Source organism: Abrus precatorius, unplaced genomic scaffold (assembly GCF_003935025.1).
Source record: "Abrus precatorius isolate BTA unplaced genomic scaffold, Abrus_2018 Scaffold10, whole genome shotgun sequence".
Classification (NCBI taxonomy): domain Eukaryota; kingdom Viridiplantae; phylum Streptophyta; class Magnoliopsida; order Fabales; family Fabaceae; genus Abrus; species Abrus precatorius.
The window spans coordinates 12389676-12461764 of record NW_020874292.1 but is presented as its reverse complement, the minus strand read 5'-3'; the positions used below and the strand labels follow the sequence as shown (position 1 = coordinate 12461764).

Sequence of the window (72089 nt, the reverse complement as noted above, 5' to 3'; positions counted from 1 at the left end):
AACACGCTAAGACTTTCTATTTAAAAACAAAATCTAACAATAAATAATATGATAAAATAATTAAGAAAAAAAGGGTGTTAAATTAATGGAAACTAGAATGGGAAAGAGAGAAGGAGGAGTTTGCACCAAAAATAGAAAATAGAATTAGAAGTTTGGATCCCCATTTTAATTCAGACTTCTCCTTTTCTCCAGTGAAATGTGCGTTACATCAAATTTTGACAAACATACAACAGATTCTGGTAGGATTTTTGGTTGTATGAAAAGAAGGAAAGTAAATTAATAATAACAACGTCAATGTTGCATTCAAATAATGTTCCATGCCTTCATTGTCACCTTTTCTTAAACTTTAACACTATTATCATTGTCTTAGTTTTCTATGTTCTTTTACAATCTTAAAACCTAGTTGACAAAGTCATTAAAATGCGTTATGTGTATGTTTTAGAGTTCAAATTAGGCAAATATGGGTAAGGTATAGATGAGAGATAAAAAGAGGAAGAAAAGAGAAAGAGCAAAAAGAGAAAAAGTTGTAAGAAATAAAAAAGACGATTGAGATTTTTAAAAGAGATAATGTTTAAAAATTATGAACTTATTTATAATATTTTTGAAAGTTAACAAACAAAAATGAAATTTAGAAAAGGTTAAAAAACTAAATTGAAACAAAATTAAAAATTAAATAAGCAATGTAGTAATTTTATTAATTTTATTCTCCGCATGTGAAAATAAAAAAAAAAGTTCCTACTTATTCACAAATTAACGTTTCAAAAGAAAATAAAAAAACATAAATCATTATGCCAAGAAATATTTATTCTTTTCGACAAAGCATAGGAAACTTTTATTTCCATATAAATCTTTGGTTAATGGTAAAATATTCATGGTACCAAACATCACTTAAGAACAATAGTTGAAACAATTCATAAATAAAATATCTTTTATTCTACATTATCATATATAAAAATTGATAATATTAAATATTATATTATTTTTAATCTTAAAGCTATACGTTAGTATTTTTTATTTATGAATAATTAAAACAATAATAATAATAAATAAATAAATAGGGGACAAGTCTCGATCCTTCTACAAAACAACAAAGTTGTATATAAAGCAATTTCTAGTTTTAGGAGTCTTCTTCGCTACTTCAATTTTTATTTAAATGTATAGATGAGGCCTAAACACAAAATTAAGTAATATTTTATCTTAGTCACAAAAGCATCAATAATTAATAATGTGTTTCTCAAAAGAATACAATTCTGATATTACTTAATTGATAGGTAATAATTAAGAATAAATAATTTTTCATTAAAAATAGAGTCATCATGTTAATATTACCAAATGCTAATATTTCTTTCTAAAAAAATTATATGAAATTGTTATTAATTAGTCAATAATTGCTATATATATCCCATTAATTTGTTTTTCTATCATTAATATTGAAATAGATCTAATTTATTAAAATTCTGGTTGTTATAAACATTAATTATCTATTATAACAATGTAGTAAATAATTTTACATCTAAAAAATTAAATTAAAATTGTCATAATCCTAAAGGGTTGGTCAAGTTAAGAAAAATAGGATCTTGTGTCTAAGAAGGTGCGATCAAACCCTCATTTGTCTCCTTATGAAGTAAGTTTAGGTTTTTTTTTTCTCATTCAATATAATCTAAATTCGAATCAGATCACGCATCTGCATATGATAAGTGAGTTTATCATTAAATTTTTTATATATATACAAAAACTCAAACATAGATATTATTTAAGCGATATTGAGTCACTTGTCACTCAAATCAACCTCCATTAATAGTAACTTTAGGTCTTTTATAACATTGTTCCCTTCTCCTGAATTATTTTAATTAATTTAAAACACATCAACTTAAAATTTTCTTTAAACTTTTGCTCAAGATGTTAATAAAACCAATTGATTAATAATGAATTCTAACAATAAACACATAATGGTCAATAATAATTAATCTTGGTGTACTGCTACCCATTCAATGACGTTAACTAGATTAGGTTGATAGGTGCCTTAGGGTTTTCTAACCATGTAACCGTGCTTCAAATTAAGCTGTTTAGCACATGTTAATAACCTATTTACATCTCATGGCTGTCGAAGCCAAAACATTAATTAACAGCTATTTTTAAAAATTCACGAATCATGTTTTCTTATTCAGAATAATATTTCCATCAACGTTATAATATCTTGAATTAATTAATCTTTAGGTAAATTCATTTTTCCACATATATAGTTATATGTGTCGAGTTGCAGTTGTGATGCGATAACGTGAATCCACAAAGTGGGACCAGACATGCATTGACTGAGTGGCTCTTAACTAGATTTTGTCCGATTAATTGTAAAATTATATATATATATATATATATTATCATCTAATACTTTTTTATAAAATAAAAGATTAATCAATTTAACTTTTAAAGTATCTTATATTATTTTTATTATTATGCATATTAAATTTTATTTAATTTAGATATTTGTAATTATATTATCTAAAATATGGTTTTTATATTTAAAAAATATATTATAACATAAAAATAAAATAATATAATAAATAATTTATTAATTTTTTTGATATATGTATATATTGTAGATGGTAGGATGTCTTCTTCAATGAAATACATAAGTAGCAAGGCACGTGGTCTGAGAAAGGCAGCAATGCATGGTTAATACCTATCTGGTCCACTTGCAATTTAGGTCCACGATGCCCTTGTGGACAGGACACAAGTGGTACATTTGAGTCCATCGTTTTACGTCAATCTAATACTCATTTCAACTTCATCTATCCCTGTTTCATGGCTTATCCATAATTAATTAGTTAGCCTTTATTCGATCAACACTACTCGAGATAATCAATTGAGGGTTTATTATATATAACTCAATAATTACGGTTAAAATTATCGTTTGCTTTTCACAACTATTAATGCCTTTCATAATGGAGCAATAAATAAATATTTACATCTAATGATGAAGGTCACAGGAAAATAAATCAATCTCTCAATGACTTTTCGCGGATGCTTGACACACAAGTTAAATAGAAATATATCATAAACAATAAAAATAATAATATAGGGAAGAAGATATATCATAACTTCCCTAGTGAGTTTTAACTAGTGTTCTTAAATAAATAAATAAGGTTCTATATTTTCAGACTATTTAATATATCTAAATGGTTATTTAATTGTTTGATTTTGTGACTTGTTTTTTTAATCAAAACCTAATTTTCTGATTTTACATGTACCCATCAAAATTTACCACGGAATTCGAGTCGTTATCAAAATTTTTCAAGCTGTCTGTTTGTTATTCTTTCCAATTCTATTGGCATGTAATTTGGCGACAATAGCTTTAACATTTGTCGTGTAAAAAGCTGATGAATCTCACGTGGGCACCTAGCATTTTGTCCTAAAAAATTTTGGACTCCTAGATGAGCACTGATTTGAAATTTCAAGTTTATATCCTAAAATAAAAATAAAACAAAACTATAAATGATAATGAATGAAATTTTCACTGATCAAAAAGAGGCCATGCAATAAGCAATATTATGACCACAAATCGATCGTGTTGGCTGCCTCATCAGGTACCTAGTTATTACCATCAATTCATTGGGATAGTAATAAGATGCTTTAATTCTTGCAATTTTTTAATCATTAATTGCGCTGAGTCAAACGAAGTGGATTACATAATGACAAATTAAAGTAAAAAGTAGAATATACATCCAAGGTTAATTGAATTTTGAGTTGAATTATCATGTTTGTTTGCTTTTGCAGTTATATCACAATAAATTAATCATTGATTTTATGCGATCCAAAATTGACCTAATTTCTATACGCGGCTAGCGTTGTTTGTCGTTATTCATGATGTGCCCTTGCATGTGGTAGATAATATAACGGAAGCTGCTCGACTATTCAACACTTAACTAAGCACAGCAACTCCATTTTTTTTACGCTCTCCCTCTTCGAATTTAAGTAAAAGACTTTCGATTTTCTCATACTCAGTTCACACCCTTTTTTTTCTTCTTTTACGGTACACATCTCATCATAGACGCTGCCATACATACCAACCAAGGTTTTTCCACATCGCCAACCAATATATTTTGTTCCTTGAGAAAGGAAAAAAAATGGTAAAAGCAAAGAAAGAGAAAATAATAAATGTAATGAATGATATAATAAAAGAGAAAGAGAAAGGTATATATTAATAATGGAGTTTGAAAAAAATAAAGTTACTGTATATATAAATTTTTAACTCGATATAAATGACATAAAGATTTCTCAAACACTTGTTACTCTATTTACCTTGAAAGATGTTTTATTTAATTCAATGTAAACTGAGAAAGATGTTACTCTAATTTTTCACTGTGAAACTGAAAAGGCAAAAAGGAAAAGTTTGGATATATTCAGGGGAGAAGGGTGAGGTTTCAAGATTCACTGTCATCTTCAATACAAAGATCGTTAGCGTATGGTTACCCCCATTTGTTTTCGATTATATATATGGGTGTTTATCATAAACTCAAAGTGTCACTTTAAATTTCTCGAGCAGCTTTCGGGTCAATGCCATGTTGTATACCAATTGAACTGAAGCCTGTTCACAAATGCAAAGAAAACGAAATTGCTTCTTGTGGTCCTGAGGCAGAAGAAGATGTCAGGCAAGAGCATATGTTACTACAAGTTCTTCATGCGTATATAATATCCATTTTTCTGAAAACCTTGAAATATTAAGCTTTTCGATATTTATAATTACTGTAATGATATTTATTCAAACTCAATATTATCCCCACCCATGACTATCTTTTTTTAATTATAAAACATAATTAATGGAGTTTAACGTTCAGAGTAATTTCACCCAACTATGCTTAATTAGAAGTTAAAAAAATTAACTTAATTAGAATTATAATTATATGCTCTAATATTTCTTGTTGCATAATTCAAACGTTAAATTTATTATCCTAAATCAATTTAATTTTGAAAAAATTAGAATAAAAATAAAATTCTTACAATTCTGATAAATTTCATGAGTAAAATGAACCCTAACAGAAATTAAAATCTTAGAAGTAAACATTGTAAGTTTATACTAACTTTATGATACACATTTTCTCATTACAATTAAAAAACAAATATATAATTACATATTAACGGACAAATTAATTTAACAAATTAATTTTGTTTAGAAATAAAGCATGTATCAATGAAAATAAGCCTAATGACTAACACTTTTTTAAGTGAATTTTTTTTAGTGTGCAAGCTCTATGTAAGTAAACAAGTGTCATTAAGTTATTGGTCATAGTTAGCCAAACAAAACAATGGAGATTTTATTTAAATTAATTATTGACAACTAATTTTATTGAAGTGATCAATACGTGAATCACATCTACATATGTTGATTATAAATTTTGAAGAAACCATAATTGCCTCGTATCACTTTTGTTTTTACACCCAACTTTATGTCAATTGAAAGAGTCACTCTTTGCCCCTTCTCTCCATCTTTGTTAAGAGATTTAACATTAAACTTATACATGGCGTAAAGAGAATGTAAAAAAATGAGGTTCATTAATCAATAACATTTTTAAAAAAAATGTTTATTAATTCATAATAACTCTGGAACTCTCCTTAAGTAACATTTTAATATCTTAATATATATTGATTATCAAGTAATTTTTATGTAGATAAATTTGAGCATTGAAAGTTTACATAACTTTCACTCTTGCACAATTTTATTTCCTCCCCTTTCACTATTTCACATCTTTTTCAATGACTGACAACTTTAAAAGCTTAAAAATATAGAAAAAGAGTTGTTGGGTATATCTAAAAGATATATATGCAATCAATTCTATCTTAACAGGCATAGTTGCGTGGGTCTTTACATATAGTTAATCAATGCCCTAGCAAGCTAATAGTCGTCAAGATGTTTGGAACATGTCAATGTTAAATGTTAGAAAACGTTAGGTTCTTAAGTTGTAGTTGATGTTAAACTCCGCTATGAGAATTTAAAGCGTGTTCAGTTTTCTATAAAATCTATATAAATTTAGATTTATTTGAACGATACAAATTATAATTTTTATATAGAAACATAATTTAACCTAATTTTCTTAGGTTTCAAACATGTACTAATTCACAAATCGCAGACTCGGTTGCCATTAGGCTAAGGGGAATTAATGGCAAAGGCCAATTGAGGAATCCCAAAGTTTCCCAGCAAAGGTGGAGAACAAAAGGCAAAGGCCAAAGGCAAAACGAAATGATTACTTGAATGAGAGGGGACCCACCTGATAATCTTTCCTTTCCAGGTCTTCCAATTTTTTGACTTGGGATTGGGACCCACCACGGCCACCATTGTCTTTATGGATTGAATGATAAAAAAGAGCACCTCACGTGGAGTCTGAACCAAAGAAGCTGTCCAACCACAATAAAAGGGGAACTCCCTCGCATCAATCACAAAAACGAAACAAATTAAAAACTTAAAATCTAAGATTTTTCCACGTTCAGCTTCCACCTCTCCCATTTCAAATTCAATACAACACAAACCTACCTCCCCATACAACTGGACATACGGATTAAAAATCAAAAGAAAACCAATTCATACACACGTAATTTAAAAGCCAAAACACACAACAAAGCAAATTTCTTTTCTATGAAAAATCATGCTTTTTAAAGCTCACCCATATAATTCCCACTCATTATCTTTGTTGCTTAAAGCTCATGCCCTCTCTCAGCTCCCCTTATCTCTCTCTCTCTCTCTCTCTCTTAACCACATCAATTCTCGAAGCAAACCCTTCCCCAGCTCAAAAAGAGAAAGCAGAAAACCTAGACACACATCCCCTCCTCCAAATATAGCCCACTGATGAGAAAGACCCACCACAGAGAGATTAAACCATAAACTCACTGATCACAATCTGTCCCATAAAAACAACAACCACACAAACTAAAACAACTTTAACCCTTCCATGAGATCATGGAGGGAGGTGATGATTTCCACCACCACCATCACCACCGACAAAACTTCCCATTCCAACTCCTTGAAAAGAAAGAAGACCAAGAAGCCCCTTCTTCATGCTCCACCTCATCCCCATACCCATCCCTAGCCATCTCAGCCGAACCCTCCTCAACTTCAAACTCAACCCGATCCACCAACAACCAGCTCCTACCTGCACCCTCGGAACCCTCTCCCAAAAAACCGCCCCCAAAAAGAACTTCAACAAAAGACCGTCACACCAAAGTTGACGGCCGTGGCCGTCGAATTCGAATGCCAGCTCTCTGCGCCGCTAGAGTATTCCAGCTCACTCGTGAGCTGGGACACAAGTCTGACGGCGAGACCATAGAGTGGCTCCTCCAGCAGGCGGAGCCAGCCGTCATCGCCGCCACCGGCACCGGCACCATTCCCGCCAACTTCACATCCCTTAACATATCTTTACGAAGCTCCGGGTCCTCCATGTCTGTCCCCTCTCAGCTACGATCCACCTACTTCAACCCAAACTTTTCACTCCAACCTCGGAGAAGCTTGTTCTTAACCTCGGAGAACACTAACAATTCCACTACACTCCTCAATTTCCAATCCAACAACCCAATCTCCACCGGCATGTTTCAAGCCAAGCATGAATTGCGCGAAACGACGTCGTTGGACTTGTCGTCTGAGAACACTGAAGAAGGTTTGGGAAGGAAACGACGACCCGCGGAACAAGACTTATCCACGACTACACAACATCAAGTTGGAAGCTATTTCATGCAATCAAGCACTTCAGGGACAATTCCAGCGAGTCACGCTCAAATTCCCGCGAATATATGGATGGTAGCGAATTCAAATAGCCAAGGTTTGAGTGGTGAACCTCCTTTGTGGACATTCCCAGGGGTTAGTAACAGCGCTTTGTATAGAGGAACCGTGTCAAGTGGGTTGCATTTCATGAATTTTCCTACCCCTATGGCTTTGTTGCCCAGTCAACAATTAGGATCTTCTGGGATTGGTGGGGGAGGCAATATGAACGAAGGGCATTTGAGTATGCTTTCTGGGCTTAACCCTTATAGGACGGTGATCGGCGTTTCGGAGTCTCAGGCAAGTGGGTCACAGTCACATCATGGTGGAAGCGAGGATCGGCATGACAACACAAGTCACCATTCATAAGAGGATATTCAATATCTTATTTTTCTTCTTCAATTCCTACTTGTGTAGTAGTTTGGTGTTTTAACACAACGTGACGTGAGGTTTGATTATTGCCCTGCGAAATTGAGTTTTGTTTATTTTGAAAAATTATTAAATTTTTCTTTTTCTTGGTGTGGTTAATATTTTGGAAGAGGTGGAGATGGAAGAGAGGATGCTTTTTTAGGGTTTGAGAGAGAGATATGACACTATTTAACAGTTGGATATTATTAGGCTGGTCCTTTTTTTTGTAACAAAAAAAAGAAGAAGTCTCCTTTGATTTATTTCACTACACGATATCTTATCATCATTGTTTGTGCAATTCGCTTTTCCTTTCTTCTCTTCTTTTTTTCCTGAAAGCCTTTTGATTTGTAATTTTATGCTTTTCATGTTGAGAAGGGAAAGAAAACGACTCACTTCCATCATAAGTTATAAATATCATTTGGTAAGTAAAATCTCCCTCTTAACAGGCATTTGGGTTTTTCACATTTTACATTATTTTTCTGATTCCGGGTCACAAAGTTCATGTAGTAAAAGGGATGAAACAGTTTACCAAAGAAGAAAAAAGGGGGAATGAAACAGTGTTACTGGGAGAGTGAGGCTAATGTAAATGTATTGTGTTATGTGAGTGGTAATTGTACACTGCTTTTGGACCAATCTTCGCCATGAATCTCGAGGTTTACAGCGTGGATGATTAAGATTTTTCAGAGATGGCGGTAAGAGGGTGGTGGGGTCTCAAAGACCTTATCGGTTCCAGGTGTTGGCTTCGGTGGTGGGATCCAGCTGCTGGTTATTGCCCAAACCAATGTACAATGTCACTGACAAACAGGTGGATCATTCCTCTTTTTTTCCTAATTAATTTTTAATTTCTTTTAAGTGTTTCTTGCCCTTTTTATGGAGCAGTTACTGGCATCAGAGTCCTTTAATGACCCTACTGAGATGTGGCCCACATTTTCTTCAATCAGGACCGTTCATATCGCGGGCCATCCTCTTGATGGCCGCATTGAATGATTGGGTCTGTGCTCACCAAAGGGAAAATGTGGAATCTGGTGTTCTATCGTCATAACCTTCTGTTTTTTTTTTTTTTTCCTTTTATTTCTAAGATCATAACTTTCTTTGTTATTTACTGTGGATTGAAATTATCTGTTTCTATTTTCTGAGCTTTACTTTTGTCTCATTTCTATTTTTAATAAAAGATATGTTCATAAAAATAATATCTTCTCTCTAAATTATTAATTTTTTAGAAGTACTTTTTTGTATTTGGGGAAACAGAATAAATATAGGCAACTTGATTACATTTAATATTTCAGTTCAAAACACGTTTCAAATGTTTCTTCTCATAGTTTAGGGTTTGATCATAGTTTAGAAAATCAGGTTGGATGACTTATAATACTAGTTGTCTTAGGAACTGGTGAAGTCATTGGTATGAACAATATAAGAAAATGATTGAGCAAAAAATCAGTTAAATTGATTAAAAACTGGTCAAAATATGTCAGTGTTATGTGTAAACCAGTCGAAATTGGTATATTAAAAAATATTTTCTTACCTTTTAAATTTTTTTTAAAATAAACAAAAACTCATATCCGTTATGTATATATGAATTGTTAATATTTATTTATTTATCACAATTTTTTAATCTTATAAGACATATAACATGATTTTTTCAGTTAACTTAAATTTTAAGAGTTTTATATTAATTTATTTTTCATTTATTATATAGTATTAAAATATATACTCAATTATTATCGATTCAACTCTAATTTAATTATAGTTAAACTATTGAATCATAAACTAATGTTTTGATCAATTTAATCACTGGTTAAACTTTAAAAAAATTGCTTGCTATATAGTGGGTTTAGAGTTTCATTGCGAAGCTCAATCTATAATTTAAACAAAAGTTAGAAAGATCCGTTTTTATTCAAACCACAGTTTAAGACCTTTCCCGTAAAATTCAAATAATGTTATTTGTTGCTTAAAACCCATTTTGTATTAAAGGAGTCTATATCCCTCATCTTTTGCTTCGGCAAAGAATGAGGGAGGCCCATCTGAAATCTAATAATGTGAGGTTTAATAATAATTATCATGTTTTGGAATCTAATAATATCTCGTCCTCACTAAAATAATAGGCAACATGAGTGGTTGATGTAATTGAAAATTAGTAGGAAAGAGGAAAACCGGAAAAGTAGGTTCAGGATATTCCCTCCACTTCAAATTTTGTTCTGCACAATACAAAGTTCAAAATGTCAATAACGCAAATGTAAAGAAATCAGGAAAATAATGTATATGCTTGTTGATCATAATAAAAATCCATATATATCTGATTAATACATAATTTGTGTTACTTGATGATGAGAATGGGGGATGGAATAAGGTACATTATTGAGGTTCCAATTATGGGACTTGAACAGTAAGCTGATAATGACACTGCTTAAGATGGATCCCACCAAGCCCTAGCTAGAGCTGTAAAAGGCGAATCAGGAACCACAATTGAAGTACCTAGCGTTTCTCGTATTGCCACTTAGCAATAGAGAGTTCATATCAGATACATTGCGAATTATTGTATCTTGACCATTAGGAACAGGGATCTGCCAAAGAAGCACAAAAGAATATTGTGTTGTGCTATTTTTATATAATATATAATTATTTATATAGATGACATGATAAAATTTGCAGTTACATTTTCAGATGTGGGTGCAACGTACTGCACGCTGCAGCTGAAGATCATTGATGTGTTGTACCAAGAAACAAACTGAAGATATAGTTGTTTCTTTCAAATAATAATACGTCATGCACTTACAGGTTGAACATTCTGTTACATTGCTAAGTTCCGTCATACAAAGTTAGATGGGTCCTTTCTTTGAATTTTGCAGTACTGAAGTGCAACAATATATATATATATATATATATATATATATATATATATATATATATATATATATTTTATATCGATAACATTCATTATTCAGGCAAATTTATATTTGAATTATAAAAAAATACTACAGATACTTTAAAACCGATATTTCATTTTTAATTTTTATTATTTTTGAACTAATTAGACCTTTTATGGAAGAGATAAAACTCAGACCATATATGTGTAATTTTTAACTAAAATAATTATTTTTAAAATTAAATTGTTTTAAAAGAATTTATAGTAATTATATAAATATTTTTAAGAGACTAAGAAAATCTCTTAAAACATGTTTCACAAAATTAATATTTTAAAAAAATTAAATTAGCAGACTTTAATAACCTAAAAGGAGTAGCATATAGGTTTTTTTTTTTTTTAATTTGAATGATTTTCATTTGACAATATATTGTCCATCTTAAAGTGCCTGAAACAATGAATATGAATGACTTACATAGATACGATTAATCATTGTTACTCGCAAAAAAACAAAAGATTTGATTATTTTTAATATAGTAAATTACATGTTTTTCTTAGTAAATTATATTTTTATCACTTTAGATTTATTTAAATTTTATTATCTTTGTTTCTTATTTTTAAAATTATAATTCTTATATTACAATTTAATTTATTTTAATGTAGACAAGTTTTTTAGGGTTAATTGTTCTCGTTTTGTGAGTCACAATATTATAGGAAATTAGTCTCTAAATTTGAGTGAAATCAATATATCATTAATTTTGGACCTTAAAGATGAAATGAAATTGAGTAAACTACTGAAGTTTACATACGTGTATTCAAAATATCATTTTGTATAGTAGAATAATAAAATTGATAATATGCATGATGTATCAAATTAATTTCTCGAGACCTAAGAAGTTGAATAGAAAAAACTTTCATAAGGACTTTGTTAAAGTTGCCTAATGCTTGCCATCACTATAACAAACTTCACGTTAAGATAGATTGAAATGTAATGCATACTAACCGTCTAAGAGATAATAGTACATTTTTTAAAATACAAAAAAAAAAAATAGTATAATTTAAGAACCCTAAAAGAAAGAAAAGTATAATTTACTCATTTTAATGTGTATATATTTTACCATTTTTTTTATAATTAATCAGTGCTTAAATTTTATTCTAAACAATTAGAAGTAAAACATTAATTTAAAATATTTATTATATTTTTTATTTTTTTAATATAATGAATTTATTTATTTAATCATTTTTCACTTTTAATTGTTTCAAAATAATATTAAAAAATTATATATTTTAAAACTAATTCATATTGGTGATAAAATCTAAAGACAAAACAAAAAAATTTTCTAATATCGACATTTAATTAATTTATGAAATAAAAAGTGTACCGTGTGTGAATAAAATTATTAAAATAAAAATTCATGAAAAACATAAATATAATTTTTGTGTAGGAGCGTAAAATTAGTTAGTATGAGTAGTAACCAGTCTTTTACCTTTGTAGGGCTCCTATACATCAATACTTGTAATTACTTTTTCACGTTACTTTTGAATAATGTATAGTGATAGGTTTATAAATTAAATACACACATGTGCTTGTATATTGATATTTTTAATCGACTATTTTTCTCAAAATAATTTATCAATATTTTTTGTAATGCATTGTTAATTTCAAAAATGAATATATATGAACATAATATATTTTTTATTTTCTAGGAAATTAATTTTAAAATCTATTTTCTTATTTCGATATTGAGTATCGTTTTATCGATTACGTTTGAAATTATATATTTTATTATACAGAATCAAACTGGAAAGAGGTTATGTTGCGACGTTTTTTTTTTTTTTTTTTTGTCTTTTTATAAATATGAGTGTTATACTGAGTATGGAAAGTTTTAGTTATCTACAGGGTGTTACGCCAATGCTGAAACTAATAAATACAATAGTTGGCTTTGAGAAGATAATGAAGCTTTCAATTTGTTTAAAGCAGGCCAAATAGACTGACAATACATATCACAATAAATGTCTTAGGTGAGTTTTAAAGTTTGGTAAAATAACACCAGATAGAGTCACGTCGGCACATAATATTTTATGAAATTAAATTATTCAGAGAAATTTTTCAAGAAACTGTGTCGACCCCTAACACCATAATATTGACTTCTATTTATTTAGTAAAAGATTTACATAAGTGATATGAAAAGGGCTTTAATTTTAAAAACCCGATAACGCCACATATACAGAAGACTACCTTGAACACAGTGTAGACTGTAGAAAGTTTACAAGGATTGTTGAAAAAAAAATGGTGGATGTTGTGGTGTTATTGGGGTCCCTCTGCAGGATCAGAAGATGTCACTACCTCCCTGTCGGTTAAATTCAAGCTTGGCATCTTTCGCCAATGATTTGTCTGATTAGCAAGTGTTTTATTGACCATTTATTATGATTAAAACAATTAGTATATGCATAAGATATAGCATTATAGCATCACTTGTGAAATCAGGGTCGTACCCCATTGTTCACATGGACCAGAATCTGACATAGCCACAGGTATGCGGTCCCCCTAAGAAAATCTTGCATCCAAAATTTTGTACCTCAGAAAATAGACCATGATCAAGACCTTCAATCTCTCTAAAAGGGTCAACAAATCGGCTTGATTTTTGGGCACAAAAAAGGGGCTTCAAATTTACCATCTAAGAGGTAACACGTTCTATTAATTTGGCCCATAATACCCCCTAATTCCTTGTTTGGGCCCAGGAAATCTCTTAATCCTGCCATAGTTTCTCATTATGAAATATGATTGATATCGACGCACCAGCATGTGCCTCCATACTGGCGTCTAGCCAACATGTTGGGTGTTACTAGTTACGACATATGAAAATTAGAGTGCCAGACCCACCACATCCACTCAAATGTTGTGTCATGTGTGAACAGTATTTCCCTGTTATGCTTGCACTTTCTATGGACGTGGGAGCGAGAGATAAATCTATGACCTACTCCTATTGCATGGTTCATGTGCACTTGAAAAAAAAATGTGATTAATTAACTTGAAAAAATTTAAGGCACAGGTTCAATATTGCTTTTTTACATTCAAAGTAAGATACTTTTTGGAGTCTTCTTTAATTTTAGAGCGTATTATTTGTATGCATATATACGTAAAAGATAACAAGAGGTTTTTAGATGTTGAGATAAAATAGCTTAATTAAATTTACTTCACTAAAAAGCTGTGAATTGCATAAACTGTTTTCTCCGCACCTCAAACATATCAGATTGGGCAGGTGATGGATTGCAATTACCTATCCCCTGCCCTTTTAATGAAAAACTGAAAAATTATTAAGAAATGAGATATATTATTTTAAAATTATAGAAAAATGAACAGAAAACAGAGACATGTGATTCCAATTTGCAATGAGTAAACCAAGAATATGATGGAAAGCATAACACTCCAAGTGGGATTAACCAAGAGAAATAAGCCTAGAAAATAAGATAACTACGGTAACTAACTTAACTGTAGCCATAAAAGTTTACAAATTCACTTACACCTGATAGATTTACTGGCTATGTTCTTCATAACCATTAAGGGGGCAGCTGAACAAGCAAGCAAGCTAGTTATATATATATATAGCTTTAATTAGTACATGGTGACAACAGGTACAAGTAGTCAGGGAGGTACAATAATGCAAAAAATGCAGTTGCCAGTAACACACTGTGGCACATCCATCATGCCACATCCATCACATGTAATGTTGGAGACCAGTTTAAGTGTTTGTCCTAGCTGGTGACCTGCTGCAGCTAGCATGTGGATTCTAAACTGCCCAAAAATATCAAGTGTTTGGTTGGTTATGTCTCCATAGGTGTTGCATGTAGTTTTACTTATTGCTCCAGCTTTTGGAGGTTAAAGGTGGACCGATTTTATAGGGAAAGACATAAAATTCTATAGAGGGGGTACCATACTACTTTCTCCATATCTAAAGTCTAGAAAGTAATAAAATCCAATTAATATAAATAATTGAAGCTCGTAATGAAAGAGCAGTGTTAAGATTGATGGGGTCAGTAGTAATATGCAGTTTGCTTAAGCATTAAACTATATTCCCATTCATCTCCCTTTGTCTGAAAATTAAACGAGTCAACCTCTGATATGTTCCCTGCTGCTGCAGGACCGTATCATTGAATATGATTTGGTTTTGGTTTGTCAGTCACCTGCTCTAAAGTGCCAATAATTTTTTTTCATCCCAGCGAAATGCCCCAACACCCTAAGAATGCTACATATATATTTGAAGAGACGTAGAAAACATGTAAATGTGAATTTAAAGTGTAAATTATAAATACTAGTGATAAATGATTCACGATGCTCATTTGAATATGAATCTAAATACGTTCTGAAATAATGAAATCGAAAAACATTTAGACACTATTTATCTTTCTAACACGTAAAGTGCTGGAATGACAAGTGCTGTAAATACTTAAATGAGCAAATTTGATGTAAATAGTTGCACACCTCTTGCGAATTGAGGAGCCAAGTGTATGTAGTGTTGAGCTACACAAGTTATAAAATCCAAATTAGCAATTTATTTATTAATAAGATTTTTTTTTTTTTCTGTCAATCTCTAAAAGTAAAGTAATTCAGTCGTACACGAAGAATTCATTGTTGTGTTTTCTTGTCCTTGCTCACTATGAAGAATTCTTCTTTTATTTTTGTCGAAGAAGTGAGTGTGATTACCATTGTCGGCCCAATAGAAATAGCCGAGAACCACCAGATCCATGATCATTCTTTGGCCCATATATATATATATATATAGATAGTGCTGTATTTAATTAGAGCTATGATATTATTAAAAGAATGGTAGTGTGACATTTTCTTCTTATCCAAACTAGGTTTAGTTTAGTAATGTTAAATTAAAGGTGTAAAAGTAATAATTTTATTGTTAATACAAAATATTGCTATAATTATCATTATGCGTATGGTTAGTGAAATTAGTTGATTACATATTTGTTGATTATAAAACTACCATAATTATCGATGTATTGTACTACCTTATATTTTCTTTTTTATGTTTTGCGCATCTATATACATTGGTAATTTTAATTTTATATAAAATAAGAGTATTTTTATTGCTAATAAAAAATATGACGGTGATTAATTTTTTTTAAGCATTAATACTATAATTAACTTGATTATAACTTGATTGAGTACAGAATTATCAAAATTATTGTACTTGGCTGTGATTTCCTCTTTATATTTTACCCTAAGCTATATCTGTATAATTTTATTTTTTGTTGACCTAATAAAATATTCAAATTATTGATAAATAAATTTTCATGTTACGTAAGGGATGAAAATCACGCATATTAATTTTTGAATTATAATATCTTACCATTGTAAACATTGCTATTGTAGTTTGCATTGTTAGAATTATTATTGTAATTAGCCTAATTAGTATGATATCTTGTTATTTAAAGAATGATTTGTGGAAGAGTGTTTTTTTTCTACCCAATCTAGGTTTAATTTATAATTTTAGTTATATATAAAAGTATAGTTATATTGGTAATACAAAAAATGCTACTCTAATTAGCATTGTTACAATTACTTTAATTTTTTAATAGTTGATTACAACTTAATTCACTACACAATTCACATAATTACTAATTCTATCAAAAAGAAAATTGTATTTATTATATTATATTAAACCTTTTTTTATTTCTCATTTTCTATTTTTATTTTTAATAAAAATAAAAAATAAAAGAAAAAATATGTTTAGTTGGATTTTAAAAATTATTTTTATTGAAAATATTTTCAAAATTGAACCCAAATTTAAAAATGAAAAAAATTTATTTTTAACATTTTCTTTTGAAAATGAGACTACTTGAAACGAGAAGAATGAAAATACAATGACATAATCGTAAATATCATCCAATATTAATTAAAACATGTTATATTTATCAACTCATGCTTTGTTTCGTGCTTCGTCTTCCTCTTTCAAATTTCTACTTCTCTTTTTCTTTGTTGCTCATGTGCTACTTGCTACAGGTAATTCTCTCATTCTTCTTTTTCTTATTTCTTCTTCACAATTGTTCATCCTCCTCCTCTTTATTCTTCCTTTTCATTCTTCCTTTTTACAGTGGTTTATATAACTTATAGCATGATTCTAATTAATGATCTAATATGATAGTGGTTAAATATAAAATATAAAGTCATCAAGGATATAATTGTAAATACAATTATATAAAAATTCTCCCTCTCTCTTCAGATAAATAAGATAGTGGTTACCAACTAGAGATTACAGTATTCTCACTATTACTTTCACAGTCACACAGTAATTGTAAAAGGAACTTTCTTTCAACCATGAGAGAGGAGCTAAAAGAGGAAAAAAGAGTTGAAAAAAATAACAAGGGCTCAACAACATCAAAGAACAATAGATTCAGGATAGTACTCTTTAAATCCTTGGTTGTATGAGAATTATATATTGTTGTGAGAACCACAAAATTCAAGATTAATGAGAATAGTAATTTCATAGTAGTTACACTAAAGATAAAAATTACATAATGGATTAAAATCTAACAATCGGTCTTTGACATTGATAGCTTCACATTTTCAACCATAGTCATTTCCAACAAGCTAAAGCCTAGCCTATTAGACCTTTCCTAAGCCTCAAAAGAACCTTTTCCATCTCTGTATTGGTTTTTGTAATGGCTGCAGGCTTCTCTTTCATTATGAATTCTAGGTCCAAGTCCATAACACCTAGCTAAAATTGAACTTGCTTAGCCCAATCATCATAGTTGTCATTGAACTTCACCATGTCATTGCTCATGTCAAACATTCATAGAGTACAATATTTAACACACTAAACATTTTATGCTTTGATAGACTTAATGGATTCAAACAATCAACCAACGTCAATTATGCATCTAAGTTCACTTTTGGGCAAAACTAAAATATACAATTTATCTATAATGATGGTAAATAAACAACTTTAATAGACAATCAGTCATTCAACTAATATGCAAGTCATCTTTGGATATGCAAACTTACTATAAAGTGCTTACATGTCTCCTTATTGTTACTAATCATAGGCAATGATCCATTTTTGGGTGATCTTCTAGCGTTATAATTAATAAACTAAATTGTTAACTCTTAATTTTATGTTACCATACAACATCATACATTTTTGAACAATTCACAACACATAATTAAAATCTTAAATAATCTTTTAAAACCAGGCCATTTTGGTGACTAACAAGCTACCCATATAATTAAGCATTAAATTATGAATTTTTCATTATGATTATATAATTTAGAATTAATTAACCTGAAGATTTAATTACTATGGTGAGTAAAATCTACTTTGATGTAATTCTAAAATGATTTATAAACTTTAAGAAGTTTGCTCCTCATTTTGCTGTGAAGTCACTATGCATAGTCGTGCTTATACTTGATGCATGGACGTGCTTCGTTGAAGCATGGCCATGCTTATTTATAATGTATGGCCCTACTTCTTAATGCATAGCCATGCTTATACTTGATTCATGCCTGTACTTCGTTGATGCATGGTCGTGTTTATTCTTGATGCATGGCCCTGCACACTATCCGAACTTCGTAAATCATGTGCGTCACATAACAGATTCAAAACTTAACGTTTTTAGCTTCCAAAACCTTAGGGTTTTCAATTATTGAATCCTAACCAATCATTCAATATCAAAATGATGATAATCCATCATATAATCATAATTATTAGCTAACCTTAATCATCAAAATTCCTAGGGTTTATGTAATTTGGAAGATAAACTTTAATGGAGAATCAATCATTCACGGAGAATCATGAAATTCACAATCAACTCTCTTATACCAACTATTAGATTTTAATCCATTACGTAGTTTCTATCTTTGGTGTAACTATTATGAAATTACTATTCCTATTAATCTTGAATTCTGTAATTCTCACAATAATATATAGTTCTCACACAATCAAGGATTTAGAGAGTACTAACTTAATATATTGTTCTTTGATGTTACCTCCCTTTGATGTTATTGAGCCCTTAGTATTTTCTCAACTCTTCTTTCCTCTTTTAGCTCCTCTCTCATGGTTGAGAGAAAGTTCCTTTTACGATTAATGTGAGATTGTGAAAGTAATAATGAGAATACTATAACCTCTAGTTGGTAACCACTCTCTTATTTATCTGAAGAGAGAGAGGGAGAGTTTCCTTATAATTGTATTTGCAATTATACCTTCAATGACTCTATATTTTATATTTAACCACCATCATATTAGATCATTAATTAGAATCATGCTATAAGTTATATAAACCACTGTAATAAAATTATTAAAATAATCTAAAAAAGGTATCGTAACAAATTGAGTTACCTCCCATAAAATGCATTAATTATAGTCTTAATTAGAAAAATAGTATAGAGGTGTTAAGAAAGCTTTGCTCAAAATAATTTGTCCAACCTTTATCACTAACCTTAGTTTTGAAGAAAATATCAATCATGATGTAACTTAATTTTGTTGCCTTAAATCATAAAGAATAATATTACTTTGATAGTGTAAAAATATTATAAAGCTACATGTCCTCAAACAATGTACATAAAGTTGGACAAAGTTTAGAACTTAAGCTTTAATCTTGAACAACTTAAAAATATTGAGTGTTTTTTTTCAATTAACAAATGTTGCAAAGAGTCACAACTCAACCCTTCTTGTGTATTATACATCTTTCATCACTCCAATTTATTTTCACTTTTTTTCTTGCTATAACAGCATAAATGATTCTTCTCCTCTTTGACATGTCCTCTCTATTAATTAGTGTTATCTTGGATTGTTTTTAAGATATATATTTTTTATTTTATTGACTTTGTGATGAGTTTTAAGAGGAGTGTAGTTTACTAAAAAAAAATGAATTAATTATAAGTTGAGAAGACTTCTAGTGACAACCTGATGTAGATTCCTAGTCGCAAATATATTTTGTAGAATTTTTTATGAATTTTAAGAGATGTGTTATTTACTAAAAGGAGAAATAATGGGGTTTGAAGGATCTTTCGTCACAACATGATAAGAATTCCAAGTCATAAATACACGTTTGTAACAAAATTTTAAGAAAAATATAATTTTTTAAAAGAAGAATTAATTATAAATTTGAAAGGAAATTAATAATAATATGATTAGATTCCAAACATAAATGCACTTTCTTTAAGTCTTTGTGACTAGTTTAAGAGAAACATTATTTATTATAAAGTTTAAAAGACTTTAGATTTTATAACAAATTTTTTAATAATGTACATTTTTAACACGTTATTTCTAATAATTTTTTTTATTATTTTGTGAAATTCATATATAACCTATTGATGATATTAGTTTTACTCGTTGAAATAAAGGATACAATTTAGGCGTACTTCGTTAAATATTTTTAATATTATTTTCTAATTACAATTTAAATTTTATTTTAATAACTCAGATAATAAACAAAATTGAGATAACATTAAAAATATTTACGAAAGTGTACATAAATTTATTTTTAATAAATTTCATTTTAGATTTAATAATTCTTACCTAGGAAATATTGTAAAAAAAAGGAACGAAAGAAAACTTTGACATACTAGTTTCTTGGGGTTTTAACCCCATCTATCCCGCAAACTTTAATAGAACTGAGAAAAAAGGAATCAGGAAATGGGTGGGGTTCACACAACATTGATTTGTACTCTACTAAGTCAGTGTTTGATGCTGCCTACATTACAACGTTATGACGGGTAGGAGTGGGAACTTAAGCTGGTGGAGTCATTCCAAAACGGTAACTTTGATCTGGCTCATCTCTGCATTCTCCTTCATCACCTTGTTCCACATGGTCCTCCACAACTCATTACAATCTCTTTCATCAACTTCTTCGGGTAATTACTCCCTACTCTCTCCAATTTTGCATATTCAATTATCATTTGTTTTGTTTTTATGCGGGTCTGTGTTTCCAGCTATCATAGATTTTACTTTTGTAACAACTGTCCAGAGTTTCTTTAATTTGGGTCATTAAATTTTGTCGGATTACTAATTATTGCTCTTCTCAAGACCGGTTTGAATAAATTGTGTTTTTGTTGTTTTTCGCTTAAGGTAATAATTCATAGTAAAGATGTTGCCTTCGATGAGGTTCTTATTCAAAATTTGATTCTGGGTGGAGATATATGCGAGTTTGGTACTAAATTAGAAAGGGTGTGTCTCAGATTCTTCCAATTCAAACATGGAGCAAAGATCCAAGTTATATGAGAAGATGGCAAGAGATCTGGATGAGCATGGAGCTGCTTTTCTGAAACATGGTGAAACATCTCAGTCATTGTCCCTTTCAGATATCTTCACCCTTAAGGATGGATCTGTAACGCCTGTATTAAAGGTGACGTGTAACAACAATTTAGGTCGTGTTTTGTGGAGTTGTTTGGGAAGCAACTGATGATTATTTTCCATGTGCAGCCTGCAAATCCTCCAGTGCGAGCTAATGTTTTGTATTTGAGCACTGAATTCTCTGTCCCCATCGCGTAAGTGTTGATAATTGGATTCAATGATCATTTTATGCATCTATGCATGGATTTTATTAATGATCATTTCATGCATTTATGGTTGCTTACTTTGGTTTTTGTAAAACACTAGTATTATATGCTGGTTTTGGCTGTAAAACACTAGTGTTATATTTAATAGAAACTGTTAGTGGGACTGGGAGCGAGAAAATGGAATTTTCACCATTAAAGGTGCCCTTAGATAGTCGTTTTAAATTTGTATTCCCTCTTTATCTGATATAGGCTGCATCATCTAAGTGTTTCTGGTAAATTCTTTTATTTGAGTATTTTGAAAACTTGCATTGCAGACACCTTATTTTAAGTGACCTTTGCTTTTTTATTTTAAGTTGTAAATCTCCTTATATAGGGCACTACAGTCCCCCATTTGAACACCCTTGAAGTTTAAGAATCTGCAACCATAAATAGTTTAGTTAATACTGGTTAGAGAGGCTAGGCCATCTGCCATGCCTACAATCATTTTCTTTGTCAAAAATCCATCAAAACTGTGTTCCCTATGTTTACTGTTTTCTACTATTTAGGACCAGGATTTATTATGTCCCTGACTCCTCTTTCTTCTACAACTTTGCATCTCTTCTGCTAGTATGCTTAATAGACAAATCTTAATGCATCATAATGAATATGGTGCCATTTGGGCAAAAAAATAACAATCAGTTGCAGTGATTTTCGAAGAATCAAGTATCATTTTGAAACTCAATTAGGAAATTGTTAGATTTTAAATATTGATGTTCTAAAATTGATTCAGACAAAAAGTTCATCAGTTTAAAGCTTGATTATATCCATATTATCCTTTTACTTTCCAGGCAAATGGGAGCATGGCATACCAAGTTTGTAAATTACTATGATCATTTACTTTCAGTTTCATATAACCTTCTTTATTGTTGTATTTTTCTTCTTTGATTTAATTGTTTTATTACTTTATGTCAAGCAATTTCATATTAGTATGACACACATATTTTGCATGACACAGGGAGGCTGTCAACAATATTTTTAATCCATACTTTGATAAAGGTATTGTTGGATCAACATATAACTTGGCAGTGATAGCAGAATTCTGATTCAACCTTCTCTTCATCTTATTTTGATTTTATTGATTCTTACATGTGTGTCAATTAGCAATCTGGTTTCAGAACTCTAGTCTGTACCATTTTAGCATGTTCCATGCCTCCCACCATATTGTACCTGTACCCGCCACCAAAGAAGAGGTATATTCTTCAATTGTGGATGTTTCCGTTTCTTCCAATCAGTTTGCTGACCTAACTCATGGGAATCATTTTTGTGTCAGATAGAAGCTGAAGCATCTTCTGTGGAAGCTGTTGCTGCAACTCTCTGCCCTTTGAAAATTGTTTTGGATAGGGTTGTTTTGACTTCAACCGGGGTGCTCCTGGCTTGCTGGCAGGTTGTTTTCCATAAGCTAAAGTATTATAGAATTGAGTCGTAAAATGATAGGGGAACAACAGCATGATACTAGAAAACATAATAAACACAGTGGAAATAAATCTCTCAAACTTGCGAGGAGTAACACAACAAATAGAAAATAGGTAGTAAGTTTTTTAACATGGAAAACCCTAGCAAAAATCACTAGTTGTCAAGACCAAATGAACGGTTCCATTATGATCAAATAAGGGTACAAGAGAGTCTTTATCAAGTGCACAAAACAGTGATAACAATCATCCAAGCAATAAAGCTTGCAAACAAGAAGCATAAAGATGAAGAAACCCCAAAAACAAAGCTATTGTACGCAGAATATGTGAAACTATTTACTCCAATCACCAATCTAATAACTGAAAACGAAAAATCACATGTCTTGAACATGCTTCAAATTTCATCCTGATTCTACAGTGAATAAATTTCCAGTCATGATTTTATGATGACTGCTTTGGGTTTGAGCAAGAATGATTTTTTTCTCTTCTCTCTCTTGAAAATGACCTCTCTCATAACCTATTTAGACCCCTCTTCACTTACTAAGTGAAACATAAAATAAGTTTCTTATTGAGCAAAGGGAGTTTAATACTCGACACTTACATGGGCCATATTCAATTCCTTGATACTAGTGTCCTGCCCCTCCATCCCCCTTCTCTCTCTCCCTCACTCTTTCATACACCGAAAAAAAGGCAGTGTGCCAGTGTGATATGTTGAGTCCTGTCAAGTGAAGTGACAAATTATAATGGTGAAGCTTGTTCAACATAGAAAATTACTAGCTTTCGGCCTTATTTGGTTCGATTTTCTATGTTGTCTATTTTACAACAAAAGTCAAGATGTCTATAGGATTTTTTCTTGTATGATTCATTCAGTCTTTTTAGGTTTACTGATTCTGTAAATTTTTTGGCATTATTTTTTCAGTTAGAAGTAAACAGAAAAGCTTTATATGTTATTCACCCTTTTAGATAAAACCTTTTGCTAGCATATTTATGGATTTGGTGAGTGTGAAGTTGCATATTTTCTTGGTTAATTTTGAAGCATAGGCAACTGTTGAAACTGTCAACCTGTGCATCAATCAGTATTTGGAAAAAAATTTGAAACCAGTAACCAAAGAATATTATGTTGAATTGTATCAGGGTTAAAATTTCAATTTGCATTCACGATCTGGACTAATGATTTTATTCTTATTTTTTAGGTCATCTCAGGGACAGATCCCATAACCATTCGTTCTAAGTTGAAGAATGTGCTTCCACATGCACCACAGAAGCAACTTGTAAGCATCATTTGAATAATCAGTTTTGCTAGTGTCAGTGCAAAAAAAAGTATATTTTCTAAGGCTTGAGTCAGTACTACCTTGTAAAGTTTCAAGAAGGAATTTGAACATTTTGTTATCCATAAACATGGAAGCACTGGAAATCAAAACAGGGGTCCTTGCTTTCCTTGATTCTGACATCTTATATGCTGTGTGGCTGGATTAATCTGAGATGTCCTCTTTAGAATTCTTTCATGATGTAACAGTTTCCTTTTTGGACTCCCTATTTTATGTTTTTTTTGGCATGTTTGGGAGTTAGATTTTAGAAGGGAAGGGAACAAAGGAGAGGGCAAATTTTGTATTTCTTTATGTTAACATTCTTTAATTTCATATTTTTTGAAATAAAAGCCATAAAATGATAGATTAGTATAAAGTTAATTTATTAATCTTTTATTTACTTTTATAAGAATTATATAACTCTTTAAATTTTAAAAATAAAATTTTTGTTCGTGCTCCTTTCTCCTTCAAATCTGGACTCCTAAACATACTATTAAGTTATTTTGGTGATTTTTAATCATATATGCCTTTAAAATTGCATTGCTTTGTGGGGTTTGATGATCTGATCTGTCGTTATTTTCGTCTGCAGTATGATGCTGCAATTCTCCACACGTCATTGGCAAGGCTTTTGGGTCCACCTAAAGCATCATCGCCTACGGTAACATGCATTTACAGTATTTGTTGAAATTTATTAGAATTAGTTGTTAAGTGACATCGTCGCTTATTTAAGAATTGTATTTGATCTTGACTTCGACATCAGCACAATTGTTCGTTACCTATAGATAAGAAGTAACAATTGTTAACTTGTTATTGCTTTATAGAAAGCCTATAAATACAAATTGACATCAATTTATTTGAACTATTTCACTCTACTTGCAATAATTCTTCAAATTTTATCAATTTTTCATTTTCAATAAATTTCTTACTTTTGAATTTTTAAAATTATTTCATGTAACTGTTACGAACCTCCCAAAAATTTGTATAAAAAATTAAAAATTGCCTTCATGATACTTCCATTGAGAACTGCCTTGGTCCCAAATATTCTGGCATTATAATTTCATCATTGCTGATGAAGTGACCACGGAATTTCTTGTTAGATAGATGGCTGTATCGGATTAATCCCATTTTCCCACTTTATTCGATTATTTACTTTCAATTATTGTTATGTGCAGGAACTGCCTAAAACGTCCAATGATGTCCAATTTTTCCACGAGCTAGTTAATCAACTTAACCGTCAGATCCGTGGATTCAAGGTTTGTGATTATTGTTATTTTATGCGTTTGTGACAATTGGAAGTGCGTTTTAAAAAGTCGAAATCTAGAGGCTTTTTTAGCAGTTGATATTGGAAATGCTTTTCATATTGTTCAATCCAAGGACCTGATTAGATGGGGGCATATGCATCATTTCCAAAATTCGCGGTATGCATTTCCATATGCTGCAAAACCACCTCTCTCTCTCTCTCTCTATAGCCTAGTAATAATTGACAGGTTCTTGATAGGGCAATGGTGAAGTAATCAAAATAATATAATTTTTTATTATAATTGTATTAGTAGTGTATTAAAAATATGGTAGAAGTGTATTTATTAGATTTCTATTTTTTTTTTTATTTTAATTTCTTAACCTGTACGTTTAAGTAAGTGATAAATATTTTCTTAATGTATATTAAAAAGAAACTATCAAGGTGGTTCTCCAAAGTTATATGCATTGTCACACAAATCTTCAAAAATTTAAGAATCAAATTAGTCTCTTAAAAATCTAAAATGTCAATAGAATCATCTTGATAAATGATTTTTAAGGGAATAATTTAGTAATAAATTAAATGAAACTATAGAGCGATCAAAACTTTAGAACAATTAATAGAGGGATCATGGGTAACGTTGGAGGATGATAAAGTCGAGCATTTACTCTTGATTTACATGATTTTGCTTCATATATTCAGGCTGTGGTGTCAGAACTCTGGTACGTGGAGGAATATGATGTGCTTGCCCTTGCGCTAAATGGAAGAATGAACATTCGCAAATTCAAACTCGGGTGCTCAAGAGAATGAAGCTAGTAGTCTTACACGCACGCGTTTTAAATTAGTGACTGCAAGCATATGCACTAACGGGTAAAAGAACATACTATGCAGAAGTCACCATGATGTTTTTCTTCTTTGAATGAATTATTAATGAGTCTAAATGTATGATGTCATAGATGGCTATATTTTTATTATCATAGAATAATGTTGTATATGGTCTTAAATTTCTATTTGTTATGCGGTTATCTTTGCTGATATCTGCCACTAGTGTTCTGATTCCTGTGTCGTGATGTCTACAAGCTAGAGTGGGCTTTTCACCTGGACTTTTTAATGAATTTTGTTGTTAATACTAAAATTTGAAAATTTAATTGGCTTAACCAAGATTTTAGTCTCATAAAACTTCATAATTTATTTATTTATTTTATCAAATATTTTTTTTAATTTTTGTTTTTCAACCGGTTCCTTTAAATATTATAAAGATTTTATTTGGTTTGTCTAATTATCACAAATTTTGTATTTGATTCTCCTTAATCTATTTTGTTAAAGAATATTTTGTGAGAATTTGAGAGATGTATTTGAAAAAAAAAAAAAGTAAAAATGAGATTAAAACAATTTGTGAATTTTTTAGAAACTTAAAATCTTAATTGAAACGTTTTAATTTTATAAAAATAAAATTTAAACCCTAAACATTATGGAAGCCACACCATTTTAAGTCATGAGAAAAATATTAACAACACAATTTTAATAAGTTTTTTATTAATTAATATTTAGAACAATCAAAATAATCTTTAAAATGTGATTAGTTTATGAAATGTATATTTTGCATTTTAAAACAATTTGTAACATCCTTTATTGAATTAAAATCTTCAGAAAATTTTAAGAAAAAATTTTGTTTTGTTTCAACAAATTTAGGAGGGAGAAAGGAAAAATTTATTTGTTAAGTAATTTTTTTATATGAAGTTATGATACCAAATATAAGAATTACTGTAAAATTTTACTGTACAAATTACTAATTAGAATTTAATTTAGATAAAAAATTATATAGAGAATTTAGTTGATTAGGCAAGGAATAATGTATACATAATGGATTTTTTATGAAAAAAAAAGTACCAGATGTACTAGAGGACTATAGGATTCAATTTGAAAATTCATAACAAGTGAATAGCAAATCATGTGGAGACCAAAAAAGAAGTCAATATAGATGCTTATAAAGGAAGAATAGATCATGTCTTTTCAAGTTTAAAAGAAAGAATATATCATATATAGTTTCAAGTCTAATTTTAGGTAATATTTTTTACAATCCATTATGAGAATGATATTAGGACAATTTCATCTTCTTTTATTTCTTTATTATCTAAAAATGTTTATAAAAATGAGTATCATCCACCCTACTAAATTTTTATTTTATAAAAATATTAAAATAATATCCAAAATATTTCCTAATATAACAAATATCAAAATAGAAACAATTCATTTATAAAATTTTAATTAAATAAAAATTTTTCATACACATTATTTCACACTTAACCAAATACCATCATTCAAGCTTTGAATTCATGCCACTTTATTCATTTTAATTATGGAAGATTCGCTAAATAACGATACTCTATATACTCATAGGCCCCTCCATTGCTGCAAACATACTTTTTCTAGTTATGAAGGACTTATGCTATCATGAATAGTTGTTAGTTAGCCACTATACATGGATACAATGTGCGTGTTATGAATGTGTGTGGGGCCTATGAATGTTTTCGCTACTAATTATGTATATATCAGTTATTAGCATTCGTTACCCTCATTTTTCCCAGATTTTTCAAATTGCCTTTAAACTGTATACTCCTAATGTATCTTTGAACTATCCATATGAAACCTCAACAGTGCACACTAGAATCATATTGTTTACACCAATCAATATTGTCCTAATACATGTAGTATAATCACACTAATTAAAATATTACAACATGTGTTATAATTTCATTGGTCGATATATTACAACATATATATTATAATCACATCAATCGATATTTTTATGAAACATGTATTAGTTACTCTTTTTCCTTTTGCTTACATTTTCTCAACAATTCACATGTATTCACATCAATTTCATTTATCTCTTTTTCTTCATTCATTTCAATGAATTATGTCTAAATTAAAGCACACCCGGACTTAGTCCACATTACATATATTGAAAGAAAACATTTTAATCATGTTAGATCAACCAATCATGCATCATCAACTTTTCGTGACAGTTAAAAACCTCATTTAAGCACGTATTGATGAAATAAAGAAACATATCATCATACAAATTAATATAATGTGTCAAAAGTTGAACACCTTCAGGTTCAGACTAATTGCACAATTCATACGCAATATTGCCAGATATCACACTCTTTTAGTCTTAATAAAGTCTTCTAGTTTAAAGTTTAGCATTTTCTATTTTCATTCTCCAATACGTATATTATTTACACACGTGAAAATCAATAGCTAAATCATAAAACTTCTTAAAACATTGTTTGTTTATAATTATTACTATAAAATTTTGTTTCAGGTAATTCTTAAATCAAACCATAGGTTTTCGTGTCAAAAATCTATTTTTAACATTATACTTTCAAGAAAATACTTTAGATCTACTATTTAAAATAAGGTATTTTAGGTTTTTTAAGGTAAAACATAAAAATAAAATTTAGAGTTTGGAATTAACTCTCCTTACCTGGAAATAGATCTCCGAGAGAGAGATCTAGAGGAAAGCTCAATGTTTTGATTGGAGATACTACCCAAAAACTAGAGTATTATTATTAAAAGAGAGAACAGAGAAATAGGAGTGGGATAAAATAACTAAGCTCTGAAAACTTACTTGGATTCGAATGGAATAGGCGTTCGATCTTAAAGAGATTCAAAGTTCAAGGAGGTGTTCTCTAGGAAGACAAGAAGAGAAAATAGAGAGAATAGAGAGGGAGAGATGGTATGGCGTATAATGAAATTTCTCAACGTGATATCTTTTAAATACTCCTCAAAACCCACAATTTCTCGCTTGAGCGAGATCATTTTCACCTAAGCAAAAAAAATCAGACATTGGTTTTTCTAGTCTTTTCTAATATTCTCACCGAGCGAAGGATATTCTCGCCTAAGCGAGAATGGGTCTAGAGAGTTACCCAATTTTTTTGCAACTTTGCTTAAGCAAGACCCTTTTCATCTTAGAGAGGAGAAAGTTGAGGTAATATTATCCTTTCTTACTTAAGCGAATCTCATATAGCTTGAGTGAGACTCATCTCGCTTGAGTGAGAATGTCCTAAAATGCCTAGTTTGAATACCTTGTCTCGCTTGAGCAAAACATATTTCACTTGAGCGAGACACCCTGCATATATCATTAAGAGAATGTTTCTAAAAGAACTTTCTTGTCTCTACTTGAGAGACTCATCTCATTAAATTATATTTCAAAAACTTTACAAGGGAGAAGTTACATGAGACATTACATCATCTTTACAGGAATAAGAATGAGCTCCTAATATCTATATACAATAATAAAATAATATTGTAATAAATAGATATAGTTTATATAGATTTACATAGCATGGTGTCTCCTAATCAAGTACTAAAGCTAAATATAAAAGTCTACACATTGTTGTAGCATAAATAACTTGGCTCAAGTCTCTTCTACCAGAACTTCAAATAGCCATAACTAGTCCTTGTATAGTATACTATCACAACCTTAGTGTTGATCTTTTGGTTGTTAATGATATTCTTCACTAGAGAAACAAACATTTTGAGTAAGTTTTGTTCAACATAATTATCTCTAAGAAACTACAAGTTCATCATATTTCTTTACATAAGCAAAATGCAAACATTTTCACAAAACCTATAACTCAATCAATTTTTCATAAGTGTAAATAGAAATTCAAAGTGCATGATCTACATTCATGAGTTTGGAAGGTATGGTGTAAAAGAAATGTTAATGTCCTAATGTTTAGTGTTTTCAATTAGTTGATTAGTTAGTTTGTATATTATGTATACATAAGCAATGATATCATTTTGTTTAGCTTGTTACATCTCTTTTTTTATCCATCAATTTCTTTTCCCCTTGTAATTATTGGTTGAATACCTTTATACATCATTGTGATTTTTAATAAAATTTATAATTCTTTTACTTTAGCTATATATATGATTACTACTATTTAGGAAGACTCATAATATAATAGTAAACAAAATATAACATAAATTATGTTTAATTTCTTCAGTAATAGCAGTAGCAGCAACAATAATAGCTAGAGCAACAACAATATAAATAGTAACAAACAATCAAGTCACCTTTGATATATTGCAAGATATAATAATAGTTATTTTTTCTTCTTCTTCTTTTTTTCTTTTGGGTCTTGTGGTTTTCTTTTTTAATGGGGAAAGGGTAACAAATTTTAGGGAACATAACAATGAAAAAGATTCTATAATGAAGAAGCCATCGGATTGCTAACAAATTTACTTAGCTAAATCAAGACCCTAGGAAAGGATAATGCAATAGTTGTCCAAAACTCATTATGTAAGTACTTATTAAGTTTGTTTTTTTTTCCTTTTTTCCCTTCATTTTTATCTTATGGAAAATAGTAGCTCATGTAGATATATGTATCAAATATCAAAAGCATTCTTATCATATGCTAGGTAAGGTAACTTGGTATCTTTTTGTTTAAGTAAACAATGAAAATGCTTTTCTAGCCAGTCAATATCATTTATCAAACATTAATGGAAACTATATTTTTGTCTTTTTATTAGGATAGAACGTACTTTACAACATAAATATATAGGTTTGGTTGTTCCTTTTAGTACTTATCATCAAGTTGTTTTATCGGCTCCTAAAGTTATTGAGTTGACGCCAAAACCAACCTTTACTCCTAGTAAACCACATGCTAGGTATCCCACCCCATTAAATTTATGGCCATTATAGTTGCTTGTAGAGCAACTAACTTTGAGTTAACAATAAAAAAAGAAAAGAAAAAATAATCATAAATAAAATGAAATAGATTTATGCAATGTTGTGTTTGGATATTGAAATGAAATATAAAAGAATAAAATAAAAATAAATGAAATTAAAGTAAAGTAAATTTTAATTGAAATAAGTATTGTTTGGATTGATGAAAATGTGAAGGAAAATTATATACTTAAATTAAAAACCACGTTATTCTATAAATTTATTTTCAAAGTAAGTGGTGTAGCTTTTTTACGAGGACAGTAAAAATCACGTCGTAATGGTTTCAAACAAAACTAGATTACTCAAATAATTTTGCAATATAGGGAGCAAATATAGGTCATCTCACAAGGACACAAATTCATTCTCTTTATAATTTTAAACATGCAACGGTGGTTAATTTGGGAGTTTTGTGATTTAAAGACGAATTAAAAACGAAAGTAATTTAAAACGAAAGCAATTTAAATGAAAATAGATCTAGAACTAAAAACAAATTTAAAATTTGAAAACGGATCTAAAAACTAAAAATGAATATAAAATTTGAAAACGACTCTAATTTAACCCAGAAAAATAAAAACAAATTGAAAACAAAACGAATTGAAAAATGAATGAAAATTGAAAATGAATTGGAAAACGAAACCCAGAAAAATGAGTGAAATCAATAAGTTGAAACCTGAAAGCGAATTGAAAACGAAAACAAACGCAAATTAAACTAACGCAGATTAATTAAAACGAATGCAATAACATAAACAAAAACAAATTAAAATCATAAAGCGAATTAAAACCAGAGAATAAAAAATGACTTGAAAGCAAAATGAAAAGCAATTAACGAAAGAGAATTAAAACCACGAATTACATGCCCGAACTAGCATTACACTCCCAAGTTTATCTAAATCTCATGCAAAAGAAATCAATTGATCACCATTACACTTAAGAATAAAATCACATTCAATCGAATTATGCATGCACAAATCTTAATCAAGAATTGTTAAAAAAAGTAAAAAGACAAACTCGGAGCAATCAATCGATCTTACAACCCACGCTTATGACGAGATGATTCGCGAGAACAAAATAATTGAGAACGTAGCAGAATCCAAAAAGAAACAAGTGAATGAAGCAAAAACAGTTTTCTATCAAAGTAAGAAAAAGTCTTTACATAAAAACAATATTACAAAAAGGATATTATGAAAGGAAAAGGAGAGAGAGGTCTCCCAAATCAACCTTTTGACCCCTATATATACCGGTCTTAAATGAAAATGGAAATGAATGGGCCAAGGCCTCTGCAAGTAATTAAAATAAAAGCCCTAAGTAAAAACTCTAAATATAAAAGGTATGTTTTAAGTCTGAACTTCAAAAATTAATAGAAAATAGCTTCGAACTCCAAACAACATGATCCATATGTCCAAATTGAAGCCCAGGAAGTCAGAAATTCATTGCAAAAAGAATCAGCCAAAAAGGAGATCCACAAAAAAAAGTTATGGCCAAAATAGTAGACAAATGTTAGCATAGTAAAAATATGAAATATAAAGTAAAGATAACCAATATTCATGAAAACTCCAATTTAATGCAAGAATTGCAAAAATATGCTAAATGAATTAAATAAAGAAGGGAAGATATTTTGGAAGATGCAATAAGGCTATAAAAGTGAGTACAAAAAATGAATCATCAAATACCTCTACACTTAAGCTTTTGCACTCCCAAGTAAAAGAAAGGAAAAGACAACAAGACAAAACCAAACAAAGCAAAATTTTTCAATGGATCTAAAGTAAAAGTGATGTGAGCAAGAAAGAAAATGAATTCATCAATCAAAGTATGAAAGAATAAAAAACAATCAAGGATATGTTCCAAACATAAAAGTAAAGAAGAATTTCAATCTAACTAAATCATGGATCACAATTGGCAAAATTCTCTCAAGGATATGTGTATCACTCATTCTCTCAAGTGTATAGGTCAATATTTTCACTCAAAGTACATCATGAAAGTAAGCACAACCATAGGCTTGAAGAGCTTCTAATTCCCACTATTGGAAACACATGCATCAAAAGATCAATAGGACTTTTATATAAGGCTGGGGACAAGGTAGGATAAAAGAAAGTAGACAAGGCTAAAAACCAAGAGAAAGAAGATTAATAGGGAATGAGTTAAAAACAAGTAGAAGGATATCTAAAATTCAACAATAAAATTTTGGGTCTTTTTTTTTTCATTCAAGCTATTGTTCCAGTGACTAATAATGCATTAAAATTTCCAAAAAAAGCACAATATAACACAATACCCCCACACTTATTTTTAACCAACTCCCAAAACAATTCCAAAGCTCATCTAATCTCCAAAGTTGGGTGAATCATGGTTTTTCAGGTCACATGACTTGTAATGAGATGGAAAATCATCAAGAAAGGGTTTATAAGGCTCAAAGGGGTAAACAAGTGAAATAAATGCAAGGTGAGTCAATTTGGCTAAGTAGCTAAAATGTGAAAGAAGGCCTAAATCATATCAAAAGTACATGTGAATAAATAATCTCAAAAAGAGTCAAGTCAAGTTCTAGAATGCCTACAAACATGAGTGAATCACACAAGAAAGACAATAAGCTCAAATCTTATTAAGGTAATTATTCTACCAATCATTAATTCAGAATCTAATTATCATGCAAAACTAGCTAAACACAAATGCAAGAAACAAATCTATCATATTATGAAAATCTCAACTAAGAATGACAATAAAAATTTCCCACACAAATAAAATCTAAAAGCAAAGGAATCCAATGAAAATAATATGCTAAGGCACACTCCCCCATACTTGAATCAAACATTATCCGCAATGTGGGAATAGATAGAAAATGAAAACACATGACAATAGTTTAAATAAAGTGAAAAGACATGCATGGAAAACTAAAGGAAAGTATAAGAAAAAGAAATAAGGTAAGAGAAAAGAATGTCCCAAGTGCCTATGTAGACACTTCCTCTATCAGGATAGACTCCACTAAAGATACATCATCTATGTATGGAAAACTAAGGCTCAAAAGACATGCATGGAAAACTAAAGGAAAGTATAAGAAAAAGAAATAAGGGTAAGAGAAAAGAATGTCCCAAGTGCCTATGTAAACACTTCCTCCATTAGAATAGACTCCACTAAAGATACATCATCTATGTTTTGAGCCTTCTCCATAGGTTTGCTTTCCTAGAATAGTTTCAACTGGAGACCATTAACTTTAAAAATTCTACTGGTGGCTTACCTACAATCAGAAATGGAAAACCATCAACTGCACCATGGGAAAAAACATTAGTAATCATAAAAGGTCCATCCCATCTAGATCAAAGCTTACCTGTAATCAGTTTCAAATGAGAGTTAAACAATAACACTTTCTGTCCCACAGAGAACTCTTTCCTCAGAATTTTTGTATCATGGAATTTTTTGACTTTTTCTTTATACATCCTAGAATTCTCATAGGCTTGCAAGCGTATTTCATTTAGCTCATGAAATTGAAGCTTCTTTTCTTTTCCTGCCTGCTCATGTGTCATGTTATGACTCTTCACTATCTAATATGATCTATGCTTAATTTTCACTGGAAGGTGACATGCTTTACCAAACACCACACGAAATGGAGACATGCCTAATGGTGTCCAGTAAGCCATTCTCTGAGCCCAAAGAGCGTTATTCAGCAACTTACTTCAGTCTTTCCTATTAGGGTGAACCAACTTTTGCAACAGATGATTGACTTCTCTGTTAAATACCTTAGTCTGCCCATTAGTTTGGGGATGATATGGTGTAGCAATCCTGTGTGTCACCCCATACTTCTGAAATAATGCTGCTATGGTCTTGTTACAAAAGTGACTTCCCTGATCACTTATGATAGCCTTAGGCACACCAAACCTGCAAAATATGTTAGTCCGCAGAAAATCTAAAACAACTCTAGAATCGTTAGTCCTGGTGGCCTTTGCCTCCACCCATTTAGAAACATAATCAATAACAAGTAAAATGTAAGAATATCCAGAAAAAACAGGAAAAAGGCCCATGAAATCCATACCCCAAACATAAAAAATCTCACAGAAGATGATAGGCTGCTGAGGCATCTCTTTTCTCTGAGTGATGGTCCCTCCTGCTTTCTGACATATCTCACAGTTCTCAGAAAACCGGGCTGCGTCCCTGAAGATGGTGGGCCAATAAAATTCGTTGTCCAATACCCTCCTAGTTGTTCTCTATGGTCCAAGATGGCTTCCTACAGATGTGTTCTGACAGAAATGCAGAATATCTTGAAACTCATGGTCAGGAACACACTTACGGATAACTTGTTCACTACAAAATTTTCACATATATGGATTATCCCAGACATAATATTTAGCATCACTTTTAAGCTTATCAACCTGAGATCTAGATGCATGAGGATGTACAACAGAAGTAACCAAATAATTAACATATATGCAAATCAAGGTACAAAAGCTATAAAGTACAAAACAAATAGATAATCATCAGGAAAGTGATCACGAATGGGTAAGGGATTTGTTGTTCCTTCAATGCGGCTAAGGTGATCAGCAACCTGATTCAACACACCACTTCTGTCTTTTATATCAATATCAACTCCTGTAGGAGAAGTATCTACCTAAGTAATCTGGGTTTAGCATCTGGCTTCTTCAGTAGGAATTTCAAAGTAGTATGATCTGTAAAGATAGTTTATTTTGGAGCTAAGAAGATAAGAGCAAAATTTATCTAATGCAAACACAATAGCTAAAAGCTCATTTTCAGTGGTGGTATAATTTACCTGAGCTGCATCAAGAGTTCTAGGAGCATAAACTATGACATGTGAAAATTTACCTACTCTCTGTGACAATACAACTCCAAGTGCATAATTTGAGGCATCACACATTAACTCGAAGGGGAGCTCTCAATCTGGTAACTACATGATCGGGGATGTGGTGAGTCTTCTCTTCAACTCTTCAAATGCCTCCTTACATGAATCAGAAAATATGAACAACACATCCTTCTGCAGAAGACTAGACAGTGACAGGGCAATCTTGCTGAAATCTCTGATGAATCTCTTGTAAAAACCTACATGTTTAAGAAAAGAACACACCTCCCACACAAACGTGGGATAAGATAGAGAGATAATAACATCAATTTTTGCTTTATCAACCTGTATTCCTCTCTCAGAAACAAGATGTCCTAAGACTACATCTTCTATTACCATAAAATGACATTTTTCATAATTAAGTACAAGGTTATTCTCAATACACCTGTCTAAAACTCTTGTCAAACTATGCAAGCACGAATCAAATGAGGAACCATAAACTATAAAATCATCCATAAACACCTCCATGCAATTTTCAATCAAATCAGAAAATATACTCAACATACACCGTTGAAAAGTAGCAGGTGCATTGTACAAATCAAAAGGCATTCTTTTATATGCAAAAGTGCAAAAAAGGCAGGTGAATGTGATTTTGTGTTGGTCCTCAGGAGCAATGTGTATTTGTATGTAACCAAAAAAGCCATCCAAAAAATAGTAGTCAGACTTACCTGCCAACCTCTCTATGACCTGATCAATGAATGGGAGAGGGAAGTAGTCCTTCTTGGTAGCCTAGTTGAGCCGCTATAATTAATGCATACTCTCCATTTGTTAGCAACTCTGGTGAGAACCAACTCATTCTTCTGGTTCTGTACAACAGTTATCCCAGACTTCTTAGGCATCACTTGTACAGGTGAGACCCATGTGCTATCCAAAATAGGGTAGATGATTCCAGCCATCAGTAGCTTGATTACCTCCTTCTTTACTACATCAAGAATGGTGGGATTGAGTCTTCATTGGGGTTGTTTCACAGGCTTAGACTTATCCTCTAATAGAGAATCCTATGCGTGCATATGGCTGAGCTGATTCCAGGGATATCAGCCAAAGTCCAGCCAATGGATTTTTTGTGGACTCTCAAAACATTCAGCAACTTCTCCTCCTGATTTTCATAAAGGTTGCTGGAAATGATTACTAGAAGCCTCTGCTCTGTATCCAAATAGGCATACTTGAGGTGGTCTGCCAAAGGGTTCAGCTTCAATGGTGGCTGCTGCTGTGTGGATGATGAAGGAAACTGCGAAACTTCAATAGCCATAAAAATATTAGAATCTGCACCTGCAAGAGAAGGTGAAACAAAGGATATAGCAATATCAGTCTCAGCACAGATGGCACACACGCCACTGTCATAGATGTAGCTAGGAATTACATCAATGTCCAAATCATAAAACTGTAAAAACTGCGAAAACTCAAAGTCTATGTCTAAATCTACTCCTACATCTACTTTTGTACACACATCAATATTTCTATTATTTTCTGCAACATCAATACAAAAAGCAAAATGATCAACAATCATGGAATGACCTTTAGCTGAGTGTCTCATAGCTTCAAAAATGTTGAAGTGAATTGTGTCCTCTCCAAATTCCATGGATAATGTGCCTGTATGAACATCAATCTTGGTCCTTGCAGTCATTAAAAATGGCCTCCCCAGAATCAATGTAGAATTCTCATCCTGCATATCAAGAATATAGAAGTCAGCTGAAAAAATTAACTGGTTGTCTTTTACCAACACATCTTCAAGCACTCCTAAAGGCTGAGTTGTGCTGCAGTTTGCCAATTGAATAATCACACTGGTTGGCTTCAGGTCTCCCAATTGTAGCATTTTATACACAGTTGATGGCATGACATTAATGGAAGCTCCCAAGTCTAACAAGGCATTAGTAAAGGTTGCTTCTCTAATAGTGCAAGGTATGGAGAATGTGCCTGGATCATCACATTTCTATGGAAGGCTGGACTGAGACAGGGATGAGACTGTTTGGACTGCCTTTTTCTTCAAATTCCTCTTGTATGTACATAGCTCCTTCAGAAATTTCACATACCTAGGAATCTGTTTAATGACATATAGCAGCGGTATATTTATCTTCACCTTTTTGAAAGTATCCAACAGCTCTTGATCAACCTCCATTCTTTTTTATGTAGAAGCTCTGGATGGAAATGGAAGAGGGATTTGCTGCTGCTGTTGTATAGGCTTCTTTGTGACATCTGCTCTAGGCTGGGCTGGTTTGGTCTGCACTGGGCTGCTATCTAGCTCCTTGCCACTTCTCAAAGTGATAACACTCACATTACCTTTAGGATTCACCATAGTTGAGAAGGTAATGTTCCAGACCCTTGCTGCTACAGATTATTCACTAAGGTAGCTAGTTGCCCAATCTGGGTTTGCAAATCTTGTATAGTGGCTGAAACATTCTGCTGGAACTGTAAACTCTATGTGGCCATTTGGTTCATTAGTTCTTCTAGAGAAGGGCCAAAATTAGGTTGCTGCAAGGGTGGTGGTTGCTGTGGAGCTTGTTGTCTAAGAGGAAGAAGAGTGTATTTCGGCTGCTGCTGCTGCTGTGCTGGCTGTGGGCGGGATGCTGCACAGGTTGTGGCTGCTAGCAATTATACCTCTGCTGATATTGTGCTGGGCTTGGACCATATCCCAGATTAGGATGATTCCTCCACCCTAGATTATATATAGGTGCAAATGGATTATACTGCTACTGTTGCTGGTATAGAGGATGTATACTTGCCACCACATGAGAAGGTGCACTGGACCTCTCTTGCAGCTGAGGACAAGCATCATTGTAATGATCACCTAAGCGAATACCACGTGTCTGTGGCGCTGCCTATCCCATTGCTAGTTGCCTCACCAATGAAGTTAACTCTATAAGCTTATTTTTCAACCTCTGATTATCAACTGCAGCCACATTCCTAGTTATGTCATGCACAGATTTGGTCACACTCTTAGAACTAAACTGCTGTGAGTTCTCTGTCATATTGGAAATCAAATACCTTACAGCTGCAGGAGTCTTATCCGTCAAAGCTCCTCCACTAGCCACATCAATCATGTTCTTTTCCGTAGGAAGTAAACCTTCATAAAAATACTGGATCAACAACTGCTCATTGATTTGGTGATTCAGACAGGTTACACAAAGTCTGTTAAACCTCTTCTAATACTTATACAAAGTCTCTCCTTGTAGTTGCTTGATCACACTTATTTCTTTTCTGATTGTCGCAGTTCTGGAGGCAGGAAGAACTTCTCTAAGAATCTCCTCTTCATGTCATTCTAGGTAGTAATTGGTGTTGGGTACAAGTAAAGCCAATCCTTGGCCACGTTACACAATAAGAATGGACATGCCTTCATTTTCACGAAGTCTTCAGGCACATCTATTGGCCGCATGGTAGAGCAAACTACATGGAATTCCATCAAGTGTTTGTGCAAATGTTCTCCTACCAGTCCATGAAATTTGGGCAGCAAATGTATCAAACCAAACTTCAATTCATAGGTGGCTGCGCCTTCTTGTAACTGAGGCACTTGGATACAAAGTGGTTGGTGGCCAACATCAAGGGCAACCAGCTTCTTCAAGGTTCTCTCTTGGTTGTTTGTAGCCATCTGTCTTGCACTGCACTCTCTTTGTAATCTTTGAATTCTGAAGCCTTGAACGTGTCCTCTCAATCTCAGGATCTAATGGATACAATGTACCTGCTCTAGACCTGGTCATGCACGGTTAGAATCATGAAGAACATCCTGCACTTAATAAGCACTTTATTGAGTGAAGATTTATAAAGCAAGTACTATAAAAATGCGAGATATGGATGAAGTGAAACCTTGATAAATCTCTTTTTGGTATAACAAAACACCACAAAAATTTTCAGAATTTTTTAAAATGCACAACTATATAAACTAGATGCCTAAAATCAAGAAAAATAGGTAAATAAATAGCAGAAAATATTTTTTTAAAAAAAAAGACAATTTTTGAAAATCTTGGCAACTGCAACTGGCAGAGCGGGTTGCAGTGAATAGGAAATTATTTTCTACCCTAAATGTATATGTAATAATATCAATTCTGAATTTCCAAGCTCAAGTTTTAAAATTTTAACCCTTGTTATTGTTGCTTTTCATGACAAAGACTAGCATAAATTGAAAATGCGAGTCTCACTAAAATTATTCAATTTTTGTCTCTGATTTATGTTGAAACAAACGGAAAAGGTGAGTTACAATTTGAGTTTTTCAATCCTGTTAAATTACAACTCACTACATTTCAACTGATTTATACAAAGCATAACACTTAAAATATGGCCATTTTCAATTATCGGTGTCTCTTGCAAGTGTCTTTTCTAATAGCAATGTTGCTCAAGGAGTTTTTGTATATTTTTCTTTCTTCAAATTTAAGAAATGCTTAAATTTTAAAAAAATATTGTCTCTTTTTCAAATTTTTTTTGTGAAATTAGCGATAATAAATTATTATTTTTAAAATAAAATAAATTAAATACATATTAAATGTTTTCCTCTCTATTTTGTTTTTATTTTCAATTTAAAATGTGAGAATAAATTGCCTAATTTTTCTTAAGGACCTAATGAAACTCTATTAGAGAGATAATTCTATTTGATATATATATATATATATATATATATATATATATATATATATAAGTGTTGTTTACATAACATTACCTTACTAATATAACTGAATTTAAGAATTTTGTAAGAAATATAATTATTCAACAAGAAAATGGCAACAAACCATTCAGAAGAAAAGAAAAAAATAGGATCATCACGAACGTGTTGAATAAAAGGAGGTCTTGTTTATTTTAAATTTTTAGAAATTACTTTTTACATTTTTAATAGAAAAATATATATTTTTTAAATTTAAATTTAATAATTTAAAATTAATTTTATTCAAATTTTAAATCATATATGCATGGAGTTCCTATTTCAACTTGTATTACCTTCTAACTTCGAACACTGATGGCTTGTGTCATACAATTCTTTGAATAATTGCTTTGAATTTGTGGTGAAGGAGATTGCGTAAAATTTAAGACAACAATGAAGTTTGGTCGGTAAATATAATACATGCCCTACAAATTTGTGGGAAAATGTTGCGAACAGAGTGCAGTTGCAAAAGAGACAATTGACTAAAACTCCAAAAAGAAATAGAGCATTCGAGAACCCACATCAGCACAAGTACAACCATAATTGAATTTGATCATAGTAAATTTTCTTTTCAAAAACTTTTTATGAAATGTTTAATTTTAAACCCAAAATAAATTAATAATGGTGTTACAAAAAGAAAAGTAGCCTTTTACAAATACTTTTGTAACCGACTCCACCAAGTAGTTGCTGACTTTCAGTGCTAATATCAAGTGCATGAGGCCATAGTGGTCCTGAATTCTGGTGTTTCCATTAAGGAAATCAAAATCCCTGATCTTTGATCCAACGGTGAGATTGGAGTTCCCGGGAACACGCATAATAACTCTCTCCACACCACTAGCGGCAAATCCTAAGTACACTTTCCGAACAACCAAAGCAGTGTTAGTTTCATACACTGACACACTTCCTTTTAGATAGAGATATCAAAGATGGGATCTGGAGCTGGAAGTTTCATCAAGGTGGTTCTAAAAAATTTTGATGTTCTTGCAGGGTATGTTTCAATTTTTCCTATTTTTCTCAGGAAGCACTTTCTTCTTGTTGCTCTTATTATAATACACTATTCTCTGTCTATGAAATTATTTCTAAGATGAAGTTTAATGATGTGCTACAAGGCTTTACACCTTAGTCCAATAACTAAATTAACCATATTTTTTGGTTCAGAGTATTTTTTCTTTGTGTTTTTAACTGATGATAGCTTTGGCTATTGGGTTTCTCTTGCAGGCCTGTGCTTAGCCTTGTGTACCCTTTGTAAGTGCACACAGGACAATATGTTGACAAGTTACCATTTTAATGTTCTGTTTGGTTCACTGCTTGTGATGGATGTTGTTTAAAATCATTAGATTCGTTCATGCTTTATGTTTTTTGGTCTAATTCCACAGATATGCTTCGGTTAGAGCAATTGAGAGCAGGTCTCCTGTTGATGACCAGCAATGGCTCACTTATTGGGTTCTGTATTCAATGATCACCCTCTTTGAACTTACTTTTGCCAGAGTTCTTGAATGGTAATCTTTTTGCCTTTACCTTTGAATCTTTTTTTGTGGTTTTTCTTGTTTACTTAACCTGATTTGAGTACTCAATTAATTTGATGACCTACAGTGGATTTTATGATGGTTGTAACTTCTTTTCGACGTTTTTGATTTGGAGCTAAGTTATGGTAAGAGGAATTTAGGAAAGAAATGGGTTTAGTTTACTGGTTAAATATCGTGATAGCTAAGCTTACCAGCAATATAATTCATACTTGATTGACCACTGCTTTGTGGTGTTAGTAAAAGTGTTATTCTACTCTTCAATCGTATATAAAGATCTACAATGTCGGAATGTCCTAGTTCTGTTTTACATGGAGTACGTAGATCAAAACACAAATAAAATGAAATGCAAGTTTAATTTTGTTTTGAGTTTCTGTTTATTTTTTAGCTGCAAAATCTTTACCTTATCCTTTGGTTGTCGTAAATGTATAATAGTAACCATAAAGGGGTTATCGTTATACTGATAGCAATATAAGAACAATACCAAGTATCTATATAATGGGTAGACTGCTGTTAAATTCCCGCAATAAATTATCTCCATTATATAAACCTTTGTAATATATTGTCATGGTTATTTTTAGAGAGATAATTAAGCTTGTTGCGAGTATCAAACTTGTGGTTAAATTGTCTCATTCTATATTACAGGATTCCTATCTGGCCATATGCAAAGCTGGCCCTAACATGCTGGTTGGTCATTCCTTACTTCAGTGGTGCAGCCTATGTTTATGAGCACTATGTCAGACCCTTCTTTGTTAATCCTCAGAACATTAACGTCTGGTATGTTCCAAGCAAAAAGGACTCCTTGGGTAAGCCAGATGACATTCTAGCTGCTGCAGAGAATTACATTCAAGAGCATGGAACTAAAGAATTTGAGAATATGATCACCAAGGTATTTCCATGTGTAAAATTTGGTTTTTAATGAAACATGATATATTTTATATCTGATCTGTTGAATACTAACGGTGTGCATCACCATGCAGGCTGGTAAATCAAGGAAGAATGGTAGTCATGCAATGTATGATAGGAACTATTGAATGCAATTTGTTAGCTTCTACCATGTTTGGGTTAAGGGGATGCATGTACATGTTGGCAGGGTACTGACATTTTACTTCTTTGGAATTCTTCTTGGCGTGTAACTATCTCAGGCTTAGTTATGATGTTTTGTCTTGTGGCTATACAACTATGGTATATAGAGTTATAAAATATAGATAGTGGAGGTACAAATCAGTTTGTTGATTTTTTTTTTCTGTTGACACGCTGCCCACAACCTCAACCCCTCAAGAAAACAGGCCTTTGGTCTTCATTGACATTATGTAACCGTTAACGCATTACTTTGTTATTTTGTCGTGCATCTTAACCTTGGGGAATTTTTCATAAATAAATTAAAAAATATTTATTATTGCCTAAATGTAAACAAATTTTAGTTATGAAAGTTAATTTAAATTAATTTCTATATAAAAATTTAAAAATAAAATAGAAGTCAGATTCAAATTGATTGTTGTGTAAAAAAATTCAAACATAATAAAAATATATTTAAATTAATTTCTATATAAAATTTTTAAACCTAAAATGAAAATAATCGACTTTTGTATAACAAGTTTTTAAATTTTTAATAAAAATTGATTAGAATTAACTATTATTACATGTATTTTGAGAATATTTATGTAATTTTTTTAAGATATTTAGAAAATAATTAATATTTTTAATTTATTTATTGAAAAAAAAACCTAACCTTAGAAAAACTATATTTATTAATCAAGTTTTTACATGCATGCTTGAGATCAGACAATAAAAATTTATTATTACTATAGGTTGAGGTTAATGTTTTTTATTTATATAAAGTATTTTTTTTTTTTTGAAAATCATAAGATATTGTGAGATTTAACGTATTAACATTATCAAATGTTATTTTTTAATAAAAATGCATCAAAATTATATCTTTAATCTTCCACTTTTTACATTTTTTTTGCTTTGGTCTCCTAATTTTTAAAGTTTTAATTTGATTCTCAAACTTTTAAAAATATTTTAAATAAGTTTTTTTTCATTAAAAATATTAACTTTGTTAAAAATTATTTTTATTTTTTTCTCTACAACTTTTTCACCCCGTGCAATGCATTTTTTCCTCATTTTATTCTTCTTTTTTCTTCATCTTCTTCTTCTCCTATTATGTTTGTTGGGCTTTCTCCTATATTGAAGGAGATGTTAACTCCTTCCTCACACCCTCTTCATAACTTTAACTCTGTAATCCATACCATTTAATTTAATGTCTCTCTTAATGCCAAACAAAAAATCAAAAAGAAATAAGATATTTTGCTAGCTCCATTTACAATTTCTTTGACATATTTAACAAAAGTTTGAATGATGCATAATTTAAATGAGTAACAACATAAATATTAATGGCTTTCTCAACTTTGTAAATATATTTCAATGTAAAATATGCTTCATTGCACCTCCACTCACCTATAATGTGGCTCCAATTAAGTTCTATCAATACCATTATCAATTTTTCTAGTAAAATTATCATTATATTTTTTTTTTTTTGAAAACTCCATATTACATAGCGGTGAAGAGGAAGAAGAAGAAGAAGATGATGATGATGATGAAGAAGAAGAAGGGGAGGAAGAAGAGAAAAGAGGTGAGAAAGAAATAAAAAGTCCATAAAAGAGAAATAAGAAGTTATAAATTTGAGAAAGAAAATAAACAATACACATGGTAAAAAAAAATAAAAATTTAAGAAAATTAACATTTATAATAAAAAGTGACTTATTTAAAATAATTTTAAAAGTAAAATTGAAATTTTTAAAACTTAAAAGACTAAAAGTGAAAAAGTATAAAGGTTAAGAGGATTAAAAGTATAACTTTATCTAAATAAATGTTTTTTATTTTATTATAAACACATGAAAAATATTATTTATTCACTTAATTAACAAATCAAAGACTCGAATTATGCAATGGACCATCTGGTCATAACTTCAACAGCCCTTGTATGACATGACAATTTGTAACACCTTAATTTTAAGTTTCAATTTAATAAGGATTTCACAAATTCGAATAACTAATTTTTATAAAAATACTTCGAAATAAGGGAAGGTTACAAATTAATATCAAATGACTGCTACAAGACTAGTTCAGTTACAACAATTTCAAAATAAAAGCTAAGTCCTATAACAGTTCATCCATCCTTTTACTGAGTCTGGATCTTCTTGATTACTTGAAAAATGAATGTAAGGGTGAGTACTCTACACTACCCAAAAACACACAATCAACATAGAGTCTCACCTCCAGCACATTTCCAACACAATCACAAGCAGTATTTCACATCCATAAGTACAAAACACAAATCCACGCATACGCACACCAGCCACCTTACTATAATACTGTGATCACAGATTCTCACTATTAATGGCCGCCGGTTACCCCCGCCTCACGGATACCACGTGGGCAGTTACGGGTCGCTCAGCAAGGGTAATGATCAGAGGTTTAGTCAGGAAGAGAGTGTGTGGCCTGTGGTGCACCCGTTCCGTAGTCGGTGTCACCACCACTCTCTCCTCCCCAAGGTATTCCTATCGTCCTCATCTTCCACACCCCCAATGTATCGCTGAACCATTCACAGCACATTACAACGGCGTTAATACGCCCATTCACACATATATTCCATTCACGCATGCAATAATCATGCTTACACACGGCACACAGCCCACATTGCATTCAAATACACGGCACTAGACCCACATTCATTTCACATTACACGACACATAGCCAATATTCATCTATATTACACCATATTTACATACAATGCACATCCATCAAGTTCAGGTTAACACACATAATGTTCACATATCACGGCACATCGCCCATATTACATTTCTCAGTAATTTTCTACCCGCTTACTCAGCTACAACACAATATCAATCAAAATAACAACAATTCATGCACAAAAGAGTAGGATAGAGTCCCCCTTACCTCGGATTGAAGACCCACACTCGGATTTGACCACGGACATGCTCCCTACACAGATTTCGGCCTAAAACACATGGAAGAACTCCATGGAACTCTAAGAAACCGAGAAACAGAGAAATGGGGATGAGAAACGAAACCCTAACCATTAAAACTCACCTCTAAGCGTTCCCCACACGGATTCAACCTTCAATCAAGCTCCCGAACGGCTTTGGAGGCAATTAATCAGTGGAATAGGACTTTGGGAACGAGAGGATCAAAGGAATTTTGAAGGGAGAGGGAGAAATAACTCTCCCCAAACCCTAACCCCCTTTAAATTCCTTTCTGGTCGCGACACTCTCGCTACAGCGAGATATTCTCACTGTAGCGATACGCTCTCTCGCTACAACGAAAAAATCAGAGAAAACTACACTCTGGTTTCTGTAGAAACTCGCTACAGCTAGACCCTCTCGCTACAGCGAGACTGCACCTAGAAATGCATCCCAAACTTTCGCTCTGTTGCTACAGCGAGAAGGTGACAGTTCTAGTCCTTCCTCCCAGGGCCCTCTCGCTACAGCGAGAATCCTCTCACTGCAGCGATAACAGCCCAGTGTTATGCCCTGCACTTAGGCACTTAGCCCATTTTCAGCCTATCCAATCATACATACACATATATACACACATTCATGTACTTAATACACATAAAATATCATTTTCAAATAAATCAACACATATATATATATATAAGAATAATAATAATTAATATTACCAAAATTTGGCGCGTTACACAATTAATGAATGTAAGTTCAATTTAAAAGTTAATTTATCTATATAGTCATGGTATTGTTAAATAAATTAATAAGTAGTAATTTTTATTAAAAATAAAAATAAAAGGTGTTAGAAATCATAAAAGTGTATTGTCATTATTTTAATTAGAATATTTATTTTAAATTTCTTCACTAGTATCTTTAGGACTTGTGGAGAGAAATTGAAAAAATAAATGTGTGATAAGATAGGTGATATTATAGAGAGAAATAAAAAAATTTGAATGTTTAAAAACTATGGTCAAAATTTGTTGTAGAAATAACATTTATTTGCTTATAGCTTTTTTTATTTGTTGAAATTTTTGTTGAATAATTATTTAAAATGTAGTATTTAACAGATTTCTTTATGCTAAAAAAGTGAATTAAATTAGTAATAAAATATAATTTTATATTTATAAAGATTACTTAAGATTAAGACAAAATATGACTTTATTTATATGCTTAGTCTTAAGTTTGACTTTATTTATTTAACTAAATAAATAAGTTTAAGTTTTGTTACATATTGAACAAAATTACCTTTGGGAAAGGATACTATGCTTTAGAAGAAAAACATTATTTGAACAAATATTTGTTGATCTATGTTTGAATAATTCTCAGATAAATCAGCTTATTTTAAATCCAGTTACATTCTTCTTAAAATATTTAACAAAAAAGTTGATTCAAAATGTGAAATAACAATTAATTTTCATTATGTAAATCAAAATTGTAGTTCTAAAAATATTGAAGGAATTAATTTTTCTACTAAGTATACCAGAAGGATAATGTTGCCCTAATTTAGGTATCACAAATATATATATATATATATATATATTATTGTAGTTATAATGATACGAATTATACCCAAAAAGAATACGAATTAAATTGTGTTAAAGAGCAATCAGAGATAATGGAAGTGCAATCAGGATTAAAATTCTATGGCAATTTTCTGTAATAGGATATTACATGGACAATATTATACTTAAAGCTTGATTAACGATGCAACACCACGTTTGTTTTACTTTGGAATGTTTCTTCTAGAGGAAAATGTTGTAACAGGTGGACCAAGTTTTTAAAACATCTAAGTAAGAAATTAAAGATAGTTATAGGTTATTAATAAACACTTACTATTGGTCAAAAGACTTGATTTCTTTAAAGCAAACAAATGTACAATGTGAAAAATTAGGTAAACGTTCATAAACCAACCATTAATTCAAAACTTGTTAATTACAAAGTATTTTAATTGAAATTACCAGTAAATCCACCTTTTGCCTTTGTTATAAAATAAGCTTTTTATGTAATTTGTTAAAATAAGTTTTTTAAAAATTTATATCAATAAGTTTTATATTTTAATTTACAATATAAACACTTTATGTAATTAAAATTTATTAATTAAGCACTTAATTAATTAAGTTATTATCTAAAGGCTTAAATATAAAATTTGTCTCTACATTTGTCTATATTTTTGTTCTCTTTTTTTTAATTTGGTCCCCTAAAGAAACATTAGACAGAACAAATAAAATTTTAAATTTAAATATAAAAGTGATCTTTATATTCATGTATATTTTTCTTTTTAGTTTTTACATTTATCTGTATTTTTATTTTTAGTTCTTATTTGTATTTCTACCATCACGTGTAGGCAATTTTTATTTGTGAAATACGCAATATTCTAGTTCAACACCTATTAGACTAAGGTATTAGGGTGTTTATTCTGCAAGTTACATGTAAAATAAAAAATATAAAACTAGATACATTTTTGTTAACTACCACTGCCATTGTATAGTTTAAATATGATGAAACTATTCTAAGAAAATTGAATATTTACTTGTTTGAAATGTTCTATTTCTAACAAGAAAAATGATAATAGGAATAGAAAAGATTGTATGATTTATCTTATCATTCATGTGGTGATTTTTTATATTTGGTCAACTCCATCGATATTTATGTATAGATAATACTATTCAATTTCATTATCTAAGCATTGATATCTTTTTTTTTATACGTATATTTTATAATATAAACACCTAAAGATTTCTCCTAAAATAATTTAGATTTATTAATAAAGTTATGCTTTTTGAAGTTATTTGCAATGTTATATGTAGTTAGTAAAAAGAAGATAATGAAATGCATTGATGTACATCATATTTTACATGCTAGGCTGGCACAATATCCAGTAGAATATTGTAAGGACTAAAATAAAAAACACAAATAAATGTAAAGACTAAAATCAAAAACATAAATAAATATATGAAATACTTTTATATTTAAGCCTAATTTTTTTTGTTCTGATTAACATATATTAAGGGGAAGAATAAAATTAAGAATTTTAAAAAATTTAAGAATACAAAATATTAAAAATTTATAAAAATTAAAAACAAAAAAAATAATATAAAGACTACTTTTATATTTAAACTTTATTTGAACATATCTTTACCACCGAGTATAGTAAAAAAAAACCCCAATCAAATTCATAAATTATGCATGCAATACTTGCAATACTTTTAGTATGTATTTATAATTTTTTTTTGGTATTTAAAATAGAATAAAATTTATTTGACAACTTCAAAATATTTTTTTTTTAAATATTAAACTTTAAACATGTATCATCCCTATATAATATAAACCTGAGCTTTTACTTTGTGACAAAGCATTTTTAAGAATTTTTGTTTCTTCAATGAAGTGATGTGATTAGTCATGTTACTGATTATTTGTTATCTCATTTTATTTTAGAATTAGAATTTGAATCCTCAATTTTTTGCGTTAAAAAGAGAAAAAATCATTACTAATATTAAATAACGATGGAATCATGTATCTTAATAAAAAAAAATAAAGTATAATAATAAAATTTGTATTCTATTATTTAAGAATAAACTAAAATGATAAAAAAAATTAAATTGATGAAAAAACTATAGAAATAAACTATTTAAACCAATATACTTTATTTTTATATTTATTAATTTGATATGGTGTGTCACTTTTAAAATTTAAAAATTAAATTCAAATCGAGACTGACTAAAGTTTTAGAAAAATAGTATTTGATAAAAATAAAAGTATACATAATATTTTTTGTAAAAATTGTAATCATAAATTCAATTTAATTGAATTTATCTTTTTAAATTATAAAAACATGGAATAAAAAAAGTTGTAAACAGGGAGGGGCCTAGGCCCTAAGAATAAATATAAAAAAGATTTTTCTGTGTGTAAATTTTGAATAATTGAAAATAAACAAAATTTAGAACTTCATACGTATAAATTTCATTTGGAATAGTATTGAAAATATAATTTTAAGATTATCAATTCACAGTTAAAGAAAAGCTAAAATTTTATATTAACAATTAATTACCAATTATTACACATGTGCTTTAAATTGTCCTTTGTAATAGCTTTATTAAAATATTTCAAACTCTAATTAAAAAATTTAATTAATACAATTACATTCTTCAAAATAGTCGCCCCTTAATAAAGCAGTCCCTTTCCTATCATTCATTGCAAGTATAATTGTAGAATGGATCAATCTTCTTTACTTGAAAATAATTGTAAGAGTGAGTATCCTTCATCCTACTACATTCTTATTTCATAAAATAAAAATGAAGCAAAAACATTTTCAATACAAGATATAATAGATAGACATATTCTATTTCTTATTTAATCAAACAATAATTATCCATGCATATTAAACCATATTATACAATTGAATTCAATACCTAAACCTATACCATTAACTTATTCATGCAGTTTTCAATTACAAAAGTTATCCATACACATTACTCCATATTATATCAAACATCTATTTATTGCTCAATCAATTAACGTCCATTTCTCCTCTATTCAAAATAATCAATTTCTCACTTTATCAACATGATCATTCACTTCTTAACTCATGCCACTTTAATCATTTCAATTCCAAAATATTCATCAATTAAGAGTACTTCTAAGTACTCAGGAGCCAACAAATTGCTACCAACGTACTCACCCTTGTTACAAAAGGACTTATGTAACATGGATAGTCGCTGATTAGCTAAACCACACATGGATACAATGTGTGCGTTTACAACCCTCCAGTTAAAGGTATAGTTAGGAGTTTGGTCAAGAAATGAGTGTAAGGCCTATAAATGTATTCCACTTTTACATCGTGTACACATTATTGAACTGCATTTACTACTCTCATTTCTCCCATATTTCCATAATCAACTTCAGACCCTATACTCCCATGTATCCCTGAACTATCCATACAGTATCTCACAGTGGCACATCAAGTTATAGTATTCTAATACATATATTGGAAACACACTAATTAATGTATTACAACATATGTGTTATAATTTCACTCATCGGTATATTACAATACATATATCATAATCGTACCAATCGGTGTATTTGTGACACACGTATTAATATCCCTTTTTTTTTCTCTCCACAGATATCATCACTTTTCATATCACACATCATTCTTGTACATTACTGTTTACTATTTCATTTTCGTTTATCTCTTCTTGTCTTTTGATTAAATAGAACAATTTAGATAATTCATACATTCAGACTTAATCTCATTCACATATTCCTAATAAAAATGAATTTCTTTATCCAAGTACTAAGAAATTTTCATCAACTAATACAACCATCAAGTTTCTCCATTTTAGCACATATTTATAAGACAGTAAAATATTTTCATATAGGTCCACAATATGCTGAGGGTCGGATACCCTCAGACTCAGCTCAGATCATACAATCTAAAAATATTTTGCCAGAGATCATAGTCTTTCAGTCTTAATAAAATCTTCTAACCTAAAGTTCAGCATTTATACTTTTTCATAGTTTAACACTTAAATTATTCACAAAGATAATAACTTTTAGCCTCAATTATAGATATAGAAATTGAGTAACTTGCCTCTAGAATTTCTTAAACCCGTTCTTGTTCATAACTTTCATTATAAACTCTGTTTTAAGTGATTTCAAACAAATCAAAACCATTTCTTATATCAAAATTTATTTTCACCCTAAACTTTCAAGAAAACTTTATAGATTGCTATTCAAAAGAAAATATCTCTGTTTTTCTGTAAACCAATATATATAGAAATAAACTCTAGGGCTGGAGAATAACTCCCTTTACCTGGAAATGGATGTTAAGAACTAAGTTCTTCGTTGGCTCTAGAAAAAAACTTTATGTCTCGACCAAAAATACTACCTAAGGACTAGCTTTCTCCTTAACATCACAGGGTAGATTACTATTACTAAAAGAAAGAACAAAGAAATAAAAATGAGATTCAAGGGATGAGCTCTGGAAACTTACTTAGCTTCGAGTGGATTGGACGTTTGAGCTTAAATTCAAAGGAGATCTAGAGTTATTGGAGGCTTTCTCTGGGAAGGAAGAGGGAGAGAACGAAGAAAATGGAGAGAGAAAGATGATTTGGTTAAAAAAGAAGTTTTTAGGATGAAAGTTCTTTAAATATCTCTCAAACTCACAACTCTTTTGCTATAGCGAGTAGCTCTTGCTACAGCAAAAAAAAGACAGAATTCTTCCTTTGTTGTCTGTCATTCTAGCTATAGCAAGAGATCCTCGCTACAATGAGATATTCTAGCTGCAACAAGAATGCTGTTAGGTCATCCTTATCCACTTCTCGTCAAAGCGAGAGGGCTCTAGAGAGTATGATTCTGAATGACTTAGCTTGCTACAACGAGATATCTTACAGTTCATATCAATTAAACACTCCTAATTTCAAATAACATGCACAAACAACTAAAATAAATTATAATAATAATAAATAACAAAATGAGGGTGTTACAATTTTTACTCATCGCTGCTCTGAGTACTATATAAAGGACATACCTTATCTCCATCTCATTAGGTATGCACAATTTTTCATATATTGTTATTCTACCAAGATTTTCATTGACTTAAGTACTAAAGTGCTTTTATAAATATCTCTTACCATTTTTCACATAAGATATTAGCGTCGACTTATCCATCAACTCAAAAAATATTCCTTAGGCATAGAATCGTAAGGGAAAGCACATCATCATCATAAGATATAAATAATTGGATATCATTGAAGGAAATTTTCAGTGTAAATTGATGAATCCACATTTTATTGGATATTTACTTGTCTTTTTTGTGTTTCTTAATAGAAAAAGTAGACTTAGGAAGTGTAAATAACATAAAAACATCATTTTGGTCAAATATCATAGGTTTCTTAATTTTTGGTTAATTTACATTGATTTACATAGATATAGTTTGCAATTTTGATCATTTGAATAATTGTGCAAGAATTTCTAGACTTATTCCATGGATTTTTAACATTTGAGAATATTTGAGATGAAAGTGATCACTTTGGATCCCATAGTAAACACTACAGCAAGCTAGATCCAGAAGGGCAGATTAAAGTGATCACTATGAACTCATAGTAGACACTACAGAGACCCCAGTTTGAAGAAGTGTTGCGCGTGTCTACTATGAAACCATAGTAGACACTCTGGGGCAGACTAAAGTAATCACTCTGATGCCAAAGTGAGCACTCCAGAGAAGGCCAAAATCACAAGACTTGCGCGTAACTACTATGGAGCGACAGTAACTACTATGGAGTACTGCGCGTAGCTACTATAGAGCGATAGTAACTACTATGGTGACCTGCGTGTTATCACTATGAAACCATAGTAGTTACTATAGGCGAAAATTTCTGCACTATAAATAGAACTTTAGAAATTAGGGTATGAAGCTTTTACACACTTTTGGCTTCTTTTGCCATTTTCGGGAACACTTGCAGAGCCTAGGGTGGCCTTGGGTGACAGCCAAGGGTCCAACCTAGGATTTGAATTTCATTTCTTCTTCACTTTTCTTTAATTTTGCATCTTGATGTTATTGATTTCTCTTTACTTTCATTTTGTAATTGTGAAACCCATCATCATAGAGGGCTAAACTTTCTTGTAATCCTTAGTGAGTTCATATGGATTCTTGAATTCCTTGGTTTTTGAATGCTAATACAAATCTTTTTCTTTCATGAATTTCTTCTTCCTAATCTCTTGAATTGAGTTAATTGTTAAATAAGGGGGACAATGCTTAATTAACCCTAATTCGTTTTAATGAGATTCTAAACTTGAATTGCTTAATTTTGGGTTTATTTCTAAGATTACATAATCTTGGGATGAAAGATTGGAGTCCATTGAATTGCTTAATTTGTATGGAAACATAAGGTTGATTTTTGCTTGTTAAATTAACCTAATTCTTGGAGGAGAGGAAGAGTATTAAATCTTGAGAGGAATAGGGATAGAGTTTACATGAATGAACTAGGGGTTACTACACTTTGTTGATTGAACTTTGCAATTTAATTTCTTGCTTAAGTTGATTGAACTTGAAATCACAAAACTCCCTTTTTTTACTTGCTTTCTGAATACGTTGCACACTACATGTTTGATATTTGGTTACTTATCCAATGATTAATGAGAGACGACCTAGGTTAGCACCATAGTATTACATTAATTTCTGTTTATATTTTGGTAAGGATTCGCGACAAATCTTTCGTTCATCATAAATCCACCAAATTTAAATTTTGCAAGTGTCATAAGGAAAAGTAGTTAGGTCAAGGTACAAAATAACAAATATATCTTAAAAGTACACCAACATACAACCAAAATACATTACTAATTTCCCAAAATGGCCCCTAGAGCAATTCTTCAACCCAAATCAAACAACAATAAAAAAGTGAATGACAGTTATTCGAGAGGAATATACTCCTTCGAGAGGTCAAAGTCAGATGAACGATAAGATGAAAAGGGTGGAGGGGGTAAAGGGTAACATTGGAAAGGTCTTGCCTCATTAGTAGATGGTGTGGATCTAGGTGGCCGGACAGGAAGGCGAGGGCGGATGGAAGGTTCCACCACATATATGTCTACCCACTTGGGCACAGAAGGGAATGAGAAAGGTTGGAAAGAATAAACATTGTGGGTCTTATCTGGAGTAGTGTGAGGGGCTTGGTGTCATTGTCTATAGGGGCAAGTGTGGCCCCAATCAAGATAGGAGGAAAAGGTAAATAAGTAGCATAAAAGAGCATGGAGAAAGTAATTTGTATGGGTATGTTAGTGATAAGTCTGTAATTAGGCCCTTTTTTACAGCCCATATATTCATATTTGACCTTTATTTTATTTGGGTTTTACACTAATTTATATATTAATTGTGTAGTTTGGTATAAAGAGGCTGCAAGTGAATTTTGAGTGTATTTTGGGCCCAAATTGATAGAAGATTAGAGCTTTGCAGTAGCCAGCACGCCCAAACCCTTCCAACAAGCACGGTGGTGCTTTGAGTTCAAACCCTATAAAAGGGGGATCTCAGGCATCGTAAAGCAAGGTTTGACATCTAGTCTTTGGCTTTCGAATACACTTCTCATCTCGTCTCTCTTGCATGAGATCCTTGGCACATGCTTGGCGAGACTTGGAACTTCAAGTGATCGTACATGAAGACCGGGAACACATCTCATACTCTAGTTTGCTATTTTTTTTTATTATGGCTTTGTTTATGATTGTTTTAGTTCTTTTCTTTAGCATGAGTAACTAAGTCCATAGCTAGGGCTATGGCAACTATCGTTCATGAATTTATGGAATTTTGATATTTGAATCTAAATTTGATTTTCGCTTTGTGATTAGATTTTATCCTATTGCACTTCTTTCTTAATCCTAATTAATTATATTATTAAGCGACTGTACCTCAGTTAATTAATAGATCTATAGGGTAAAATAAGACAAAGGATTAGGTAGACCAAACTAATTTTTCTCTTCTAATCGTTATTAAATTAACAAATTCATAGGTTCCTTAAGCTTTCTTAAATTGATGTCTTGTATGACCATTGGAAATGTTAATTTAGAGAAAAGAATATTAATATTGCATGACCATTAGGTATTAATAGTATTTGTATGAATGATTGGTAATAACAAAAAAATTGGATTTAGAATTAAACAAAAAAATAACATAAAGGATTGAATGAAAAAACTCATATGCCCTAGGTTCCTCTCCGATAAGTTTAACCAAGACGTGCATTGTGTTCCTTACACTTAGTTTTATAATTGATTTCATAAATTCTTGTTTTTAATTAATCTCATATCTTTAAAGCTTAAACAATTGAATTAGAAAATTCTTAGTAATTGAAAATCAATCCTTGTGGGACGATATTTTAAAAACTTAATTTAAGAATCCTTTATTACTTCTCGATGGGTACAGTTAGAAATATGCCAAGGCTCTTAGCCCCTCTAGAATATATAGCACCAAGGGTCATCCTCGCCATCCATTGGTAGATACTTTGTTGGACATCTTTGTCATAGATCCAGAGGTCTTCCTCAGTCAGAAGGACTCATACTTTAATCATGTCATGTTTGATCTGCACATACAACAAACAACACATAAGAACAAACAAATATGTCAAATATACGAAGGATGAGTCTGTGCAATAGGTGAGTATGTGCAATTAAAGAAATCAACCAAGTGACATACTAACTAAAATCCACTTGACTATTCCACAACAACCATAACATCAATATTTTCCTGTTACAAATTTAACAATGAAATCACTAATAATGCATGATTCAATTTGTTTATGGGTTTCATTCTTATCGAGACACCCATCTCTCAATACATGACATTCATACTTATTTTTCACCCTTCAAGAGTTCAATACGTATGCTAATAACACAATGCACACTTCCCACACAACATACGTGTACTCATCAACCAAGTTCACATTAAACACATCAAATTGAGAACACATAAAGGTGTAGTGGGTGTTAGCCAAAATCAAAATACAACAATATTCTTTGCGTAAAATTACTAACTAATAAGTGTACTAGGTAATTGTAGCAAGTAATAAAATTTTAAAAATCAATATGAGTCCTAAGTATCATCCACAAGGATCTTATTTTCAATTACTACTTCACAAATTAACAATTAGTTAAACTACACAATTCATTTGGAGGATTTGTAACATGTAAAAAGATGAGAATTAAGAACAATAAAAGGTAATAAAATTCTGTAAAACAGAATACAAATTTTTATATTGAAAATGCTATGTAAAAAATAGTTAGGAATCACTTCACCAGATTTTCAATTGCAATATAATCATGTTCTGGACTCTTGGGAAAGACAAGGAGCAGAAGAATATCTTCTAAGACCCAATCTTCATCCTGATTCCTCTAGCAATGAAGCTTGAAAGTCGCTGTCAATCCCTCTCTCTGACTTTCTTTAGAAGTTAAAAGTTACAAAATGAAAAAATGACAAAATGATCAAAGTCCCTAAATTTGAACTCTTAACTTCTATTTATAGTATTTTTTTTCTGCCTTTTTCACTTCCACACTTTAATCTCTGAGAATTATATCATAAAAGGTCTTCTAGAAGCTTTTATAGTTGAGGTGAGAACTCAAATCGTCCAAAAATTGACACTTAAAAGTGATTTTCAAAATTCTGTTATTTTGCGTGGACACTTTCAAGAGTAAGAGTGTCCACGCGCATGTGTCTTATGTAAGTAAAGCTTACGCGTGGTTACTTTAAATAGGCAAAGTGTACATGCACAAAGTGAGTGGCTACTTTTAGTGGATAGAGTGTACAACGTACTTTGAGTGGCTACTCTCAGTAGTCAGAGTGTACACGTGCAAAGTGAGTGAGTAAATTAGCCTTAAGCATGACTACTCTCAACGACCAAAGTGTACACTCGCAAGACTCCTCAGGATTTCTGCTACTGGAGTGTTCAATTTCAGCACTTAGAGTTGCTACTCACTTGATCTTCATAGATTTTTTTCTTCAAAGTGTTAACTCTGTGCACTCAAAATGGATACGCCCAACACTTATCATCTGATTCTTCCTCTTTAAACTCAATCCTTTCACCTTTTTCCACTTTAATATCAACTTCAAAGTCTTAGCTCAAGCTTCTACATAAAAATTGAGTCTTTTTAAGTCAAATTGTCCAAAATTGGAATAAAATCTAAAATTCTAAATTATTTACACAATTATGAATTATTAATGCAATTCTTATGATATTTCTAAGTTTATTTGGTACTTTACTACTTATTTATTAACAAAAACTATACTAAAAATGTAGTAAAATGTGGATTTATCAGTGGAAGACTCCATCGTTCACACATCTAATTCTACATACAAACCACACTTTCCATACAACATACATACATTTAGCAACATCACTTTAAACAACCCCCAACCAAAAAACTTTCTCTACATACAGCAAGGGAACTTCATCACCCACACATTCAACTTCACATGCAACTACTCATATCGAGAAGGACACTTCCCATAATCACATGCAAAGCAAGCCTATTACACGTCCAAGCAAAACAAACTTCCCTTACCTTGTCTTTGAGAAATTTTCCCGAGAATGAGAAGAGAGATAGAGTAGAGAGTAATGTTTGTTACTTCCTTGCCCACGTGCAGGGATTTCTTTACAACTAACTATGATCCTTCAAGTTCAAAAGGAAGAAGGCTTAAAAGAGTGGTACAACTAGGTGATATGGTTCTATTTGGTGGCTTAAAAACTTTTTCCAATGGAGTGCAACTTCGGTCTTTTATGAAAATGGTGAACGTTTAGAGCTAGCCTTTCTTTCTTACCTCTCAGTTAATGAAAACGGGAGAAAAGAGGGGAGTAAGATGTTGTGAGAAAGGACAATGGTGCATCTGAGACTAGATGGAGATAGGGTGCAACCATGCAAGACTTCTCATTAAATAAAAGAGGAGGTGATATGATATGGTGTAAGGTTGGCAATTCCAAGGCAACTAACTATATCTTTACTTGCACGATTAAGAAGAATAAAAGGAATGAAAGGTTTAACACTTTGGCTAATTGGATGAAAGAAACTGAGATGGATATTGAGAGAGAATGCAACCTTTCTTCCAAGACTTTCGAATTTCTCATGACTGACCAAATGGAACAAGATTTTGAGATGCAATGTGTATGTGAAAGACAGAGACAAAGGGGGAAAATGGGGTTAGATGGGATGCGAATTGATAAATTTTTGGCAAGTGCACTAAATCATTGAAGTAACAAAATAAATTTATCATCCACAGGGATTAATGCTAAGTACCAATTCACAAGAATGACACTAGTTGGATTACCAAAAATAGAGTATAAACAGAGCGAAAATTAAATATATGAAGTAAAAGTGCTCGAGTTGAAATTGATAAATGAGCAGAAATTCAGAAACTAAAACTGGGAACAAAAATCAAAATAACTGTAGAATATAAATACCTTAATTACTGAAAGTGGGAACAACAATTAAAAAGTAGGGCAAGTTTGGAATCTCTTGTCCTTTTTCCTTGCATAAAAATATATGTATAACTCAAAATACAGTTTCATCTAATGGTCAGATTTTCTAAAATACCCAATTCTAATTCCTTGGCTAATTGGTCTAAAACAAATTTAGCTTCCTAATTCCTTAGATAAAACAAAAAATGTTCAGCATTAAGATTTAAAACTCATTTGACCACATCATTATAAATTTCTATTCCTAGACAATTTATAACAAGAAAATTGATCCCAGTCCAAGAAAGTTCACAACTTTCCAGCCATGAGCTCCTTTTCATTAACCCCATTTACTTAAAATAGAGAGGCATTAAGTTTAGAATCAAAATGTTATATTAAAGCTTGTATCTTGAGTTATATTCAATGCTTAGTTCATTACAGGAGGTAAAAGAATAACTTCATCCTTACTCAACTCCAAGATATTTAGCTAGACATAATGGAAGTAAATAAAGTGAAACTGAAATATATTGCTGAAAGGAAAATTATGTTCATAGAAATAGCTTACAGCAGATAAGTGAAATGAGAGAAGCTACTGTTCCATTACAAAAACCAGAGAAAAAGAGGGTTTAACTCAAGTTCCCATAAGAATCCTCTAGAAAGGAAGTAAGAAAATTACCCTAGCTATCATTCTTAGTAAACAGTACGAAAACCTAAATCTCTTTGCCTCCAAAATGTAATAAAAAATGAAAGATAAAAGATTCATCTTTTTCAGAAAATTCTGCTTTTATATGCTCTGTCAGCATCGTGTCCCCACAATCAAAAGTTCATGTCCTGCAATACTCAACTTTTGCTCTTTAAGTCCAATTTCTAATTTCCTTCTAATCCCTTCAAAATTCAAATGCTAGCCATCAAAATATTAATGATCCATCAATTTTCAAGCAATTACAACATTCCCTTATAATTTAAATTCAATGAAATATATAAAAAATCTTTAATTTTCTAGATGAGTTAGTGACTCATCATAACCCCAAACTTAAATGTTTGCTTGTCCTTAAGCAAATTCTTTTCTTTTTCTACATGTATAGAATTTTAGAATTCTAACAAACTGCCCTTTTTCCCTTTTGCAACCGCAAAATAAATTTTTGATAATCACGAGCAAACATCAATTTTCTTGACATCAAGGATTGAATTAAACTTCTCTCAGTATTACTATTTCACTATTTGCTCTCAATGTATTAGCTTGTGTTTAGCTCTCTTCAATGCATTTGTTGCTATTCTTTGACCTAGATTTGAAAAATTTCTAGCTCACATCTATTCATGCAATTAGTTATAATCAAGAGGACTTTATAAAGGTTAAAACATGATCAGGGTTCAGGTGGGAAAATATTTTGGCTGCTGGCTATTCCTTATATCAAAGAAAATATGAGGGATAACTTAGAAAATCTAAGAATTAGGATACTTGTGTGCACTTCCTCATTGAGTAATTCAATTTTTTTTTCTTTCAATAATGCAGACCTAAGTATCTCTTTTTAATTTTCTCCTTTTAGCTCTATTTTTTTTTTAACTAAAATTGAAGATGAATTGGGTTTGTTTCCTTTAAGCAACATCAACTAACTACCTAAGCAATTAATAGTGCAACCCCAAACTTAAAATTTCTAAGGTATCCAAAGAGGTGCTCATACTTTCTAAGTCATAAGGAGAGACAAACTTGTTTTTCACTATGGGCTAAGGGTGAAAATGTGCAAGAAAGAAGGTAGTCAGGCTCAAAGGGTTAAACAAAAGATAAAAGAAAGGTTGGCAATATAGTTAAATAGTTGTTCAACGAAGAATGGCCTCAATCACCTTATAACATGAAAACATATTAAGAGAAAGCAAAAAATTGACAAATCTTGGAAAGAAAATGACAATTATAGCAAGCATGCTCTCAACAATGAAATTTGGGCTCAATTTCTAACATTGGTGAATAAATAGAATTTAAGTCAAATGATGTTCAACAATGATGAAATTTGTTTGTGAATTTCTAATTTGTGAGAGCTATGCAAAAGTTAAGTAGGCATTTATTTTATGCAGGGAGTGAGGAATATAAGAAAGGGACAATTTTCTAGTTATAACAATCAAGCGCACTATACGAAATTTAAGTGCTTATGACAAACAGAAAGGAACTTCCCTGTGAATTCAGATCAAGTAGAGGCATGGGACTTGCCTCTTGCTCTCTTGCTAGAACACCTGGGCAGTTGAGAAACAGAAAATAACAGCAAACAACGTAATTATATAAACTGAAATTCATGAAGTGTGCATAGGCAACTAGACACCTCAAAATTAAAAACATGAGTTCTAAAACTTAAAACATGAAAAATCGGAATAACAATTAAACAGAAGAGTAAAACAAAAAAGGAAAATAAAGCAAAAAGTGCAGTAAAATCAGATTCAGTCTTCTGCATCATCTTCATCCTCCGCAGGATCTATTGGCCATAATTTTTCTCCTCATCTGTCATAAAACCAGAATTAAGATAGAATTAGAGTAAGGTGCAAGAGCAGAACAGATGGAAGCAATTACTAATCAAGAATGAGTTTCCAAAATAAAAGAAAATGTAACCAGAGTCTCATCTTTACCAAAAATTTCAGAAAATAAAAGAACTTTGCAGAGAGTTTAATAAGACTTGAATAAAACCACAATTTCAAAATCTGAATTACCAAAACATGCAGCACAATGAATGAATTCATATGAAATTTCAGCCATGATAGCAGTGAACCAGTGTAAAATGCAAACCATATAATATTCTGAAATCCTGTGCATTTACCCTTTTCACAACATACAGAACATATATGAAACTAGAAAATTAAGCTGCATAAAAATGAAGAAATTTATTGTGCAAATTGCAGGCTTCATAATAAAGAAAGAATCAATGAGCATACAGAATTTTGCAAAAATTTACAGCTAGAAAGATGAAGTAATTAGCCAAAAATGCATACTGCACAAAACAGAGAATTTAGCAATAAAATTGCTTATACAAGTTTGTAAGCTTGGTGTAATTGTTTAGTCAAGGAATGTAGCCAATGTTTAGCAGAATTGACAAAAGACCATAAAAGCATGTATAAGTTTCAATTTATCATAAGAATTATGCAATAGCACACATAATACTTGCAACGTGCAACACTTAGAACTTAAAAACAACGTGTATACAATTGCTATTAAACAGGGAACAACTTATGACATCTCAAGTAAAATTAATTGTATAAAAAGGAACCCATAGTATGCTGAAAATTGTGCAGCAAAAAGAATTAAGAATGCTTATGGCAAATGTGTATAAACAAGAAATTTGAGCACTAAGAAATAAGACTTTGCAACATTACATAAAACCAAGCTAAAAACATGCAGAGACAAAATTACCCAACCAAAGAACAATGAATCCTAAAATTTTAGAATGGGAATTTGGTCACTCAGTATAAATTGTAGCATGGAATCAGAATATGACCTATGAAGTAGTATGATATTCAACAAATTAAAGGACATGTGAAAGAGAATAGTCTGTTGTGTACACACTGCTCATTACAAAAAAATGAACTCTCATAGTGAGTCAAAACAATTCAAAGTCTTTCTCAAGAAAAAAAAAATATGAATGCTAAACATTGTGCAAGCAATACATGAGAGTTTAGATAAAAATTTCACAAGGAAGAAAGTTCACATTAAGGTAAAACATACCACAGAAATAAATTGTATCACTATTCAAATAATGTTCAAGAATTAATGACAGTGAACAAAAATTAGAAACTTGCACACAAAAATTTTCAGAATAAATTCAAAACATTGTTCTACAAAAATTCATAAGATATGAGAAGCATAACTCAATAAAAGTGACAAACAATGCACTAGTTTTGTGTTGCTATGCTGTCAAAATTTTCATATAACATTAAATTGTTTAGCCTCTACAGCACCCAGTGATTTAAAATAATATGCCTCAAAATTTGTTTAAAGCTGAGAACACTTATGACCCTTCACATAAAATGACAATGCCCAAAAAGAGAATAAGACTATTAAGAATTTTGTGCATCTTGTATAAACAATGAATAAGACCAATTTTGAGAGATTTACACATAAAGACTTGTATACCAAAAGGAATAACATCATCTATGATAATTGCGTGTGAAAGAGAAATTAGCAATGAATAATAAGACATTACAGTATGTCAGATACAAAGATGAATCCTACAGTGAAAGGGATCCAAACAGCAAAAAGCAAGAATTTATAAAAAGTTTAAATTAACATTTGAGTCACCCAAAATTACTAAGTAATTTAAAATATGTGCAAAGATGACGCAAAAACAAGCAGTGCAGAACAGTGAACTTAATCATCAATCCAAAACATGAAAAATGTGTATTCAAATGAGACAATCATAGAGATCCAGAATTTTTAAATTCTGCGTGAAAGAAAGACTGCACAAACATGAAAACTGCACAATACTAACGATTGAAATACTAAACAAAACAGAGTAATGGCAGACAATTTGCAACAGAAAAATAATGCAAGCACGACATCACTTTTAAAATGACTTACAAGAGATTAATCATAGTAAATAGCAACTAGAAAAGCATGCAAAAATTTGAAACATATCTCGAAGCACTCAGGGAATTTAAGATTCATAATAGAGAAAGAAAGTGTGCCCTAAAAAAATCACTTCAACAAAGCCAACATCGATCTTGGAACACGAATAAATATTTCAGAACCATGGAAGAGCAAAATCAAACACCTAGGCTATAGATACCAAAAATTTAAAATAAAATGTGGAAACAATGAACGAGTGAGGGAATACTTGCTATAAACACAGATTCAGGGACAACGAAGAAGGAAGGGGAAGCATTAATCACAAAACAGAGTTTATAGCAAAAGAGAAAAAAACATACCTTAAGAAGCTCCAAACTTTTGATTTTAGGGTTCGGAAGAGAAAATAGAGGTGTAGGGAGGTAGTGGAGATGGAGAGTGTTAGAAAAACACAAAGTGAGGTGAGTGGGTGTGCTTGGTTAGTGATGAAAGCGTTAAGAGGAGCTGCAAAGATGTAGTTTGAGCATGTTAATGCCAACTACTAGGCTTCCTTTCTCTTCTTCAAAATATAGAACTAAAATTTAAAATATTATTATAATTTTTTTATTTAATATATATATATATTAGATTTTTTTCCTTTTTTTAATTACTAATAAAAAACTATAATAACAAATTATTAAATATTAATCTTGTTAGTGTAACGCTCCAAATTTTGATATTATTATTATTATAATATATATGTATATATATATATATATATATATATATATTCATATGTGTGTTGATTTATTTGATAATAATGTTTATGTGTATTAAGTACATGGATATGTATATTTATGTGTATGCATGACTGGATAGGGCTGAGATGGGCTAAGTACCTAAGTGCAGGGCATGATACTAGGCTGTTCTTGCTATAGCGAGAGGGCCCTGAGAGGAAGGACCAAAACTGTCGCCTTCTCACTGTAGCGAGAGACGTCTCGCTGTAGCGAGAGAGCGACAATTTGGAGTGTATTTCTGGGTGCAGTCTCGCTGTAGCGAGAAGGTCTCGCTGTAGCGAGATTCTACGGAAACCAGGGTGCAGTTTCGTCTGATATTTTCGCTGCAGTGTGAGGGCATGTCGCTACAGCGAGACCTCGCTATAGCGAGAGTGTCGCGACCAGGAAAGGATTTAAAGGGAGTTAGGGTTCAGGAAGGGTTATTTCTCCCTTTTCCTTCGAAATCCCTTTGATCATCTCGTTTCCAAACCCCTTTTCACCGATTATATTGCCTCTAAAGTCGTTTGAAAGCTTGATTAAAGGTTAAATCGGTATGAGGAATGCTTGGAGGTGAGTTTTAATGCTTAGGGTTTCCGTTTTCCAACCCCATTCTCTATTTTTGTGGTTTCCTTGGGTTCTCGTGGAATTCTTCCATGTGTTTAGGCCGCAATCCGTGCGGGAGAGCATTTCTTGGTGGATTTAGCGTGTAGGTCTTTAATCCAAGGTAAGGAGGGACTCTATCCTACTCTTTTGTGTATGAATTGTTGTTATTTTGCTTAATATTGAGTTGTGGTTGAGTTAGAAGGTAAAAAATATGTAGAGAATGAAAGTTGATTGAGAATTGTGATGAGAGCCATGTGCCGTGAAATGTGAATATTGTGTGTTTACCCAAAATGGATGAATGTGAATTGTATGCTAGATGTTGCATGATAGAATAATATTGTGTACCAATGTGGGCCCAGGGCCGTGTAATATAGATGAATGTTAGCCATGGGCCGTGTAATGTGAAATGAATGTAGGACTAGTGCCGTGTATTTGAATGCAATGTGGGTTGTGTGTCGTGTGTGAGCCTAATTATTGCGTGTGTGAATGAAATGTATGTGAATAGGGCGTGTGACGCCATTATAATGTGCTGCGAATGGTTCAGCGATATACTGGGAGTGTAGAAGATGAAGACGGTAGAAATACCTTGGAGAGGAGAGAATAGTGGTGACACCGATTGCGAAACGGGTGCACCACGGGCCACACATTCTCTTCCTAACTAGACCTCTGACCATTACCTTTGCTGAACGACCCGTGACTGCCCACGTGGTATCCATGAGGTGGGGGTAACCGGCGACCATTCATGATGTAAATTTGTTATCACAGTGCCACAGTGAGTGTGACTGGCGTGCATGTGCAGGGGTTTATGACTTATACTTATGGATGTGAAATGCTGTCTGTGATTATATTTGTTAATGTATTAGAAATGTGCTGGAGGTGAGACTCTATGCTGACTGTGTGTTTTTGGATAGTGTAGAGTACTCACCCTTACATTCATTTTTTAGGTAACCAAGACGATCAGCACCAGACTCAGTGAAAGGGGTGGATGGAACTGCTATAGGACTAGGATATAAATTTGAAAATAATGTATTTAAAAAGGGTCCTGTAGTAGTACTTGATGAAGATTGTGACCCCTTTTTCTTATTTTGAAATATTTGATGAAACCATGGGTTGAGAACTTTACTTGAAATGAAACTTTTATTATCCTGAAATTGCGAAATTAGTATTTAATAATTATTAAAAATAAGGTGTTACAGTTGGGTCCTGTTCTTTCTTTATGGGCACTTAAGCTCTTTAGCACTTGTATTGAGACAACCATAGACATGAAGTATGGCTACTGCCCAAATTATATTTGCTGCAACAAATTGCAGCACTTTTCTGGCCTGCAAAATATCAGTTTAACAATAAATAACTAAATAAATAAATAATGGTTGTTGGATGATTGGGTTGAGTTCTGCCCTAAACTCTAACTTGTACAACTTAGGAAATTCTTTTTTTGTTGTTAATTGCTCTCTCAGCCTCTCAATAATTCCTCTTCATCTAACCATAATAAAGTGTTGTTTCTTATCACAGGAAGTGTTTCCTTCTCCTTCACAAAAGCATGTTTTAAGTGTGGGGGAAGAGGTTTCAACTCAAGCCTTGGTGATTCTTCCACTCTTTCTCCTTCCCATGATTATCCTTTTGAACTTTTCTGCAAAATTGGTTGAGCCTCCAACTGTTGCACAATCTCTTGTAACTTTTTATCACTTTCTTCATCATTGTTCATGACAGTATTGACTATAACTTTCTTTAATGGGTCTGCAAATTTTCCTGCATCACACTTTTTGCTGTAACCAGAGATTCTACCATGTCTATCCTGAAACAAGTGTCATTTTCATCATCCAGGTGCTGCATTGCCTCAAAAACCTTGAAAGTCACCTTCTCATCATGCACCCTCAACATCAATTGCCCTTGTTGCACATCGATCAATGCTCTTCTAGTAGCTAGAAAGGTCTTCCTAAGATTAGGGGCACTTTAGAGTCTTCATCCATGTCCAGAACAACAAAGTCTGTAACATCCTTCTTTTAATATATAAATAATTTGCATTTATAACTTATATTGTTAAAACATGACTAGGAAAAAATTGATAAAAACTTGTATATTTGGAATACATGGTACAATATGAAAATACGAATTAATAAACTTTATGAATTTACAATATTTCTCCTTAGAAGATTTCTACTGTTAATAAATAAAATACATAAGTGATTTTATTATATTAAATCAAATTTATCTGAACAGTTTCTTTCCCACAATCTCTGCCAAGTATGACCCTAAAACGAATCAACTATCTCTGTTTCTTCTTTTTCATTACCTGAAAATAATCAGTAAGGGTGAGTATTTCCCACCCCCACTAAGTTTCTTTTAATATAAATTAATTACTAGTAATTAGAGTTATTTACAGTCCATATTCTAATTCATTATTAACAGGGTACAGTCCATATTTACATTCATCACATCCAAATACATACAATCATATAGTCATCAATTAGAGCACATACCATAATTCACTCATCATACATACATTTCTATGTTGACCTATATGTTATTATACATGCGTCATATCATTTTAATTCATATGTCACAATACATATGTCCTAGTAACACTCGTTGATGTACTACAACACATATCATAACAACATAAATCAATTTGCTACGATACATATATAATAATCATACATATTATATATCATATCCCATTTATAACACTTTTTATCATAATTGCCCCTGGGATCCCTTGAGGACTTCTAGCATAGATAGCTGCTGGTTGGCCGCAACATCACGGATACACGTGTGCCGCCTCGGTCTTTTTTAGCAAAGGTATAGTCAGGAGCTTCGTCGAGAGATGAGGGTGTGGCCTGTGAATGTTTATTTTCAATAATTTATTGTGCACCCTTTTCATTGTTAACATTCACCATTCTTATTTTCCCAAGATTTCCAAAATCTTCTCTGTAACTCTATACCCCAGTGTATCGGTGTACTATCTATACTCATTCTCTTTCTTATTCTCAATATTTCTCATTTCACATTCTTTATATCAATCAGCATGTTATGATTCATGAGTCACAATTTATATAAATTCATGGATTACAATATATATGATAACACACCCTTTCAATGTGCTATAATTTATATCATAATCAGTCCATTTCAAGTTGCGTGGACTCATGCATTATAATCACGCCTCATATTCTTTCTCAATCATATTCTTATTTCTCATTCATACATCACATGCTTTCACTTTCATTTAACACTTCATTCATTTCTATAATTCTACTTATATTGCATATATTTCAGTCATCACTTTATACCTACACTTATTGCATCATACCAGTTCAACATATAAAGTGGTCATACAAAGTCATATCATGCAACCAATACAATATATCAAACTTATTACAGAGACTACCACACAATGTCACACCATACATGCAATACAATGCGTTGAAGGTCAGACACCTTCAGACTTAACCTAACTCGTACCATCTCAAGGTATCTCCTAACCTAGAGTTCATTATTATATATCTTCTATTACTTAATCCATATACATTCTCTAAGAATTCGATTTCATTTCTTTTAAAGAACTCAAAGTCTTTCTTTTACCCAAAATATCATTTCACCATAAAATCATAGGTTTTTACTAAAATAGGTTATTCACATCCTCTTAGGATCGTTAAATACGTATATACAAACTTAAAGCTCGAAAATACTCCCCTTACCTGGTAACGGTTCCTCCCAACTAGTTCTCTGAGTGATCTATAGAGAGATTCCACAGTATCCACAGAGAGATCTTCCAAAAGATAAGGTTTCCTAAGTATTTCGAGGTAGAGATCTTAACATGAGGAGAGAATCGAAGAAAAGGGATAAAATAGAGATCTGAGCTTCGAGAAACTTACTTAGATCCGAGAAGAACGGATGTTTGAGCTCAAATCTGAAAGAGATCCAGAGTTATTGGAGTTTTTCTCTAATAAAGGAGAGGGACAGAACGAAGAGGATGGAGAGAGATATGTGATTTGGTTGAAAATGAAGATTTTAGGGTGAGAGTTCTTTAAATATCTCTCAAACTCGCGACTTTCTCGCTACAGCGAGAAGTTTTCGCTACAACGAAAAAACCAGAAGTTTTCGTCCTTTGCTATCTGTCATTCTAGCTACAGCGAGAGCTCCTCGCTACAACGAGAGTATCCTCGCTACAACGAGAGATTCTAGCTACAGTGAGAGGGCTCCAGAATGTTCCATTTTCACCGCCTCATTCTCGCTACAGCGGGATATCCTATAGTTCACATCAATTAAATACTTCTAATTTCAAATAACATGCACAAATAACTAACATTAATTGCAATAATAATAAATTACAAAAATGAGGGTGTTACAAAGTCTGCTAGAAAAATTAGCTTGTCTACCTTCACTAACACATCCTCCATTACACCATATAGGTATTTAATGGATCGGTTAGCTAGTTGGAGAGCCATTCTTGTACTTTTAACTTCACCAACTCCCAATTTCTTCAAGATGGAGAGTGGCATTAAGTTGATGATGGCCCCTAAGTCGCATAGAGCCTTCCTAATGGTCACATTCCCTATAGTGCAGGGGATTGTGAAGCTACGCAGATCTTTCAACTTTGGAGGTAACTTTTGCCGCAAAATGGCACTATATTTTTCAATTAGAGTGATTGTAGCATCCTCCTTCAATTTTCTCTTCTTTGAAAGCAAGTCCTTCATGAACTTGGCATACAAAGGCATTTGCTCAAGTGCTTCTGTAAATGGTATATTTATATGCAGCTTTCTGAAAATGTCCAAGAATTTGGAAAATTACTCTTCCTTCCCCTTATTCTTATGGAGGTATGGATATAGCAGCTTAACATAAGGAGGGGGATTTGAAGCTTGCATGAATCTTCAAAGATCTGTTCCAGGATGCCTCATCCACCACCAATTTTTGTTTTGGTGGATTTTTCTCCTTCTCTTTCTCTTTTTCAAGTTCAACTTCTGGTTGTTGCTCTACTACCTCTTTTTCTTGTTCAACATTTGAATTATCTTCTTTTTCAAGTGGCTTTTTCTTAAATTGTGGCTCCATTACTTTCCCACTTCTTGTAATAATTGCTTGGCAGAATTCTTTTGGATTTTCTATTGTATTCCCAGAAAAAGAGCCTTGGACTGGTTCATTTATTTTCTTTAAAATCTGCCCATCTGATTCTCCAAGTTCTTGATGGAGGCCTCTTGATTAGCCATCCTTGTGCTTGAGTCCTGCATAAATAAATTTATAGTTTGAGTTAATTGCACAAATGCTTTTTCAAGAGATAATATCTGATCATTTGCTGGCTGATGTGGTTGTTGCATTGATCCTTGATTTTGAAAATTTTGCTGCTGCCATAGTCCTTGTTGTTGGTTCTGCCTTTGTGCAAGTGGAGGATAGTGATTGGTTTGGTAGCCTAGCATTGAAATTTCAATTTGGTCTGAACTGCTGCTGTTAAGGTGGATATACAGGTCTCTACTGAAAATTTTGCTACTGCCACTGTGGTTTTTGATTGAAGTTTTGTTGTTATGGCATACTATTTATGAAATTAACTTGTTCAACCCCTTGTATCTACATAAACTTAGCTCTGTCTTCACAATATTCTTCATGAAATTCCTCTTGGCTTGAAGCTACATAGCGCACTAGTTTGTTCATTTCAAACTTCATGTTTTCAAGCTTTGTGTTGAGTGAACTCAACTGCTATGACATCAATTTATTTTGAGCTAGTAATGCATCCAAGTTGTTCAGTTCCAGCATACCCTTTTTTGAAGAATTCCTTTCCCTGTGATTGTAACTGTTAGATGCCATGACTTCAATAAGTTGGCATGTTTCTTCCAATGTCTTTTGGGCAAATGAACCTTCAACTGCTGCATCCACCATTGTCTTTGTTGCTACATTCAGCCCATCATCAAAGGTTCACAATTGAAGCCATTCAGGTAACTCATGATAAGGGCAGCTTCTCAAAAGTTCTTTGAATCTATCCCATGCTTCTTGCAGTTTTTCATCTTCCTTTTAAGAAAAAGCCAAAATTTCTTGCCTCAACTTGGTTGTTCTAGAGGCTAGAAAATACTTTGTCAGGAATTTGCTCTCTAAATCATCCCAAGTAGTTATGCTTCCTTCCGGTTGGGATAGCAGCCAGCTTTTTGCCTTATCTCTTAAAGAAAATGGAAAACAAGATAACCGAATAGCCTCATCACTCACACCATTCATTCTAATCATTCTGCATATAGTCAAGAAATTTTGAATGTGCAAGTAGGGATCTTCAGAAGGATGTCCAACAAATTGTTCTTGTTAGACCACTCTCATAAGGTTAGGTTTGATCTCAAAGTTATTTGCTTGAATGGGAGGTTGAACAATAGAAGTGGAGTTTCCTCTTAGTCTTGCACATGCATAATCATCCAAGGTCCTTCTAACTTCATTAGCGTTTTCTGCCATTTCTGCAGAATTCTTTTCTTGGGTTCTTTTTCTTTTTCTGAAGCCTATCCCTTCTTTTTAGTTTTCTTCTTGAAATTAATAATTGGCTGATCAAGTTCTAGGATGAATTAAGTTTAGATTTGTTCTTGTCCTCTCCTCGCATGAACAACCTTTCTACTGCACTTTAATTTTCTTGCGAACACTTAAAACACAGTAGAAATTATTAACCCAAGCTAGCAAATTCTCATTACAATTGATATTAAAAATTAATCCCCAGCAACGGTGCCAGAAACTTGATAACTTTTTAGCAAGTGCACCAAATCATTGAAGTAATAAAATAGATTTATCGTCCACAGGGATTAATGCTAAGTATCACTCATAAGAATGATACTAGTTAGGTTACCAAGAACAGAGTATAAACAAAGCAAAAATTAAATATATGCAGAATTGTAAGAGATGAAGTAAGAGTGCTGGAATTGAAATTGATAAATGAGCAGAAACTGAGAAAGTAAAATTGGGAACAAAAATCAAAATAACTGCAGAATATAAATGCCTTAATTACTGAAAGTGGGAACAACAATTAAAAAGTAGGGTGAG

At 31.6% G+C, this 72089-nt stretch overlaps 3 protein-coding genes and 1 non-coding gene across 6 annotated transcripts; all 4 read left to right on the top strand.

Annotated features, from left to right (window-relative positions):
* Positions 1-6740: 6740 nt before the first annotated feature.
* LOC113868776 (transcription factor TCP14-like) lies at positions 6741-9281 on the top strand. The gene has a single exon (XM_027504661.1). The coding sequence runs from the start codon at positions 6950-6952 to the stop codon at positions 8111-8113; it is 1164 nt and encodes a 387-aa protein (XP_027360462.1). The 5' UTR covers positions 6741-6949; the 3' UTR covers positions 8114-9281.
* Positions 9282-20633: 11352 nt separating this feature from the next.
* Positions 20634-26639, top strand: LOC113868782. Of its 3 annotated transcripts, XM_027504674.1 has the most exons (11): positions 20634-20874; positions 21199-21365; positions 21443-21507; positions 22514-22554; positions 22660-22748; positions 22829-22942; positions 24161-24238; positions 24864-24932; positions 25447-25527; positions 25660-25692; positions 26214-26511. In XM_027504674.1, exons 1-11 carry the CDS (start codon positions 20730-20732, stop codon positions 26319-26321), a joined length of 990 nt encoding a protein of 329 aa, XP_027360475.1. In that variant the 5' UTR covers positions 20634-20729; the 3' UTR covers positions 26322-26511. The 3 variants fall into 3 exon arrangements, with proteins under 3 accessions (XP_027360475.1, XP_027360485.1, XP_027360493.1); XM_027504684.1 differs by lacking the exon at positions 25660-25692 and having other exon boundaries at positions 20649-20874; positions 26214-26639; XM_027504692.1 differs by lacking the exons at positions 20634-20874; positions 25660-25692 and adding an exon at positions 21100-21124 and having other exon boundaries at positions 26214-26440.
* Positions 26640-41372: 14733 nt separating this feature from the next.
* On the top strand, positions 41373-43451 carry LOC113852532 (HVA22-like protein a). The gene is made up of 5 exons (XM_027482835.1): positions 41373-41697; positions 41928-41954; positions 42086-42208; positions 42878-43121; positions 43213-43451. Exons 1-5 carry the CDS (start codon positions 41636-41638, stop codon positions 43264-43266), a joined length of 510 nt encoding a protein of 169 aa, XP_027338636.1. The 5' UTR covers positions 41373-41635; the 3' UTR covers positions 43267-43451.
* A 27565-nt stretch (positions 43452-71016) lies between these two features.
* Positions 71017-71123, top strand: LOC113853340. Its single transcript, XR_003502513.1, has one exon. It is a non-coding gene; the product is annotated as a small nucleolar RNA R71 (small nucleolar RNA).
* Positions 71124-72089: the final 966 nt, after the last annotated feature.

Bases quoted from the DNA above. Each gene is read 5' to 3' on its own strand.
- LOC113852532 (XM_027482835.1), top strand. From the start codon at position 41,636: ATGGGATCTGGAGCTGGAAGTTTCATCAAGGTGGTTCTAAAAAATTTT. The intron at 41,698-41,927 runs GTATGTTTCAAT...TTTCTCTTGCAG, and splicing joins AATTTTGATGTTCTTGCAGG to GCCTGTGCTTAGCCTTGTGT. The intron at 42,209-42,877 runs GTAATCTTTTTG...TCTATATTACAG, and splicing joins TTTGCCAGAGTTCTTGAATG to GATTCCTATCTGGCCATATG.
- LOC113868776 (XM_027504661.1), top strand. From the start codon at position 6,950: ATGGAGGGAGGTGATGATTTCCACCACCACCATCACCACCGACAAAAC.
- LOC113868782 (XM_027504674.1), top strand. From the start codon at position 20,730: ATGACGGGTAGGAGTGGGAACTTAAGCTGGTGGAGTCATTCCAAAACG. The intron at 21,366-21,442 runs GTGACGTGTAAC...TTCCATGTGCAG, and splicing joins CTGTAACGCCTGTATTAAAG to CCTGCAAATCCTCCAGTGCG. The intron at 22,749-22,828 runs GTATATTCTTCA...TTTTTGTGTCAG, and splicing joins TACCCGCCACCAAAGAAGAG to ATAGAAGCTGAAGCATCTTC.